Source organism: Ostrea edulis, chromosome 9, assembly GCF_947568905.1.
Source record: "Ostrea edulis chromosome 9, xbOstEdul1.1, whole genome shotgun sequence".
Lineage (NCBI taxonomy): Eukaryota > Metazoa > Mollusca > Bivalvia > Ostreida > Ostreidae > Ostrea > Ostrea edulis.
In genome coordinates, this window is record NC_079172.1 from 22,252,383 (window position 1) to 22,324,471 (window position 72,089).

Sequence of the window (72,089 nt, forward strand, 5' to 3'; positions counted from 1 at the left end):
TCCTATTTAGTCTTTCGTACTATTTTCTATCAATTTTTATGAGGTGAAATTAATAAAATGATGCAAAATTTAAGGGTTTTTGGAAAAAATTAAGTTCTCCCAATAATGTAATTCAAGAAATCAATACATTTTGTCATTTATTTCTCTGGGAGTGGAAGAAATTATTGCTTCTTACATTGTTTAGTACATATTTCTAAAGAAGATACCACGATTTACCTTAAGTTTGAAAATTTAAGGGGGGGGGGGGGGGGGGGGGGGGGCTGCGCCCTTTAAATCCGCCACTGCAACCTTCAAGCACGAACTACATTGACAGGGTTGCATAGTACTTTACAATGGTTTCCCTTTGATATATCATCATCTGAATTGTACATGTTCAAAGGGTAATATTTCTTTCTTATATCTTTATACATGAAGCAGTCATATAAAAAATGTAACTCATCCTCAACAGTAGTTTTACAAAACTGACAAAAACGACATTCATTTGGAATAGGCCACATGGTTTTGAATATCTACCAGTTTCAATTTCTAAAGGGTGGGCAGAACAATTTCCAAGAGGTCCGAGGAGGCATAAACTACTAGTATGTGTAAAATTCCCACAATAACAACATTCAGCTGGGAGTCATGAAATAGATATGATCTCTTAAAAAAAAACCGGGGGGGGGGGGGGGGGGGGGGGGGGGGGATAATTTCTGTTCGGAAATCTACCTCACGGTATTGGTTTGGTTTTTTACAGTGCTTAACCCATTATAAAAAAAAAAGAATTTTTAAAATCTCTTTAAAGTTATTTATATTAAACTGGACTAAAAGAAGTGAAATAGAAAAAAATGATAGTGCTTTACACGCAAAATATAAATAAATATGCTTAGGATCACAAACCAGAAAATATTTTGTTGATATATGAGACCAAGATGGCCGGCGATGAGGCTGGTTTGAGAAAACGAAAAAGATCTAATGTTGAAATCTCATCTCCAGAGAAAGACCCAAAAGAGACAGAGAAGGAGAATGACAAAGAGAAGGGGAGACCCCTAAAAACAAATACCTATTGGCTGACACGTGTTGTTTTATTGCGCTATATCGGTTTTATATACTGTAAGTACTTCGACCCACTGATGTAGTTCATAACATTAACACAAAGATCTAATAACAACATTTCAGAGTTAACGTTCTGGTGAGCCTAGCCGGAGGTTATGACTACTACCAACCGATCAATTCAGCGTCTTGAATGATAGAAACTGAAAGACATTCTGTTTTAAAGAAAGGTTTACTCGATTACTGTTACCAACTAAAACTTTAATTATTCAAAGATGAAAAGATCAGAGTTGTGAGAGTTGCTGATAAATTATGGAAGAGTTTTACTTGTGAAAAGTCTTACATAAATCTGCTATACACATTTGTCTAGTGAGAAAAACTTCATAACTAACACGAAACATAATGTTTTACGGCGTGACCATGTTTTATACGTGTTACCTATAGGGAGAGCGGAGCTCTCACGGCCCTTCAGGCCGTGAGAGGGCTTCGCCCTCTATTATACACATTTACACGATTCTTAAAGCAGTTATGAATTTCATCACAGAACTCAATTTTTGTTGTACCAACACTGTAACATAATACGCTATGCTGAAGAAGAATATTATTGAGTAAGAACTACTCAATTACTGTGAATGTGTGATCAGAATGAAGTGTGAATGTGTCATAGTGTCTGGTAACTTACATCAGTTTCCATCTACGTATGACCTCGGTCTCAGCAACTCGATCATATGAATTTTTTCAGCAATTGTTGTTCTAATGTCTGAGTAGACGACGATTGCTGCTGAGGCGATGGCTGTTTGTACGAAACTCTCATTGTAGGTGTGATCTTAAGCAATATTCACTAAGCTTGTTTATTTTGCAGAATTTTTCATCAGATCTTGGGGATCAAATTAGTCATACTGAGTTGAAAAATTCTGTCAGTTACTGCTTTAAGATAAGTAATGAAAATAACTAATTTCCACATTGAAAGGTGAATGTGCAAAACAATGAAGGGAAACAGAATTGAAACTCTCAAAAGTACAGACTGTGTGATCGGCTAAAACAGTGAGGATTATCTATTGACTAAGGTCACTAGAATATTTTGTCAATGACCTTAAATGCAGTGTTGTTAGATCTTTGTGTAGTGAAATACGTGAGGAGATCTATAAACTTCGATAAGATTGCAATATGCACTTGATATTAAAATGATAATGGTCTGAGTATTGTTGGAATCAGGAAGATGTATATAACCAAGGTCATTACAGAATTATTTGGGGTTGGGGTTGTATGATATTAAAATAACTCAATCTTTTAATTAATATTTAGAATACAGGATTCAATTATTTGATTTTTAAAAATATGAAGACAAAATAGTGTAACACTTAATGTTTGTGAAGCTTTCTGTTCAAGTTTTGTCTGCATTTCAAATTTTCTTCATAAGATGTTTTAAAACAAAATACAGGAGATAAGTCTGTAGATTAAACAAAATCAGATAAAAATAAGATTAGGCAGTAGATATTAATCTAACCTTATCATTATCTCAAGATTATCTAATTCTGTACCCAGCTGAAACATGCTACTACATCAACAGTGTCACCAAAGAAATTGATTTAAATTCCCATTTAAAAAATGTTTTGTTCAAATCTTCCAACATGATTTGGTTCTCATTGGGAATGATTCTGTTGACTGCTCAAATCAATCTGTTCTCATTGGGAATCGTTTTGCTGACTGCTCAAAATCTGTTCTCATCTAAAATTGTTTTGTTCTCAGTGAAGAATCGGTCTATGTAGGACAATGGTGCATGTGTATTGTTCCAGTTTTAGCTAATGGAAGTGCAAAGGCAATGTGGGGTGATAATAGTTGGAGCTTGTGTATTTTATTGGGTTTTTTATTACTGAAATGTTATGAAATGCACTTGTGCATGGAATCCAACATTTAAAACCTGAGATTACACATGCTTAATTGATTTTCAGTTTCATACTAGTTGTTCCTTCCCAGTCCTTTGGTTCATCTCTCTTCCAAGCAATAAACTAATTATCTGAAAAATAGGATCGTGCCCTGTTTTTGTTTACATATAAGCTAGATATACCAGTAAAAGTTCGTTTAAAGCAGATTTTTCAATTTACCAGTTAATTCTGAACATGATTTAATAGTTTCTAGAATATAGCATATCTCATTTTGTTTTAAACGTGCTATTTTCTATCAAGCAATCAATATGTAAAAAAAAAACAAAAAAAAAAACAAGGCACAAGCCTTTATATAACAAAGAATTGTAAGTGCTGTATCTCGCTTGTAACTCAAAAACTGATATCCAAATTTTGGTTGACCATTAGTCTAAGAAATACGTTAGTTAAGCACTGTAAACAATAAATATGGAAAAATAAAATTTTCAGCTCAACTGTGTCCATGTCCATTTAAGTACCATAAGTCTTTTAAATTTTCCACTTTAAAGATGACCCCTAAAAGATGTTTTTTAGAAAACTATGGATAATGGAAGGGGAGACATCAGTTTTAGTGTGCTAAAACAATTCTTCCTAGTTTTTATTTAGAGTCATTTATCTAACTACATCAATTAATTGAATGATAAGGAATGAAGTAATTTCTACTCATTTATATAGTGTAAAGTCATTTGGGACTGTTTATGCTCTTTTATAAACCACCTCACCTTTTATAATGCCTAAACTGCCCCAACTTACTTTTTATCACATAAAGCAGAACTTTTTTGTGGTTGGTGAGTATATATTGTCCTATTTTTGATTTATCCATAAGTGATTGGTTTTCTATGAGAATTATTTCATTCATGTCTAGAATTGTTTTATACAAATTGTCCACCAGTCTGTTTCCAATAAAAAGCATTTAAAAAGTTTCCAACCTATTCCATGTATGTGCACTGTTCCACAGCATAGATATATGTATGTTTTAAAGTTGGTACATCTATTAATGATAAGCCCTTACTTTTACAATTGTTGTATCTTTATTTTTCTACAAAGGTGTACTTCATATTTTTTAGATCATTAAAAAAACCAATTTCCTGTGGAAGCCTCTATAGATCACAGTGACAGCTTTAAAACTTTCATTTTTCAGTCGTAGCATTCCTCGTAGCATTTCATCAAAACAAAGAACTATGTGGCCGTCACGGTCTCATTCCAGCCCAGAAGTTTTTAAAAAGAATTCATCAAGAAACTAAAGGTGTCAACATGGAGACCTTCACCAGAGTTCCCAGTTTGATTTGGTTAATTGATTACAAGAAGAACCTGGACAAGTTTCTGGATTATACAGCCTATGTTGGACTGGCTCTGTCCGTGGTTGTCGTTGTGGTGGGCAGTGCCAACTGTTTCATCATGCTGAGTCTGTGGGCTCTTTATCATTCCATTGTAAATGTTGGCAGCACCTGGTAAGAGAATTTATTAGAATGATACACAAATCGTACAATTTTTTGTTTGATGATACTGCAATTCTGATTGGTTGAAATTATTTTTTTGATTCTGCTTTAACCAAAAATGTACTATGATGCCACGTGTTACTTTTGTTTATAAAAATCAATTTTTGAAGGAATTAAATGAAATGACTCAGAATTTATCACTGATGATTGGAATATCAGGTGAAAAATGGTTTGAAAACTTAGGCATTGATGCAGTTACCTTAATGAAAAATTATTGATAATTTGTTAAGTCAACACCCATTTCATAAATCCTGTTCACAAATGCATGTAATTTTCTTAGTCTCTACATACATAACTATACAATATGTATAAAATATGCTTGTATAAATGTTTTGGGGGGGATTTTAAGTTTTTATATCTGTTCATTTTTTTTTTTTAGGTATGGCTTTGGTAAGTTCTTGCTTGTGTATTATATTGAAATTTTCAAAATATTTTGTAAGTTTTGAATTACAAGGAAGCTTAAAAGATCATGAATTGAATTTTGAGCTATTGATATTGCACATACAGACCACATCATTTTTGTTTTGTATTTGTGCTACAAGAGCTCTGTGCATACAGTCATAGAGAAATTAATATCCTTTGATTTCAGGCTGGGAATCACAAATATTGGAGACAGGATTTCTTGCGACTTTTCTATGTCCGGTCTGGAACATTCATCCGATACCAAGGAACACGCCCACATCTAAAGTCGTCATCTGGGGATATAGATGGCTCATTTTCCGAATTATGATTGGCGCCGTGAGTATACCCTGTTATCGTTTAAGTCTCGCTAATGAAGTTCAGTTCAATGAGGCCTACACAGGTATCAGCAAATGCTCTCCAGATTGATAATTAGCCTCCACTGAAAAATCTGCAAATAATGTACGAAACCACTTATCTCAGAGTTTGAATCAGACAGATTTCTTTGTTAGACGAGTTATGTCCCCTTTACAATGCAGTTTACATGTACAGCATCTGGATGATGATTAATGGTAGTATGTCTTAGATTTAGGTCCCATCCAACCACCGGCCATCACATACCCCCCCCCCCCCCCCCAACCTGCTGTTGTTTGATTCACTGGTTGCATGTTTCTCATTATGTATGCAATTTCTCTTAACCACTCAAGGGAATGACAACCAATCAAATGACTCCATTCAAATGTTCAGTGGCAATGGTACTTCTACATGATGGCAACAAATGATACTAATGTTTTTAGAGTCTTGAATTGATGCTTGACTAACCAACATGTTGAAGACAGTTTTCAGACAGTTGTTGAATAAACATAATATCACACTGACTTTACTGTCTGAGAGTATAATGAATAGGTTATGGAGTTCATGCATTACAAGAAGCAAGAAATTAATGGATATGTAGTAATTAGGGCTATACGGACCGTGGATATCAGCCTGGATAGCTCAGTGGTTAGAGCACCTGACTAGTAATGCAGGGGTCCCGGGTTCGATTCCCGGTCCAGCCAAAAGATTTTCTCTCACCTATACTACATTTTATATATTGGAAGACAATTATAAAAAATTATAATTGATCTTAAGGAGGGAGGAATGTAGTAATTAGGGCTATACGAACCGTGGATATCGGCCTGGATAGCTCAGTGGTTAGAGCACCTGACTAGTAATGCAGGGGTCCCTGGTTCGATTTCCGATCCAGCCGAAGATTTTCTCCTCTCTTCTTATACTACATTTGGTGCCGTTGACCGCCCCTAGTCTACAGGTTGTCCTGCCAGGGGCGAAATGAACCTGGGTTGATATTGGAAGACAATTATAAAAAATAAAAATTATAATTGATCTTAAGGAGGGAGGAATGTAGTAATTAGGGCTATACAGACCATGGTTATCAGCCTGGATAGCTCAGTGGTTAGAGTACCTGACTAGTAATGCAGGGGTCCCGGGTTCGATTCCCGGTCCAGCCAAAGATTTTCTCCTCTCTTCTTATACTACAGATGTAACACTCACTCCTGATAATTAGACTTCACTTAACATGTGATTCCAGAGTTATGCCCCTTGGCAGTGCAGAAAAGATTTTTTATATTCGGGATGCAAGTCCTGAGAATATGTTTCATTTTATCAATAAGGACTAACTTTTGTGCTTCCTTTTCACAGTTTTGGGTGACTTGATTATCAATTCAGAGTTTTAGAAAAAGGGTTGAACCGGACATTTTGTATGTCAAGTCCTCAATGACAGAATGAAAAGTCCAAACTTTTCCATGATTGAATAACAATTTACATGTACCAGTTGCAGTATCCCTAGTGGACCTGCATGTTTTGAGAATTCTGAATTTACAGAATTTTAGTCTACATTCACATCTAATAGTTGTATTCAGAATGTAAGTGTACATTCAAGTCTTAGTTGTGTACAGAATGTAAGTGTACATTCAAGTCTTAGTTGTGTACAGAATGTAAGTGTACATTCAAGTCTTAGTTGTGTACAGAATTTAAGTGAACATTCAAGTCTTAGTTGTGTACAGAATTTAAGTGAACATTCAAGTCTTAGTTGTGTACAGAATTAGATTCTGCACTCAGCTTTTAGTTGTTTAGGCTCACTGAAGAAACCAGAAAGAAATGCCATGTCATATTTCACTGGTACAGCCATGTTGATTTAAGAATATGTTCATTGGACTGTTAGACACTTCTGCATCGATTACAGTTAATTCTTATATTTACAGGGGCTCATAAAGATTCGTGGGGATCAGTGTTGGAGGGATTTAACATGCATGAATTATCACTATGAGGTAAAAGAAATCTACATGTGCATATAAGTTAAAATCTTTCAATTACAGATTTGCTGAGATAGCTCAAATCTCCATATTTGCAAAGACATACAATCATCTGATAAAGAAAAGTTTTTTTGCTTGCAAAATGAAATTATTTGTGGGTAACTGGAAATCACTGCTAAATTGTTAAAATCAACAATCATCTCCCTGCATGAAGACATTCCTTTTGACGGTAAGAGTAAAATGGAGTAATTAGTGTTATAAATGATTCAACCCATTTATTAGAGGTGAGGATTATGGCTTTGAAGACCAAACATTCAACATAAAATGGAACTTTTCAGAGATGGAGGAGCATCTCTTCCAACTATTCAAAGCAAAAAGTCAGAATTTGTCTGATTCATTTTTTGCTAATGACTTCTATTTTTAGCCAATTTTTACATAAACTGTTTTTTTAAAAGTGTTGTTTGGTCACTTTATTTACTTTTATGACAAGTAAAATTTAAAGGATATATAAAGATAATAATTTTTCATGTGTAGTTAGATTTTCGTTTTAATTCAAAAGTATTTAGAGAAGTTTTTGCAAACTAGATAGTGAATCTGAAGGTATTTTCATGCAGATACAAAATTGCCAGATTTTGATGGTTATAATGGCAACAGTTTGTATTTGTCATTCATTATTTAGAAGATCTACAGTAACATAATTTTTTCCTACAAATAGAGCTATAATATCACCATATACTAAAGCAGTCATGCCCACGCATATGTGTCCGAATTCATTTCCGTGCAAAGTCGCTGTATCTATAAATAGCACAGAATTACAGTACCCTCAGTAACAAATTTTAACCTGGTGGCACCACCTTTTGATGAATTTGCATGAAAACCAAATCGTTTAGGGGAGCTTTAGTATGTAATCCCTATTAAGTTTTATCTAGATCCTTCAAGTGTTTCTGAAGAATTTTAAAAAAAATATAATGGGGAAAAATGACCCCATCCCCTTTTTTTGCAGTCTAAAAAAAATCATGACTCCCCCCCCCCCCCCCCCCCCAAAAAAAAGAATTATTTCAGAAAAATTCTTTTGTCAATGCAATTCTTTACAAATGATTAGATTAAGCCCAATTAGTGCATCATGATCAACTAAAAGAGAACGAGTGAATGAAATTGCAATATTTTGCATTGAGTTATCTTCCTGTACTCGCATCGCAAACCTAACCTTAATTTTCTTTTAAAAAAAACTGAAAACAGGTAACATACAAGAGTATGGTATAGTATTCAAAATGTGGGCATTTTAGGAGCTTGTTGTATATACAGTAAAACATAGTGAAATTTTGATCCATTATGAATGCAAATCCTTATATCTAACAAGTTATTTTAATAGTACAGGGAATGAAAATCACTTCGTTGTAAGAGTGAATTCATTATAAGCATACATGCTGTAACCCATGCTTTACTGTGCACACATTTACTGATACCTGAAAACTGAAGAAAAACATTACAGCGAGAGAGAATGAATGAAGTTAATAAATGGATGTTTTCTTCACAGACACAGCCAGTTCCTAACCCAATCAGTTACTACATGCATCAGTCTCCCGAGATCTTTCACAAGTTTGAGACTCTGACAAACCACTTTGTGGAGTTGGTGGCTCCGTGGTTCCTTATCGGACCCCGTAGATTGTGTATGATAGGTGGGGGTATTCAGATCTTTTTTCAGGTAAATTTTGTCAAGATCAGTACATTCTGCACTATGTCTACAGTACAATGAATAATTAAGAAATGAATTTCATTTCTGAAAATACATGAGGGTGTGAACTGCGATGCTTTATGCTGGCGTCATTCATGAAGCATGTTAGTGATTGATGAAAAGTATGTTAGCATGAAGCATTGCAGTTCATACTCTTATGTATTTTCAAAAATGATATTTAATTCTTATATTGACATTGTACATTCATTTCTGTTGAAATTCCAGCTTTAGAATAGTTGTATTAAATTTATCAAGGTTCATACACACATTGTTCACAACTGCAATGCATCCATGAGGAAATGGCTAGCATTACATTTAGTAGAGATATCAAAGGCAAAAACTTTGGAAATGTAAATATTTATATTATAGAGTAATATGTTTTTGCAGTTAATAGAATCATTTTCTAATTTCAAGCAACACGGCTTCAATATGACAATCTGTTTATGTGCATGCATCTGGAAAATTATGTATTGATTTTATCTATTGCGATTTTCAGCTTCTTGCATATTTTGTTCCTTTCTGGCTTTACAAGAAAATGCAAAAAGAAAGACAACCCATGACACCATTGAAATTCAATACAGATTATGGAATGATGTTTATATTAAGTAGGTTGTGTTGATAATCAGTGGGAACTTGAGTTTCCTGAACTGGCTGACCATCGTACCAAGTTTGGCTTGTTTTGATGATGCCAGCTTGTCCTGGATGTTTTCCAATAAACCCAACTCTATCAGGGATCAAGTGTATGATCTACAACACAAAGAACCCCCGACATTAAAAGTGGGTCAGTCTATTTGATAAAGATTATGAGAGAGAGAGAGAGAGAGAGAGAGAGAGAGAGAGAGAGAGAGAGAGATTGTTCTTTAGATCTTTTTAAGAGGAAGGGTTCACTGCTGATTGCTTAATTAATTGGATCTTGGAGTAACTTAACATTATTTACATGTAGATATTACCTTTTAATGATAGAACACAAATAGCAGTAAAGTCTGTAATTTCTTTTTGAACATTTGACAGGTAACTATTCTTTAATAAATCTTTAATTTCCTTTTTGAATTGTTGGTAGGTAACTATTTAGATTTTAAATTTCTTTTTGAATTGTTGATAGGTAACTATTTAAATGTTTGATTCTGACAGGTACCTAACTAAATAAGTTTTGATTTAGTTTTGAATTGTTGGGTATAAAAATCTTTAATTTCTTTTTGAATTTTTGACAGGTAGCTATATAAGGCGAGTGTTCAACATCAGTCTAGGTTGTCTGATAGCTTATCTCAGTATCCCGGTGATTCAGAACCTCCTCTCACCTCGACAGGCCATGAACACTTCATTTGATCCCCTCAGACTCGTCAACACATATGGTGCTTTTGGAAGGTCAGTCAATGAAAATTGTAAATACACAGCACTATGATTTGATGGATCGTGATATTCCATGTATTGTGATACTTCTGTATTGTGTACACTGGATCATGTCCGCAATGGTCATGCCTGGATCTGGATCTGAAACATTGACAACACTGATTTGACAATAATGGTCGTTATAGGTTTGTGTGCTAAAGTGTGTCTACTATTTGCAGGGAATTGCTGACTGGACAACATCTGTTTTAGACAAATACTTGATGTGCTTTTGTTTATGCTTTCACAATGACATTGGAAATATCTTGTAACTGGCTATCTATGTATATTATTACAATGAGGTTTTTCTATTGATTGCTAAAAGCCCGTCATTTGCAATATAAAGTGTGTCTTGGTCTTAGTGACCCATCTGATTTATAACAAGCAGTCAAATGATCCATCAGCTGCTGTGATGTAGCATATAATGGTGATCGGCATCAAACAACTGACTGTCAACTGTAACTTTGAGACAGAGTTATTAAGTCATGCTGGTATTATCTAAGTATTTTTGACTGATTAGTAAAATTGAACCCTTCAGTTTTGGAAAATTGAAAAGACTATTGTTTTGTCGCTTAGTCCTTGTATCAATACATGTATGTACTCCTGAGTCTGGTGATAAACACACATGCCTAAAATCTTCTCTCGTTTCAGTGTCACCAAAGAGAGAACTGAAGTCATTTTCCAGGGAACTTATGACAAACCCCATGAACCAAGTGCACGCTGGGAAGAATATCATTTCAAGTGCAAGCCTGGAAACATTACAAGTCGACCGTGTCTCATTTCTCCCTATCACTACCGGCTAGACTGGTTGTTGTGGTTCGCTGCTTTTCAGGTGAGCGATTTGTCAAATGAAAAGGTGAAGATAATGAACAATGATCAATTTCATAACTCCTATAAGAAATACAGAATTAAGAGTTGGGCATACTTTGACCCCTGGATATACCAGAGGTGGGATCAGGTGCCTGGGAGGAGTAAGCATCCCCTGTCGACCGGTCACACAAGCCGTGAGCCCTATATCTTGGTCAGGTAAACGGGGTAATCTATATTGAAAATCAGTGTGCCACAAACGGCCTAACAATCGGTATGAATAACGTCAGATAGCATTTGACCCAATGACAGGTCGTATTGGCATACTAGATCATTATAACGACCATAGAATTTGCAAAATGCTGACTTTTAACAAGACTGTTGAAACCCCTAATTTTGATAGTACCAGTTAAAAGGAAGGAGAAATGATTGATTGATTGTATGTTGTTTAACGTTCCACTCAGGAATGTTTCACTCATATGGAGACATCACCATTGCCGGTGAAGGGCTGCAAAATTTAGGCCTATGCTTGGTTCTTACGGCCATTGAGCAGGGAGGGATCTTTATCGTGCCACACCAGCTGTGACACAGGTCTTCAGTTTTTGTGGTCTTATCTGAAGGACGGCTCCATATAGTCACCTCTTACAACATGCAAGGGGGTACTGAGGGCCTATTCTAACCCAGATCCCCACAGAACATTAACAAAATTGGAAGTGTTTACAGTAGCATTTATGATGAAAAGAAATACAGAAAATGGTTACACTGTTTGTTGGAAGTTAAGGTCCTATTCCAAGACAATGAAAGAAGATTTCCAAAAGAAGTTTATTGAAAAACTTCAGAATAAATACATGTATATGTCAATTTAATACTTAAATTCTTTTGACAGAATCATAATTATATAAAATTTCTTAGAAAATTAGGCACTATTTCTCTTCATGTGACATTATCTGTTGTTCTATTTCATTTGTTTACTGTCAAAACACTGTACAGGTAACTCTCGAATTATCGCCACTCAATTCATCGCCATTTTCGTTATAAGGCCGCATTTTTCTAGGAACATTTTCCCTGTTACTTAAAACTCTCGTTAAAACGCCAAATTCGCTATCGCCATTTGCCACAGTGTTTTCATTACAAAAGTCTATTTCAACTTGTTAATTGTCTCGATAAGCCGTCATATGTGCACGTGGTCAGTGAAGCAGTAAATTGGTCATTATCGATCTCCGGCGTACAACTGGGCAGAAGGTACCCAGTATCAATAAACAAGATAATTACTTAATATCAGCTGTAGTCAAGTTGATTATACATCATAGAAACACATTTCAATTTAGCTATGGCTTCGCCACGAAAGGGGTCCTGTTAAATTTCGATGAGAAAAAGCAAATCATTACGTACCAAGGACATCATCCAAAATGTACCCATCAGGATATTGCAAATCATTTTTCTGTTTTATGGGAAAAATCTATAAAAAGAAGGACAGGGGGCGACATCTTAGCAACAAAGGATGCAATTCTTGCCGACCTTGACCCAATCTCTGAAGGCTCACCTGCCAGGAAACGGCACCGCATTGCACTTAATACTGACTTAGAAAAGGCGTTGTTTATGTGGTTTACGCAAGTCAGGACAAAAGATAACTCTTACATATAAAAGAACGGTAACTCCATTTCTTCAAGATGACAGTAATTCAATTCATTGCCAAATTCCTTATAATGCCATAATTTCATAAGACAAAGGGTGGCGGTTTATCGAGAGTTGACTGTATGTTCTCTGCATAGTTTTTGCTGTAAAGACACCATGTGCAAGCAAGTTTTACCCGGCATTGGATTTACATCTGCAATTGAATTTTTAACTTTGAACGTGTATTTGTGGGATGAAAAGAATATGAAGATAATATTTCAGATTAAACTAGAGATTGTTTTTATGAAAAACAAAAGCCTTCCCAGCTTCCCAAGTGGAAAATGCTCCAAATGTAACCTCCTCCCCTTAATGTACTGCATGATATGGAGGAGAAAGCATGAGCAGGAACATAGATATTATGAACTCTGATAAGCCATATACACTGTAGGAGAAATGTTTACAAACTATTTTACCACCTTCACCCCTCAGATCCAATGTAACTTTAAGGAAAACAATTGGATCCTCCTGTCCCTACAATATGCACATCTACAAATGGCCTTGAAGTACATGTATTGTAAAAAGTTTCAAGTCTATCGGATAAGACATATAGGAAAAGTGTTCACAAGCTATTTTACATCATCCACCCCTCTTAGATCCACTATAGCATTGAGGAAAATAATTGGAACCCCCTATCCTGACAATATACACATCTGCAAATGATATTGAAGCACTGTACAAAGTTTCAGATCTATCCGATAAGCCATGTAGGAGGAGAAGCATTCACAAGGTTTTGTGACAGATGGACGGATGGATGGACAGAAAGTACAAAAACAATATGTTTCCCTTTGGAAGAAAGGAGATGTAATTACTGAAATTTTTACCAACATTAATTTAAAGCTGCTAAAGTAGACTTGGTCAAGAGAATAAGAATAGTTTTTGTAATTGAATATCCAGATTTGGGAAATGCTACATCTTTCAGTGTATGGTCCTTTTCACATGAAATTTTGATAAGCAGAATTATACATATGTATACTAGAAATCATTTATTAACTGTTGAATCTAAAAGTTATTTACAGTAGCAAATTGCTGAATAAAAGTTATTTACTAAAGTTATTTACTATTGCTAACTGCTGAATAAAAAGTTATTTACAGCAAACTGCTGAATAAAAAGTTATTTACACTAACTACTGAATAAAAAGTTATTTACAGTAGCAAAAGTTATTTATTATTGCTAACTGCTGAATAAAAAGTTATTCACTATTGCTAACTGCTGAATAAAAAGTTATTTGCTATTGCTAACTGCTGAATAAAGTTATTTGCTATTGCTAACTGCTGAATAAAAAGTTATTTACTATTGCTAACTGCTGAGTAAAAAGTTATTTGGTATTGCTAACCGCTGAATAAAAAGTTATTTACTATTGCTAACTGCTGAATAAGTCGTTTTTATGCCCCTGAGATCGAAGATCGGGGGGCATATTGTTTTTGTCCTGTCTGTCATTCTGTAATTCTGTCTGAAACTTTAACCTTGCTAATAACTTTGAACAGTAAGTGATAGAGCTTTGATATTTCACATGAGTATTCCTTGTGACCAGACCTTTCCGTGGGTACCAACATTTTTGATCCCGTGACCTTGACCTTGGAGTTTGACCTACTTTTTGAAAACTTTAACCTTGCTAATAACTTTTGAACAATAAGTGATAGAGCTTAGGTATTTCACATGAGTATTCCTTGTGACCAGACCTTTTCGTGGGTACCAACATTTTTGATCCCGTGACGTTGACCTATTTTTTTTTTTTTTTGAAAACTTTAATTTAACCTTGCTAATAACTTTTGAACAGTAAGTGATAGAGCTTTGATATTTAACATGAGTATTCCTTGTTACAAGACCTTTCCGTTGGTATTGAACCTTTTGACCTTGACATTTGACCTACTTTTAATATTTTTTTACATTGGTCATAACTTCTAAATGGTAAATATTAGAGCTTTCATATTGTACATGAGCACTTTTGACAAGATCTTTCTACTGGTACCAAGATATTTGCCCTTGTGACCTTGGCCATCTTCGGAATTGGCCATTATCGGGGGCATTTGTGTTTCACAAACACATCTTGTTTCTTTAGATAATGCTGTTTGTTTACCTATGGATGACCTCATCTAATATGGTAATGTCATCAGCAAAAAATAAAAAAATAATAAATACAATATATACACATATGATGTTAGGTTTTTTATTTCTGCCAGCATTGGTTACTGTGACAGATGCTTGCAGAGATTTGAATGTGATTTATTACATGTATACCTGTAGTGGAGTAAGAGAAGGTACAATTTTCTCCCGGCAGAATTACCAGTATAACCCCTGGCTAGTCCATCTGGCGGTCAAGCTGATGTCCAACGACCCTGGTGCAGAATCTCTCATTGCTCACAATCCATTCCATAACAGAGACCCACCAAAGTGAGTGTAAACAATGCTAATATGATATATGTATGTATGTTCATTGTAAGATGGAGGGAAATAAATGACTGGTAACTTAACAAATTCCAAATGCATTATTTTGATATGGGCAATGTCTACTAAAAATTAGCTTGTTGGGAGTTAAAAACATTTATCATTGATTTTGTAAATCTTAATTACAATAAGACACAGATATAGCAAATTTCTGGGGACTTAGGAAAATAATTCACTATCAGAATTATTATAATTCTCTATACGGTAATAGCAAATGTGTAAGATAATATGTAAGCAATTCGACATATAGAACATAGATGCAAGTTATCGATTACAATAAAAGTTTGCTTGGAACTCGGAATTTATTTGTAGTGAGGAATTCTCTATATCTGGTGTCGGTGGCCTAGTGGTTAGGCCATCAGACTCTCGACCGAAAAGTCGTGGGTTAAGAGTCCTGGCTGCAGCAGGGCCGATGTTGTGTCCTTGGGAAAGGCACTGTACGTGAATTTCCTCACTCCACCCAAGTGTAAAAGGGGTACCTGGCTGTAGACAGTGAAAGATATTGCTAGAATGTTAGTGTTCTAGCGCTTGTAATGGCAGCTTGCATTGTATGCTTCCAAGGAGGCTGAGAAAGTTCTAGATTGATATAAGGTCTGCCGGGGTAATAATGTACATTGAGCAGCATACGCTGGAAAAGGCACTATATAAAACCAATCATTATTATTATTATTATTATCTGTCTTTGCTGTATCTGGGTTTTACTGTAGTAATCAAGAATACCAAATATTGTAAAAGACTTAAACACTTCCAGTTATGAATAATTTTAAATCATTTACTCATCTCCAGTTTTAAACTGGTTTTACCTTATAACATACATGTAAATGAAAACTGGTGCTTTCATTTTCAGATACATAAGAGTAGAGCATTATAGGTATGTCTTTACAAAAATGGGCAGCAAGGATGCCAAACTTGGCCGCTGGTGGAAGAGGAGACACATTGGAAATTATCTCCCGCCAATATCTCTGGACTCCGTCAAAGATTTCATGAAAAATATGGATTATGAATATCCCAGGATACGAAGAAGGAGGAAACTATGATCTCAATTTGCTTCTGTGGCATCAACTTTTGTTCCCTACTGTCCAATAAATCATGTTAGTCTTGGACATTTTTTCTCATTAATTCACCTCTACTTTGTCTTTATTGTACAGTCTGCTCCACTTACATGTATATTGAAGTTGTTTATATTGAACTATTTATTATATTGTTCAAAGTAAAAAACAGATCCCCAGTAACATTATTTATATTGTTCAACATTGGTTATATTGAACTTTGGATATAATGAACAATTCAGGTCAGTCCCCTGAATTGCAAAATACTCCGGAGTAAATTGTATGTTGTTTTGTGTGTGTGTGGATGCAGGTTGTTTGATGTCCCACTGGACAAGAAGTATAACTCCTCTCAATCACATGTACAAGAACTGTAACTCCTTTCTATCACATATACAAGAACTATATAACTCCTCTCTATCACATGTACAAGAACTGTAACTCCTTTCTATCACATATACAAGAACCATATAACTCATCTCTATAACATGTACAAGAACTGTAACTCCTCTCTATCACATGTAGAAGAACTATAACTCCTCTTTATCACATTTTTGAAGACTTAGGTAGGGCTTTCGCCCACATGCAGAAAGTCAGGATTCGAATCCTGGCCACGACAGACCTAATTCGTTAAAGGGAAAGGCAACCCTAACCACATTGTTGCTTTTATGAATATAGTATTACTGACTGATATCATAAATGACAGTCTCTAACAACAAATATCCTTGCTTAACGATTAAATCTATATAAATCTATCATATATTTGAAATTACCCGCCGCTAAGAGAGCAGCCATTGAAGTTTAATTTATGGTTCCGGTTTATTTCATCAGCAGCATTGTAAACATGACAAGTCACGAACAGTTAAGTTTGGAGCCGTATTGATTTGAGCCCGTTCTTTTACAAGAAGAAATTGAGAAAAGAAGACGTTCAGTTGAGTCGCAGACCAGGCAGACGGTACACATTTTTTCATACAAATGTTTCGAACCTCAACTTGTCATTACAGCGTTTACTCAAATAATGGATCCACCGTTTACATGCTAGTCTTTTCTTTTCAGATGACTTGGTTGGGTCAGGAATTTCGAAAAAACAGCAACCTTTTTTCACATCTCCCCTTCGCATTAGTGCAGTTAACATCTTGACAGGAAGGCATCAACCTATTTATTCGTAAAATCTACCACATGCACATCTTTGATGATCTTAGAATCCAATCAAAAGCGGAACAGACGGTGTGACGTCAAAACCATTGATTTTGTGGTCTTGAATACAAAAGAGTTCCACATCATGGCAGCCTCTATAGATGGCGGGAATTTCAATTTTTAACGTTTTCAAATTAGTAATGAAGCTTATCTAGGCCGTATATCAACAGAATAGTATGGCAAAATTTTATCATATAATTAATCCTATCATTTATCATGTAAATTTTATTGTGTTGCCTTCCCCTTTAAAACAGGTAGTGACAGTTTCATCGCCAAATGCTTGGCATCTGGTGTGAATTTCACGGACCCTCGGAGATTATCTGAAAAACGAATGACTCGTGTCACAGTACATAATGTAGGTGTGGCACGCTAAAGAGCCTCACTGTTCAATGACCATAAGCGTCGAGCATAGGCCTAAATTTAACGCCCTTCACCGGTATTGATGACATATGCATACGAGTGAAAAATTCTCGTGAGGGACGTTAAACAAGATACAATCAATCAATCTAGGGAAAATATCAATTTCGTAGTAATAAATAAGTATGTTGCATGTCTGTATGTGTTTTCATTCAAAAATAGACACCATATATAGCAGTACTTTATTTTAACTTACGATTTGAAATAATATTTCATCGAAAATTCTTCATGACAATTGCAACCGTTACGATAATTGAACTCTAGGAAAAGAACCCATACAGTGTTAGTTGTTTCTTATTCTTTTGATTGTATTCATATACACAATAAGACATGTTCTAGTCAATACAGCTGCGATCAATTCGCTTTTCAATACAAGGACTGTATCTATTTTCTCTGGTCCTGACGCCTCTCTTCCAAATTATTGCTTATTTTGTCTTCAACAGTTTTAATTCGTTTTGATAATTCTGTTATCTCAGTTTTGATATTTTCAGTGTTTTCCTGCAGAAAATCCTTTAACGTATCTGTTTGTATTTTAAGGAGGTTAACCAATGCCTCATTTGTAACATATTCAGGGTTTGTATTCACTGATGAGTTTTCAAAGACAGACAGAGAATTTTCTGGAAGCTTCAACGCCTCCAGAACACGGCTTATTGGCGTCATTATGCACGAGCCGTGAGATGTAGAGGCCACGGCTATACCCACACATGTCAATTCTACTGGGTTGGTATTCTTCAACATGAAGATGAAAGATCCAGAATCTCCACTCTTTAGGAATGGGGTTTCTTTTGATAAGGGTACAATTTCAATTTGATGATACAAATAAATGCTAGGGGAATATTCATCATTTAGATTGTCTAATTTAGGGTGAATGGGTCCACAAAATTGTCCTGCAGTAAGTCCACTCTCCGCTCCCACTTTCAAGAAGACGTTTTTCTTGTTATTGCTGTTGATGGTTTCTATTTTGCCAGATGAAAACGATATCGTGCGTTGACCATAGATTCCTGAAAAAGAAAGATCGGATGTTTTCGCAAATCATTACACATTCTTTTATTACCACTCTCTTGACAAAACGAAATTGCTGTGAATGTTTACTGTTTTAAAATGATCAACACATAATAATGTGTATCAATTACCAAACCTAATTAAACTCTACATGTACACAGTACCAACCAAATTAACTTTGCAACTAAGCGGGCCTTCGAGACGAGTTTTGCTAAAACGCGGAACTGAAGACGGAACGAAACGGAAAATATTTTATGTAATAATGTTATGAGGAGGTCAGCATTTTGTAAAATCAAAAAGCCTATTATGAGCAGAAATTACAGAGAGAACAGGAAATCATCCTCAACATCCACCATTTCATATTAATACCTCATACTAATGCATTATTATGTATTCTAAAACGATGGATTTTACATATAGTGCAGGCAAACATATAAGGACCCCCCCCCCCCCCCCCCCCCCTCCCCATCGTCTATCAATCTGTAATGGCTTTTTATAACAACTTCTGCGATATAAACTATTTGATTTATCCCAGATGAAAGAAATAGGTCGAAGTTTAAGTGATTCTTGCATAATTTAACTTATAAACATCTTCGATCATCCTTATCCATAATATAATATATACATTGCGCGCGCCTACATATGTATATTGACTAGAGTTTTTCGTTTCATTTTTATAGAATACCTCAGTATTAATATCTTTGTAAAATCTAGCATAAAAAAGCACCCACATCCGCACTTTTAATTAAAAACATTATATTTGTATTCCCACCTGTTTGGATAATAAAATAAGGTTGAAGTTTATGACCATTACCCCCCCCCCCCCCCTCCCCTACAAAAAGCTGTGACATGATCCAGATCCCTCCCATCTGAGTGATAAGCTACTTCTCCTGGTATAATTTTCGGTCTCCAATAGATTCGCTCTCTGGGTCAACTTGAAGTTTCGTTAAGGCTGAAGCAGAGCGAAAATGGACACGAGTTTGTTTTAGATCAGGTTTCTATAAAGTTAGTTTGCGTCCGAGTAAAAGACGATGTTTTCTAAAACATTGCTATGGTTGAGATTTTGTACCATAATTCTTGAACCAATAGCTTGATACAGATTGTATACATACCTGTTCCCTGCAATTGCTTTCTGCTGTATGTTTCGGAAAACTGACCATCGTTTCCAAAAGAACAATCCGTCAAATCTACAAGCGCTGCATCAACACTCACTTCTTCCTCTTTGGTATTATTAAAAACAGCACGCCTAACTCTTCCTGTGGTGTGCCACTTATCGTTGATAGATACAGAGACATTTTGCTCGGTTTTCCTAGACAACTTTTCCAGATTCTCTCCCAGATCCTTCCTTTGATACAGAACGTGTGCACATGTTATGAATGCGTTGTTTTTGGAACCTGCACAATTCACAAAACCCCCTAATGTACCAGTCCACGTCCGGTTTTCTGATTTTATCTTGTCTCCAGCTCGTATTGTATTCGCTGCAAAACTGCAGGAACCTTCTCGTACATCAACAGGGTGGTTTTCAATTTCTTGAGGGAACATATCCTCACCTCTAGGAATGATGCCTTTAACCCGACAGTATAGTACAACACAAGGTCTCTGCATTATGACAGCATTTTCTTTTCCATACCTTTGAGACCTAATGCTAGAAGTGCTAATAAGAGTGATGTTGGTATGTTTCTTGAAAAGGTTGCAAACTGTATGCCCACTTAACTCAATTACATCATTACTGAAATTGCTTCGGGTGTGGGACAACGCGTCTGTAGCTTCTTAACTAAATTCGTTTTCCTCTCGAACTATAACCTGTAATCCCCAAAACTCATTTTCAAAATGCTTTTGTTTATTTTGCACAATTGCAACGATTGTGTCAATAGGTTTGCCCTTATTTTCCTCATATTGTGTACCAGTCCAAATGCTCAAAAAGGTGCAATCTTTATGAAGTTTCTTGAATTTTGTTGTCACTATTTCATCAAGTCTCGACGTCAAAAAACAATTGGATGATTTTCTTATGTTAGAATATGTACTTTTCATAAATTCTGCATCTGCATGAGATACAGCTATCTGTATATACCAACCCATCTTTAGTTCCTCGCCGGTTTCAATGAGTAAATGTTTGTAATTTATGAAACTAGCTCCAACAAATCCATTCAAAAGTTTGAGTAAAACTGATGATATACGAGGTTGTTCTTTTTGACGTGCGGTAAAAGGAAGAATTCGACATTCACAATCTTTATGGCCTACTTTGTATATTTCAATCTTCTCTCGTTCGTTTGCTATGTACCTTTCAAACTCCCTTGCGGGGTAAGAACATTCAACGAAAACGCTGCGTCCTCCAGGCCAAGACAGAATATTTCTTTTGAAAAAATCATTGATGAAATGAATAGGTATGCTATTAGAGACTTGTTTTGTCTCAAACAATGATGGGGGAATTTCCTCACGACATAAACAAATGTGTTTTGCATTTCCGCTTGTCCTCCTATTAAGAACAAGTGTTTTTTCTAATCTGTTGTACTTCAGATTTGGTAGTGAAATGAATAAAAATGAAAGAAGAGGGATGTTTCCACTTCTATGAACAGAATTCAGGAATTGTCTTGCAGCACTATCTTCTAAAGTAAGCATTGAATTTACTAGTTTTGGTCCAACACCAAAGAGTACATCTTTATGCCAAACATTTAACTTCATGAAGTCATCGAATCTAGGAATATCTCGTTCCATTTCAGAAATAATTCGCTTCTCAAAAGAATCAAGTAATGACTGCTCATTCAACATACTGACAAATGGCATCTGAAGCTTGGAGAGAGGACAAAGTTCTATATACTTCCAGGGATTCATCTTCGAAAGGGACAAATAAACCGCGTCGGATACAGTCTGATCTTTGAAAAAGAATTTGCCTGACTTTTTGATGATGTAAATGTCCAAAAAGGCTGTTGCTATTTGACGTAGGAACTTCGACATAGAATTGTTAAACGCAATTCCTGCAAACTCGGAAGCATGTCTTACTCTGCTATCTTCACTATTCAAACAATACAGTGTGCAAGAACTCAATGATCCGTCACTCAGGGCTATCAATCCTAATAGAAAAATACAATGTCCATCCATGTTTTGAATGTGATTGGTAAGGCTTTCCATGTTTGGATCACTTCCAGTCATGTCAATGATCCGTTCGTTTCGCAGCCACTCCATGTTTTTGAAATAAGTTTTTACAAAGTTTAACGTATCTTTTTGCATGACAATCACACATTTTACTCCAACTGCACCATATTCGATTCTGTCCTCTACTTCTCTTAAAATGTCTTCTGTAATCTCTGTTCTAGTGTCAATTTGGTCGAAAGGTCCGTCCACCAAAATGATTGAAGAATTGTCTCCTTTTAACATCACATCTCTCATTTTAACAACATCGGAGCTTCTCCTAATTCTAACTGGACTGATGTTTGAATGTGAATAGATTAAATCATCTATGCATTTCTTTGCCAGTTTAGATTGACCGTCTCCAGGATTTCCTGTGATTATCACCAAAGATTCTTTTTCCAGCATTTCAAGAACTGCAATGCAAGCATAATCTTTTTCGTGATTGGAAGATGCATCTAAATTATATATATATATATATATATATATATATATATATATATATATGAAAGCTGAAGATAGCGAACAGTGATTAATCTCATAACTCCCATAAGCAATACTAAATAGATAGTTGGGCAAACACGGACCCCTGGACACACCAGAGGTGGGGTCAGGTGCCTAGGAATAGTAAGTATCCCCTGTCGACCGGTCACACCCACCGTGAGCCCTATATCCCGATCAGGCAAACGGAGTTATTCGTAGTTAAAATCAGTATGCCAAGAACGGTCTAACAATCGGTATGAAACGCGTCAGATAGCATTTGACCCAATGTTATATATATATAGGCAAATCTTACCTAGATGGTCGAGCGCGCTGGTTACATGCTGTTAGGAGATTTGGTTCCGTAGGTCGTGAGTTCAACCCCGGGTAGGGGCGGAAGTGGGTATCCAAATAAAAGTGAAATTTTCTGTGCTCTATATTAAATATTTCTTCACTTAGGGGAGTTATCTTCATTTAAGAGTTCTTTGCTATTTCTGTGCGCTATATATATATATATATATATATATATATATATAAAGCACTGAAGAACCAACAACATTCAGTATCCAAAACTGTCGGATCTATATTAAATAGATACAATGGTCAGGGAAAATAATTATATAAAGCACTAGAATGACCAACGACATGAACAATTGGAATTGTCAAATTTTCGGGACAACCTGTCCCTTCGTCAGGACGTGAAAGGATTACATTATGGAGAAAACACAAATATAATTAACAATAAGCACTAAAGCTACACTACAAAACTTCCAGCGGATTACATGTTGCAGGCTTTGTTATTAACTAAAAAAAGAATAACAATCAGGGTGTCTGGTCACCGTGGTATCAGTCGGTAAAGTGTGAAATTAATTAATGGAAGAACTAAGGTGGCAGGGGACAGTTTCTTTGGTTTTGAAACATGTGGATAGGGGGTATACACCAAAGTCAGATTATGACAGACTAATGAAAAATCATATTTCCATTTTATGTCAATACTTGTATTTCATATTAGTGTAGTTAATACATTATGACCCTAAATTACATGTAATCTATAAATACTGGTGCTGGTGCACAAAACATGCTCTGAGCAGGTTCCCTTTTTTTGCTTTGATTTTCCCTCATTTGGGCTAATCCGCACCATCCCCACACCATCACAGTACCAAACATGGGGATTTAGACACTGTGCACAATCAAGAACCCTATCTGCCCTTCTCAAAAATCTACCTCTCATATGGGGCCATCCACCTTCCCTCACAGCTACAGACCTTTTGCTAGACCCTGCATGTTTTCACCGGAATTTCTTCAGCAACTGACCACGTGTCTTAGTTTCGTATTTGCACCCATCTATATGCTAGGAATCATGGTGACACCTACATGTTGTATATCAACATTTTTACTAAGCACTCAGCTACATTTGACATGCATCCTAAAATTATTGTATACATTTTTACACATGTAATATCACTTCAAATACGGGGTAATTCCATTTTTTGAAAAAGTTGACCGGGCCTATACTGCGAAACTGTCCCCTGCTACCTAACTTGGCCGATCAAAAGGTGAAACAGTTAATTCGTACATCGTGGTATTCTCCCCTAGATCAAACTATTGAAAATTTAAATTTTAGATAATAGTAAATGAAATTGGCGTAATGTATAAGCTATTGGTTACTTGTAAAAAACTAAAAATGGAACTTGTTGATGATGAGTGCCAACGACGTTGGCAGTGCTGGTACTGCTATGCATCCAGTTGGTGAAGCAAGGCGATGTATCGTTGGTAATATGACGCGGTACGCAGATATCTTAAGAGAAATAAAGTTATGAGAAATAAACCGTTGTCGTTTATCAGAGGGAGAATAACATTGTTATATCAGGAATAGGTTTAGGTTTAGAATTGGCTAAACCTATTAGTTCTTCCATTAATTAATTTCACACTTTACCGACTGATACCACGGTGACCAGACACCCTGATTGTTATTCTTTTTTTAGTTAATAACAAAGCCTGCAACATGTAATCCGCTGGAAGTTTTGTAGTGTAGCTTTAGTGCTTATTGTTAATTATATTTGTGTTTTCTCCATAATGTAATCCTTTCACGTCCTGACGAAGGGACAGGTTGTCCCGAAAATTTGACAATTCCAATTGTTCATGTCGTTGGTCATTCTAGTGCTTTATATATATATATATATATATATATATATATATATATATATATAAAGAACTTTAAAATCAATTTTTATTAACCTGATGATGGATGTTAAAATCCAGAAAGCGCTAGTGATTTGAATACAGATGTATATTTTGTAACTGCATATTTTCCTTCTTTAATTTAAGATAGATATATAATGACTGCCGTAAATTGCTGAAATATCATTGCCAAAACACCATAAACAATACTAAGCACAAATTAAGCATTGTGACTGTGGATAAGCCCGCTGGACGAACACATTCGCTCACAAGAAAACATTTAGTAAATGAAAATACTAAACATATAATTTGCAATGTAAATACGTAAATTTGTAAATTTTGAGTAGGTTTAGTGTGAGTGATATATGGTATATCTGTAACACTCCAAAGTGCGATGGTCACGCCAAACCCCGATGGTCTGCGCCAAACCCCGATGGCGTGACACGCCAAAGTGCGATGGTCCACATTTCATGCGCCAAAGTGCGATGGTGTGACACGCCGAAATCCATTGGTTTGTAAACGACGACACAGTGTTTTGGTACAGACTGTACCAACCGTGTGTTGTTTCACTAAAATATAAGTGCAAAATCTATGCATAAAAAATAAGAAGTTCAACTTATTTCATTCATTCATCTAGTTGTTGCGTTATTTTAAAAACACAAAATTTTCCAACGCGAAATCGTATAGAATCTTTGCGTTACAGCATATCCCGAGGATTTTATTACGTGTACGTAACAAGTAATAAATGTTCATGAATTAAAGAATGTTTGGGCGAAGTAGATAGTTGGACAACAAATGTACTTTGCCCTTCTCACTATCCTCAACCTTATATACCTTGCCGTTGCTGTCGTCCGTGTTGCAGTTTTTCGGTTTATATTTTGAAAGACGTTAAGAATGACGTCATAATGACGTGACGTCACAAACGTAACTGAACTCCGCACCATCGGACTTTGGCGTGGCCATCGCACTTTGGCGTGACCATCACACTTTAGAGTTTACATATCTTCATCCATCTTGTGTAAACCCTCTTGTTTGTCCTGAGGAAGGATCAGGTTGTCCCAAGAATATACAATCTAGTTCGTGTCGTTGGTCATTTTAGTGTTTTGCATAATTCTTGTATTGGGCCTTGTATCAACGTTGTGGATCCGACACTTATAGTTATTGGGTGGTAATGGTCCTCAGTGCTTATATAGTTAAGTTAGTTATTTGTTTCACGTCCCGTCGTGGATTTTTCACTCATATTGAGACGTCACTAGTTGTAAGTGAAGTACCACAAATTTAGACTATGTTTCTCGCTAATGGCCGTAACATGAGGAGTGAGGAGGTAAAGATTTTTATCGTACCTCACCATCTCTGTCACCGTGCCTCGATGTTTGCGGTCTCATCCAAAGGACTGTTCCATTTAGTCGCCTCTTACGACAAGTGAGGGATAATGAGGTCCTATTCTAACCCGGATCCCCACATGACCCGATCGGTCGGTACTTATATGTACAAAGGATACATATTTCCTATTACTATTTCATTGACCTCGTGAGAAAGTTTGCAATTAAAAATCTTATGCAGATTAAACACGTGTCAGACTTGATCTTAAAATATTCGCAAGAAAATTTTGATTGATCTGTAGCTTATGCAATGATGGAATTCTGACATGCAATACGTTGTATAACACTGTGCACATAAAATTACCTATTTACTGTAGATCTGTGAGAGGGCAAATAAAACGTTTGATTGATGGGCTCGCATGGCAATGCTCTTTTTTGGGTGCATGAAACTGTAAACTAACATAATTGAAATAATTTGAGAATTACTGTTACGCCTTTCATAACAAGTAATGGTATGAAAGGCGAAAACAACGAACAGTCATCAATCTCGGAACTCCTACAAGCAATACAAAATGGAGAGTTGGGCAAACACGGACCCATGGATATACCAGGCCTAGAAGTTATAAAACTTTTACCGTATTCATATCAAACTCAGTGATGTTTGTTTTGGGTACAACTCTGAGCAAGCTTCGAAACATACTCGAAAAATCATGAGCATGTACTCTATTTGAGTGCGAGAATTTATAAAAGTTTTATAACCTTCACTTTTGAGCATGAGTGCGATCTAGAGTTCGAGTATGAAAACGTGCTCAAAAAAGTTTTATAACCTTCAGGCCAGAGAGGTGGGATCAGGTGCCTAGGAGGAGTAAGCATCCCCTGTCGACCGACCACACCCGCCGTGAGCCCTACAACTTGATCAGGTATATGCAGTCAAAATCAGTGTGCCATGAACAGCCTAACAATCGGTATGAAACACACCAGACAGCATTTGATCCAGTGATAGGTTGTATTGGCAAACTAGATCGTTATAACGACCATAGAATTTGCGAAATGCTGACTTCAAGCGAGACAGTTGAAACCCCTGCACCATATTCCTTATTTTTTGCATAATGATAGGTATAAGTAGCCTGTTTCGATTTAAAAACTGATCAAACATTGAACAAGCTCTTGTGTATCGAATAAGTTGAGAGATATAAACACCATATGCAGGTGATAATGGAATATTGCTACATAATTGCTACATAATATAGGAAGTTGACGGTGGATAAGCTAAGTTGCTAGTTTGCCTTTAATAAAATTTGTACCTCTTTCTGCTGACAGATCCTCCTTCATATCTTTCGAACACATGTTTTTAAGTTGCCTCGGAAGTAAATTCATCATTATGTTTTCTTGACTTGACCCTTCTGGACGATTTCTACAGAGTTTTGGATTGTCCGTAATATCAGTATTCTGAATGTCCAGCAGATGTTCCTTGATATCAAAAATGTGTTCGATTATCAAAACAAGACAGTATTAAACTGACTGCAAATAATAAGGTAGTAAATTCAAACAGTGTTACATTTTCTCAATTTTTATATTGAAGTAATTGATATCCACTTTACTGAGAAGCTTTTCACCCGAAATCGAATTGTATGTGCATGTAGATTTTGGATATAAATCGAAAAAGTGAATCTAATGACGTTGTTTGTAATCAAGATCGTATTGAACAACTATTGTGGACATTGCATTTAATTATATATCTTCAATCACAATACAATGTACCAAAAAGTGAAAATTATCAACTTTGAATATCTTGAAAATGTAGTTATCTACATTGTCCTTTGTCGACAAACATTCGTGTGCAGCCAATTTTAATATTTACCGCTTATATTTATATTCTATATACATTTCCTAGTACTATCCGTCCCAGTCAGTTACGGAATTGTAACAGCAATGCAATAACCATTCAATAGAAAAGTCATCAATCTCAACTCGTACATGTAGGGAAAACACGGACCCTTTATTCAGTCTCTTCTATGGTCTAATCTTGTTGAATATGCAGCGATGGGGTCTTTGTCATTTATTTCCAAAAAAAAAAAAAACACAAAAAAAAAACCAACCAAAAAAACAACAACATTGAACATGATTGTCAAGTTTGCAGAGATATGTTGTTTTTAGGAAGCCATCACAACTGACGAGATAAATGCAGTTCTTTGTTTTGCAGGTAACGTTTCCTAAAATATTGTAACTGCGACCCATGGCATAGCTGATAAGCTCTCAGTGTCAGAGCTATATTTGCATCATGTAATTGACATCCGAGATCTGAACATGCTATGAACCCTCAATTATCTGATGTTTTCATTATAATCATCACCACATCTATCAGTGTTTTTAAGGAATTCCTTTACGGAGTTCTTTGAAAACAGCAATTCGTTTACTGCAATGCAGAATTGGCAACTCTTAGAATACCAATACGGTTTTTGAGAGTGGGTTTGTAAGTAAGGACCAGTAGAACCCTCTCATTTTAATGTTTTTCTTGTACTGGATGACGAAATGTTCAAATATGTGGGGTTTGTGTGAAGGTTGAATTTAATATTTCCGTTTTGAAATATGACTGTGGAAAGTACGAGGTGTGAATTTTTACAATGAAGTAGTGGGAGGAGTTTGCAACATGATAGAATCAAGAAGACTTTCACGATCGTCAAATCATTCTATCTCATTGTCATCGATGAAACATAGCCATCATGGTAGTCTAACTGTTGGTTGATTTTGAAGGCTTCAATCCAGTTTCCCCATATAGATGTGCCATTTCAACTCCCATAGCTATGCCTTTGATTTGCAGGTATTATTCACCATTGAAGTTGAAGTTACTAAACGTGTACGTTTAAGAAACCGAATGAATCATTCAGTTGAAGGACATTGAATGACCCTAGTATTTCAAACCTTTCTACACGCCTCGATATCCTCATCGGGTGAAACTTTAGTGTAAAGGAAAGTAACTTTCATGGTCTTGAGGGAGTTGTCTAGCAGGCCCATTGAGGAGATTTATTTTATTTATCAGTCGTGTCCTCTGGCATTGCCCTAAATCTTCTACACGCTGACCAAGATATAGATCGGATATCCGATGATCCTGACAATAGGACGACCTAGTATGCCTTCTTAGTGAATTTTAGGCATTAAATATAATTGTCCTGATATACGGTCATTGAGACAAAATGCTTAAAAAATGCCACCCCTCTCACTTTTTTAGGGATCGTTTTGGTGATCTTGGTAGAGAACGCCTTGCTGGAACAGGATCGCAACTTTTATAAAAGTGTTCATTCGAAATCTGTTCATGAGCCTCTCTTTGTCTATAAAAACATTAGATCCATTGTCTGTCTTTCTGATCACATATCCTGGTTTTCAATGTTGACCTTTCTACTGTTGTACTAGTAATCTCATGTCAAATCTGAAAGGATTTTGTTGACACCCTCCTCAATTGCACCGGTTGTGGTATCTAAATGATAGAGTGTTCGCGTCGTGAAATCGAGCCCCGCTCGTGCCATGGCCGCGTCAAACCTAAGACGTTAAAGCTGACATGAATTAATAAATATAGTGTAATTCTATATGTCCGCCATATTTCTTTGCTAATCCGCCATATTAGTTGGATATTCTATTGTTATATGTATCAGGGTTCCCATGGTATATAAGGGGACGAGTTTTGCTACGCTTCACTTCACATCAGTGTCTTCGATTTACCTGTGCGGGTAGCTTCGACAGGTAACACGTACGTCTCTGATACTAATTTATAGGACATCAAGAAGAAATGAAACCACGTTTTGGAACACGACGCAGTGCTAAAAATTACAATAAAAATATCGTACAGTAGTCAATCATTATAAAAGCTTTGGATAAATAAATATAGAATGCCTTTTCTTTACGTGAATGTGCTTACATTTGCAGTAAATATGTCAAAACTATACAAAAAAAAAAAACAAAAAAAAAAAAACAAAAAAAAAAAAACAACAACAAAAACGCGCAGAGATATTTAATCTATTATCTATTGATAAAATGGAATAAGCAAAGGGTATAAAATCTATACCATTCACACTTACTTCAAGCAAAATGCAAATACATAATTGCTACTGTACTTATAAACATGACATGGTCATGTATGCTCGCCACAAAAAAGCATCGAATGCGGACGACTATTTACCTGGGTCTACTCGTAATATCTGTAAAGGACCGCAGATGTACGTGTACACTTGTCGAAAATACTCTAAGTAGTAGTAGAACTCCCTTTATTTGAATAATCCATGAAACAAAACGATAAACTCCACTTGTATTCCAACAGTAAATACCATTGTCCATTGTACAGACTGCGACACACCTCTCCCGTGCCGATCAGCTATCTTCAATCAGGGGAAGTATCAAAGTATTTACCCTGTATTTTGCACGAATCCTTGTACCGTATGATTTACTGGTTAAAGTATTGCAGATTTATAAATCAGGAAATCATTTAGGTATACGTAAATTGTTTATGCATATATAATTTGCATATACAACACTGTACGAGTGTATGGGATGAGAGAGAGAGAGAGAGAAAGAGAGAGAGAGAGAGAGAGAGAGAGAGAGAGAGAGAGATTCAATCGATGATCTTGTAATAATCGTGCTCTTATCAAGACAAATTATATCGTTAATTCAATAAAAGAGAACAGTAACTCAATATTGCTCTCATTAATTGATAATACAGATTTATTTGATTCATTTAAAGCACGCAATAATTAAAACTTATCTTTAAATAATGTTATTTTCAATTACTTCATTTTATGCTACTTTGGCGCTCAATAGATCTTATATATCTATGCCATTTTGCGTTATTACATTCTGCGTTGAATTCGACTCAAATTGTACTAATGCAAAATGTAATTGAGTTTATCATAGTATGCATCGTTATCAAGCACATATAATCAAGGGGAGGGGACAAAAGTGTCTGTCCCCCACCTTTAATAACACTATCCATTTCTTTTTTTGTAATGCAAATAAAAGATATCTTGGGCGACAACCCCCCCCCCCCCCCCCCCCCCCCCCCAGCTTGAAAGTTCTGATATAATAGTAGAAGACACAAACCACCACCAATTAAGAAAATGAAGATATTATGAGGCGCTCATTTTTTTTCTTCTGTTTTTTTTTTTTTTATTAGCATTGTCCATTGTACAAATAGAAATTAAGTGCATCATATTATATACTTTTATAGGTAAGATGTACAATGGAATATAATCACTCATACCAACCATTCATACTCCACTCATACATTTCAAAATTAACTGAAATTATACCAAAGAAATAATTATTGAGGTTGCTATAATAGTATCAAAAAATATGTAAATTTATACAAAACATGCAGTAAAAAATATACTATTCAGTGGGTTCAAATATATTGTTCCACAAATTCCATTGTTTTTCAAAAAATAATTGATTGGAATTGTAAATAGATAAACACCTTTCAATACTGTATTTTATTTTCAAATGGTTCAAAAGACCTAACATGCTTAGTGTTTTACCTTGTAATGAGGTATTGAAAATATACTGTTTAGTATACAAAATAATAAAGTTAATTTTCATGTTGTCTTTAGTAAGTGGTAATTCTCCTAAAATTATATTTTAAAAATTAAAACCAATCCTTTTTGAAGTAGTCCTGTAAATATGCAAACTTAAAGCTCTCCAAAGATCCAGTACCTCATTACAACTCTCAAACATATGTTGAATAGTTTCTGTTTCTTTTTTACACAAGTTACAAACATCTGATGTTTTGATTTGAATTTTTTTGAGATAGTAGCCGACAGGAAGAATTCTGTGAAGAAGTCGATACTGTAGCCACTGTACAGAGGAATCTGATGTAGTTTTGAAACAAACTTTGAAAGCATCCTTTATGCATATATCATTGACACCATGGGGAGATAACTCTACATTCCACTTTGGTATTGAAGTAGGAGTTACCTCAGTTGTGTTTATACAATTGTAAATAATATTTGTACATCTGACATTTGGCAGAATATTTTCAAAATAAAATGGTAAATAAGGAAGACAAATTTTTAACATACAGGTCCTCTCAATTTTCAAAATCTTGAAGCATTTCGAAAGAGCACAAATAACACTATTATATTGCATCACATCTATATCAGAAATATGAAACTTCTGTTTAAACATGGATTTTGATGAGGAAGTATATTCATCAGACAAAAAATCCCCAACAATTTTAACACCTTGTTGGTACCAATTCTTTATAAAAATACCTTTACCACCAATGTTTATGTTTGAATTATACCATACTGGAATAGTGAACATTTTATTTTTCATACTCTTATCTTGATCTATTTTCTTCATAACATACTGCCATGAGCTAAAAACATCATTCCAAAAAATATTATTTTTGTTCATTAGAACATTTGAAATATATGAATCTCCAAAATCCAAAAGGTTTTTCACAACATTATTCCCATTAAAGGCATAAAATATATCTAACCAAGGTTTATCACTAGTAGTTACCAGTCTTTTCATCCAAGAACATTTAAGTGATTTGATGAAGTTATCAATGTTCACCATCTTTAAACCCCCAGAGAGATGGTCCTGGGTAACTACAGATCTTTTTACCTTGTCACACTTTGATTTCCATATAAATTCAAAAACGTCTTTACACAGCAAAGAAATTTTTTCTGTATTGGGAGTAGGAAGAGAAATGAATATATGGTTAAATTTAGGTAAAATAAGAGTTTTTACAACAGTGACTCGACCAATGGGGGTTAAAATTCTTCGTTTCCATTGTTGAATCATAGACTTGATTTTTGGTAGAATTATGTCATAATTTATTTCAGTGATAGATTCTAAATCTACTGAGTATTGAATACCAAGTAAAGAAAAACTTGTTGATCCCCAATCTAGCTTCCATCTTGGATGGTGAAAGACTTGGTTTGAAAATTTCTTAGATCTTATGAGGCGCTCATAGTAGAGGACTCTAACCACCCCATCCCACCCCCAACTGAAGAAAATGAAGTGTAGGGGGGAAATTACTGAGGCAGTCGAAGTAAAAGACTCTTTAACCCTTCACACCCACATTAGGACTTTGAACATCGGACAAAACATCTTGGTTTGTTTGGGTTTTTTGTTTTATTTTATTGCTGTTTTCGTTCATCTTTTTTAATTAGTATTTTGAATGGCAAGAAATTTTGAAGAATCCAATTTTCCATTTTTTTCTTCCTGTTGTACCCCCCCCCCCCCCCTGAAAAATGACGATATATTTCTGGTTATTATGTGTACATTTTGCTTTGCAACACATGCATGTATACTAATTGTATGGTGTAGAATTGCACCCTTTACCAAGTGTTCCTTCATTTACATAGTGTAAGGAATGGTAAACCAAAATCACAAAACAAAATGCATAAAGACCAAGATATTTTCAAGCGTAGGAACTTCATTCACGAATACATAAATACATGTATTCAGAAAAATCGCATGCATGCATTGCAGGACTATAGCATATGTGTGTTTTAACATTTCTGTAACATGCCATAATGATTACTTTCAGGCTTCAGTGTAATTTATTCATAAATATTTTCATTTCGAAGATCTGGCGCAATGGATATATATTGAAAATAGACATACCGCTGTACGTCGAAATTTCAAATTCAAATGTATGCGATAAGATGTTACTATTCATAAATCAGTAAAATTCGTGTTGAGGTTTTATTTGATACGATACAATGTCAATATATTATAATGCATAAGTAGGATTTGCAAAAGGTAAGAGTATAAACCTTTTCTTTTTTCATTATTAGTATCAATATCTATATGATCACGAAAAAACATTATATAATTTATATCCGGATTCATATGCCGATTTAGATATCAATAAAAACAAAGCTGCATAGTGGGGGTGGGGGTGGGGTGGGGTGGGGGGGGGTGTTCTAATGAGTCTGATGAAATTAAAAGAAGGAACCCCACATTTGCATTCAAACTAGACGTACTTCAAATGAATTCATTTCTGCTCTGACTGAAAGCATGATTCTAAATTCGGGAACGAATCTTGCATACAAAATAATTAATAGGGGAACACATAAATTCGAGCTCCTTTGGAATTTAATGAAATGCATATATGCACCTTTCTTTCAACACGAATTGATATGTTGTTTCAGACACGTATACAGGGGGTTGAGGTGGACAGGGAGGCTGGTCTGCTCTCTCCACTTTTTTGACAATTTACTTTTTCCCGTTATTCTAACATACAAAATCACTATTTTCTATATGCACAGTTCAAACTAATAGTTTTTTGAAAAAATGTAATGAATTCAATTATAAGCATCAACTCCTTGGAAGTTTCCGATATATTGTCAATCACAAATTTTTAAATAGCTGGAAAATTTTAAAGCCTGTAAGCTTACATTTATATCATTGATCAATTTTCTTTCCTTCTGTGAAATGATATATTGTACATCGAAGTAGGACGCTCTCTCTCTCTTTCTCTCTCTCTCTCGTTCAATCAATAAATATGGACATACAGGGACCGTAAATAAATAAGTATGTGGTTCCCAACGAGACAATAAAACTATATTTTCGTTTATACATTTCCTTTTATATGTGTCTTTGTGTAATCAACTGTTTATTATGGATTGCAAATGTAATACCCGCATTTTCACACAGATGTATATTTTCGATCATTATTCCCTTATTTGTATATCCAAGTTTGTATATGATCATCGATAAATTTTGAATTGTGTACGCAATATATCCAACCAGATACTCAGTGTATATGATTAGATTCCCGATTTCTATAAACTGCAAAACCTCGACCAGACAAGCATGCAATATAGAATTTTTTTTCGATTCTGACATCTCCCCTGATTGAAGACACCCAGTTTAGCACGGGTGAAGTGTGTCGCAGTCTGCATAATGGAATGACAACGTGTTGTAAAGTTCTAACGAGATACAAATGGAGTTTGTCATTTTGTTTCGTGGATTTATAAGAATAAAGAGAATCTAATATTTTCGGTAAATGCACATCTCCGATACCTGTTGAATAGACGTCCGTATTTGATACGTTTTTTTTTAGGGCGAATATGCCATGTGCATTACATATTATGCATATGGCATGCACCTGTAAGAGTGTATTTTGCAAGAATTGATATAAATAATATATTTTATGCTCTTTGCTTATTCCATTCTATCAGTATGTAATTGGCAAATGATTTCTCCGCATTTATTTCATAAGAAACTGTAAATACTTGCATGCATTTGCAAGTATGCAAGAAAAGCTTTTTTTTTTTTTTTTTTTTTTTTGCATTTTTTTGGGGTCTAAATTATCTAAACTTTCAGATTGTTGCATTGATATACAATAAATATTTTGTAATTTTGAGCAAAGCATAATGTTTTAAAATGTGGTTTTATTTGTTTCTCATTCACTATATACTAATATCGCCTTAGTTCCAAGAAACAAATCGAATTCCCCTATCCAAAAGTCGTTAAACATCTCCTGAAACAAGTCCAACTCTTTCATATTTGATTTAATGAGTTTTATAGACGAAAATAATCCATGCTGTCTGCATTGTCGTCAATCGCGCACAGGAAAAGATAACTCTCGCAATGAAACCTTACTTCCGACTTTCGGAAACTCTCGGGAGTGTTTACAAACAGAATGAAAAACTCCGAATTGTTTTTTTTTTTTGGCGCAAATGACGGTAAACGGGAAATTTTTTCTTTGGAAGGTAATATTCTATTTCAGCCTGATTTTAAGTGCAAGAAATACAAAATAATTTCTATTAATTGAAAGGAGTTTTAACCACTACGCATTTTAGAATTGGACAATTTATAAAGGGAAGAGGAGTTGGGGGGTTGGAACATATTACAGAATGATGGATACATTAGAATTCATTTAATTCTAATTATTAAAAAAAATAATAATAAAATAAGCATGATAAGTGCAAACTTCCAGTAGATTGGCAACATCATCAATATTAGCCATATGATACAATTTAAAGTTTTGCTTTTATAAGTGATTACTTTTGGATTTAAATTTCAATTGATTTAAATCAATAATAATAATAATAATAATAAAAGAAACCTTCAGTTGCTATTTGAGCTGTAGTTTGTAATTATACTTACGTCCTTTCTATGTATTTCATTATTCCTAAGGGTTGTTTTATATGTTATTAGGGCAGTTATATCATTATATTAGACACTAATATTAATAAGATAATTGCATAACATAGTATCATAAAAGTGAACTTTTAATTTATGAATGCTTTTAGTTTATAATATTGGGCCAAATAAAAACAATCTTGTTTTTAGTTGTACTATAAAAAAATTTGGCACTACAAAATCGGGTCAGTAGCCAGTAAGGTTTTTGTTTTTTGTTTTTTTTATTTTGAAATTATTTTGTTTAAAAGAGTCGACACCGTGAACAAAATGTTTTCTCTGTGTGTGAAGATGACATACCATTTCGGTGAAAAATAAGTAGACAAACATATTTTCCCTTCAAGTTCTGCAAAACCAAATCTCTGGGAGGCTATCCAAGTCATCAATATCAATATTCACACATGCAGCATGAAACCATTTTTCACAGTTATCACACCCAACAGAGTTTTCAGTAGCTTCTCCACCACAAGCACCGCAGGGCCACTTTATCTGTTTTGGTTTCTTTGTCGCTGTCCTTTTCTTTCTAGTTTCCTTCTTCTTGGTCCCCTGAGGCTACAATTTCTCTTCTTACATCCTGGCATTTTCTCTTTGGTCTACTACATGTGTCTGGATTGTCTTCTGATCCTTGTGTTGATACATGTACATTGGACTGCTTTGCAAAATTAATCCCCTCTGCACTTAAAATGTAGTCACCCAAGTCAATCGCCAATTTTTTCTTTGATTGAACAGGATTAAACTTATAATATTCACAAAGTCTGTTCAGTTCTTCTTTTTTGAATTTTTGTAAGAATGTTTTATCAGACAGAAGCTCAGACTGTAGTCTTTTGTGTGATGCCTCTTTATTAGGAGAGTTGTCATTCTGAATTGTTGTAAAATCAAACATCCCTTTCGTTTGTCGTTGTGTACGCATCTTTATTTGTTTTCTTGTAGCTTCAGCTTTTTCGACCTTTTGTTGCTGTAGGAAATCTTTCCTAAGTTAGGCTACACCCATCTTGAGGTATTTTAGAATAACATCCTCCAACAGAATGTTAGGTGCTTTGTTATTTCTGTTTTTATACCAGTGGACTTATATGTCTGGAAAATATTTCTCCATTGAGCAATCAAAATTTCTGAAAGCATCAATTTTTGTGAAAGGAATGTTCCAATATTTTTACCTTGAATAGTAATATTTCCCTCAGTTTGTGGTTTCTGCAATTCCTGTTCTAAACACAAGATGAAGTTGACTGCATCAGCTGTGATATGCCTTAATCCTTTACGAGCATTGTGTTTCCTAACAGTTTCATGAAGTGTTTCTACAAAAACGGAACTCTCTAGGATACTTGTCTCTGAGATGGCAATAACATGGTCTAGTAAATCTTTCTCCAAAGTTAATGCATTCACCAGTGCGCCTTTCTTGACATTATATGCATTTGCCATTATTCTCTTCACTCTACGGCGTCTGAAAGAAGACAGACACCAGCCACCTAGATACCCAATCTTACCTTTTCCTGCCACAGATTCCGAAAATTGTTTTTGAGATGTATTAGGAAGTTTTAGGTTTCCATCATCTTTTATTGACTCTGCATGCTCTTGGATTATTTGAAAGTGGCAAGCTTAAATGCAACATTGTAGTGAACATCTGAAAGGTTCATTACACTTAGAAACAACTTTTTGTGGACAAGGTCTCTGTATACTTCAGATGTGGCAATTTCCTGAAACTTTTTATAAACGCTATTCACTGTTTTATTGTTCACAAGCTCCACTGATTGAATAGTGTCACAAAATGCCCTTTTAAGCCCATCCCACAAATAACTCATGAATTGTTCTACACAGTTCTGATCAGTCATCAGCCAGTCTAATGCTTCATTTTCCTGCAGTTGGATGTCTGTCTGTTGAACATCATGTTTGAGAGCGTGCAAGATGTTATAAACATTTATATGGGATGGTAGATGATGTTCAAATTCAGTTTCCAAAGGGTTTTGTATATGCTTATTTTCAATAGATTCTAACAATTGTATCATTAACTCATCATTGTCATCGTCATCATCATTATCATCATCACTGTTGTCGTCACTTTTTCTCGACATCAACTTCTGGTCATGTTCAGTTATATTAGAAAAATCGGATTGATTGCAGCATGACAAGTCACTTGCCTGAATATTGTTCAGTCCTTCACTGTATAAGTTTGTTATACAGGCTGGTGGTTTCAAAATAAGTCTTCGTGAAAAATTCAACACTCTCAATCCTTTTTTATTTACTGACCTGCTTACAGCAACAACAAGTTGCCTATATTCGAACATGCCCTTGCAGTCAATTTCCAGGTGGTTTAATGTCATTCCCTCACACTTGTGTATGGTGATGGCAAATTGAAGTTGAAGGGGAATTTGCTTCCGGCAGCCAACATCATATTTCAAATTTGGATCAAATTTAGAGAATGAGAATGGTCTGATGGTCACTTCGCCAATATCATTGAACTTAACTTTCACATAATCATTCTTCATTTCTGAAACAAATCCTCGAAGACCATTGACTAGAGTGTCACTTATATTGGCTATTAACATAACTGGGACAACGATCTTTAAATGGACAGCTGTCTCTGTTTTGATTCCAACTACATCCCCCTCATCCTCACTTTTGTATATTTTCTCTTCTCCTGTAAATGAAAAATATTCATAATTAGTTTACATGTTATATCTATTGCTAGCTAACAAATGCATAATTTCATTGAAATGAAAAAATAATGAACATATTCTCATATACAAGAGGTCCATGGGCCACATCACTCACACGAATCACCTTAGGTCTGCTGTTGTTCAGGTACTGAGATTTTAAAAATATTTTTTGCAATTTTTATTCTCATGAAAAAAAAAATAGCCCCATAGTGTCACGACAAAAACATGATACAAAGTCACAAGGTAAAAGAAAATCAGATGTGAAATGTAAGTTTTTTTTCATAAGGAATCTATATACAACACATGAAATCCAAACCTCAAACAGTTCAAAGGATATTGCTCAAGTTCACCATTCTTAAAAGTCAGTCAAAATCAAAGATGAACTGACAAACAAGTTGATGGTACAGGGATTTCAACAGTCTCGATTGAAGTCAGCATTTCGCAAATTCTATGGTCGTTATAACGATCTACTTCGTCAGTACAACCTCGCATTGGGTCAAATGCTGTCTGACGTGTTTCATACCGATTGTTAAGCCGTTCTTGGCACACTGATTTTGACTGCGGATAACTCCGTTTACCTGATCAGGATATAGGGCTCACGGCGGGTGTGACCGGTCAACAGGGGATGCTTACTCCTCCTAGGCATCTGATCCCACCTCTAGTGTGTCCAGGGGTCCGTGTTTGCCCAACTATCTATTTTGTATTGCTTATAGGAGTTATGAGATTGATCACTGTTCGTTGTCTTCACCTTACATACAACACAATATCAAAATCTTTGGTACCAAAATCCAAAGGCCTTTTCACAAAGAAAGCATATGAATGTATCATTCAATATTAAAAAGTTATGAAAAGGTAAAACTTTACATGAAAGTTTTAAAATTTAGGTCAAACTTCAAGATCAAACATCACGGAACAAACTTGAATCCTCTTTACCCAAGCATGCTTGGTGGAAAGTTTGGCTGAAATTAGCCCTGTAGTTCTGGAGAAAAAGTAAAAAACATTATTAAAAGTTTATGGACAGACAGATGGAGAGACGCCAGAGAAAAAGTGATCATACAATTTTAAACAATTATTTTAAATATTATCCTATGTTATTAATATATGAAGGTTTGCATGAAATTTAGAAGTAGAGGAAGATGGAAAAGTGTTTGCCAAAGACATTATGGACAGGTATGAAGAATTTGTCATGGAATTTACTGGCAGTGTACAGGACTGTATAAATGTCCACAGTGTTGGAAAGTTACTTCCAAGCTTGTTTCCAAATCTAAAGGTCTCTCGAAGTCGCAGAGTGCATAATGATGGCATGAGCAGACCATGTACAATATATACTGGAGTCAAATTGAGAGACGCCAACAATGCACAATCACAGATACATGTAATTAATGCACTCAACATTGAAAATTTCCTTCCCCCTTCAATTCATGTAATGAACAAACATGACGACAATGTGAATTTAGTGATTTTCACAGATACATTAATAAATGGAAATAAGGTTACAAAGGATGTAGCGATAGACTTCAAGAATAACACCTTCAAACTCACCATTTTTCGGAAAGATGTGGATTTAGATGCTCTAGAAATGAAAAATGACGATCATGTTTCATCTGTGAATCATTTTAAAGCTATTTTGACAATGATAGAAAGGTTAAAATTATGTACTGGCATCAGTTTAACGACTGGTAACAAGAAGAAAGCAATACCTCAACACATACGCTTGAAAGATGTATCGGAGTATAAGAATGATACATCAGAACCTAGGATAAGATCTAGATCCTGTATTGGTGTCCTTGGGTGGTTATGTACTCTAACCACTTGTGAAACTTGTCAGAGAAATTTAAGGGATTTTTCTAATGAGGAAAACACGAAGGTTGAAGTGAGTGACAAAGAAGATTTTAAATCAATATTAGAAAACATTTTTCCAACTTCACTACCTGCAATGAAAACACTACTTATGGCACAATTTGAAGCATTAAATGTTTCTGATAAGAGACAACGAAGGTGGGACCAGGACATAATTAAAGTGTGTCTGAACTTGTGGTCAAGGAGTCCACAGTCTTATGAGGATTTAAAACACAGTGGAATATTGATATTGCCCTCTGGAAGACAACTACAGAGGTACAAAAATGTTGCTAGCCAGGAAACTGGGATAAATGCTGATGTACTCAGATGGATGGCAAATACTGCTAAGAAACTGAACATTCCTCAGTCAGGATATCATGGAGAATTAATCCACGATGAGTCACGAATACAGCAAGACTTAGTCAAGAATTGTAAAGGAAAACAAACACAACTTATTGGTTGGATAGACACAGGGGAGGAAGGCAACAACATAAGATTAACAAAGTCAAAGTCCATTGAAAATGAATTAGCCACAGAGGTCTTCCAAGTCTCCTTCCTAGGTTTCACTGGTTTTCGATTTCCAGTCGCTCATTATCCCACAAATGGAATCACAGCAGCCGAGATATATTCTATTATATGATTTAATATCTGAATTAAGTAGTTGGGTATTCAAGGTAACATACATACTTCAAGATGGGGGAGCACAGAACAGGGAGTTTATCAAACTGCATTTCAGAGATGATAACGATGCAAGAGACAACAATTTCTGCAGTTTGAATGTTGTAAATCCAACACAAAAATTAGCACATACTCAAGATTTCTCACACTGTATGAAAAAGTTAAGGAATGCAATTCTAAGTAGTGGTTTTGAGTCCTTCCACACTAAACAACTTCAGAAAGGGTCAGACATTATTACATGGAGCCAGTGGATTGCTGCAGTCAATTGGGATGAACACACAAATTCCAGAAGAGTTCATTACAAGTTGAGCATGTCTCATATACACCCTGATTCAGCTGAGAAAATGCGGAATCACTTGGCCGAAGAAGTCCTGAACGAAGATATGCTGCATTTAATGAAAGAATATCAGAAATCATTAAGAAAGGGACAGGAGTTAAATGGGGCAGTAGAATTACTTCAGCAAACCAGTTTACTCATATCAGTTTTTAGGAACAAAGATCCAATCATAAGCATTTATGATAAACGCATGTTCACAATAATTTCTGTCAAAGACTGGTTTAGATCTTGGAAGGAAGAAGGTGATATGTCAAAGGAAAGCAAGATGAAGCCGAGTTACAAATGTTTATATGACATAGACAGTTTAATTTCAACCTTTACAGAGATTACAAAACAACATCTTAGGAATTTTCCAGGATCCGGAATGTACCCCTCCCGTTTTAACTCTGATACAATTGAAAACAATTTCTGCCAAGTAAGAGGGTTACACAATGGGAACACCACAAATCCCACATATGCAGCATACCAGGCTACAATGAACAGTGTTATTTTGGGACAGTCTTCTGTGTCCAGGGGAAGGAAATCCAATACAGGCATACCATCAGCCGATCCTTTCAATTTTGATGTCCCAACGAAAATACAAAGGAGAGAGAAGAGAAAACCCCATACAGAAATTGTTGATAATTCACAGAATACTAGTAAACAAAAATTTGTCCCTCCTTCTAAGAATACTATAATGTGGTAAAAACAAATTAAACATATTGTTTACCATTCATATCTGGAAGACACTTCGCATTCCACAAATAGACATCCTCTCTTCTGGCCATTATCTTCACTGGATTTTCATCGGGAGGGAGTGGTCTCTTCAATCGCATAAGATTCTGATTCATGGGAAAGTTGATAAATAAGTAATTTACAGGTATAAATTCCATGTTTGTTATATACAAAAGACTTGAAACTTTAAATTTTCATCTTCCTTCAGCTACGTTGTGTTGGTAAATTTGAAAAAAAAATTATGTCTCTTATGGTATGCAAATAAATCCATGCTTTCTTATGAAAATGTAATTCGTTTTTGTTTAAAACAAATGTCTCCCCACCTCTCCAAATTGAAAGTGTTCACAATTACAACCCCTCCCCTTAATGTACTGCATGGTATGAAGGAGAAAGCATGCGTAAGAACATAGGCATTATGAAATGAACTTTATGCATCGAGGAATTCAACATATATGTGAACAATGTCATTATTGTATATGGTACAAAAATAATGACTGTTATGCTGCAGTATCAGTAGGGAAGGGAATATACCCTTATACATGAAAAGAGTTATAAAACATTCCTCCTAAGACCTTGAATCACTGGAAATGGTAGAAGAATATTAGACCCGTGGGTCAGAACAATGTGAACATCATTGAAATTAATGATAATGAAGTATTGTAAAACAAGGCTATCCGATAAGCCATATATAGGAGGAGTGATCACAAGCTATTTTACACCCACCTGCAAATGGCAATGAATTTCGAATCTACTGGATAAGCCATAAAAATGTTCACACAATCTATTTAACATTCACCACCCCTCATAGATCCACAATAAATTGACTATTATGAAAATAATTGGATCCTCGTGTCCCGACAATATGCACATCTACAAATGGTAATGACGCATGGTACAAAATTTCAAGCTTATTGCATAGGAGAAGTGTTCGGACGACCTTGTGACAGACAGAAAGTACAAGAACAATATGTCTCCCTCTGGAAGAAGGGAGACATTATAGAAAACAATTAATAGTAAAACCTGGCAATTTCATGGATAGCCTGTACCAAGTCAACTTCTTTCTGTCTTTAAACATGGTCCAAATTGACATGGAGAAAAAACTTCAGAAGTTGACTTTCCATGATACTACTGCCAGGGTCGTCATACTTTGAGTTCGGTACTGGTGGAAGCTGAAAAAAGTCCCCATTCAAAATAACCAGAAAGGAAAACATCAAAATATATATAAATGATAATTTTCAAATAATACTACAAAACACTATTTAAAAAATGATATACTTACTAATGCAAATTTCTGAATAATAATTGTAAAAACAACAAATCTGCTGGTAATGACTACATTGATGCTATCAACATAATTTTCTATAAGGATATTGTGAAAACTTAAACTGTTTACTAAATTTTTCTTTGACAGACCTGACAACCTCCAAATGGCTTTGTGACATCTTTCAGGTGCCGAAAGACATATTCCACCTGCTCAAACAGTCTTTCACTTAACATTGAAACTTCATCTAAAACAATAAAAAAAAAATCATTATTGATCAATGGAAACATTGAACACAGGGCTTCTAATCCATTTTGTTCTCAATGCATATATTAATATATATAGATTGAGAACAAAATGGATCAATGCCCTGTGCATTGAACATGTTTTACAGAATTGATTCATTAGGCCTACTATGTCTTGTTGGTTTACTTACCTATCACCAGAACATCATACCTAAGGATATTAATTTTGGATGTTTCAAAACTCTCAGAGGTTTGAAGCAATTCCAAAAGTTCTGCATTTTGGTAACGGCCGTCTTTCAATCCACAGAATTTATGTATCGTTGTCGAATATCTATTTGAAAGCAAAAGTTTAATCAAAACAAAATATCTTCTACAAAATTTTCAAAACTGTGTAGAAATAGTTTCTATGTCTTTCTTAATTTGTATCCCATTTCATACTCCCACAATTAACACGTTTCATTATATAAACTTTATGATAAAGCATTACTGACCTTGTTGATGTTTGCTTGGCCTCTGAATCTGACCGCAGCAAAGATGCAGAAAGACCTGTAGTACTTGTTAATGTCACCCTTTTGGTCTTCGAAATGTTGTCGACAATAATACCGATTGTATGACTCTTTCCTGTCCCGGGAAAGCCTGTTGGAAGTACATTGTGCCCCTCTTCTGCGAGCAAAACTGCATTTGCTTGGTTTTTTCATTGCTTTGAAGTTTAGCGGGAATACTTTGCATTTATCGCTTAAATGTACAACACTCCCGAGAGTTTCCGAAAGTCGGAAGTAAGATTTCATTGCGAGAGTTATCTTTTCCTGTGCGCGATTGACGACAATGCAGACAGCATGGATTATTTTCGTCTATAAAACTCATTAAATCAAATATGAAAGAGTTGGACTCCGTTGGACTTGTTTTAGGAGATGTTTAACGCCTTTTTGGATAGGGGGATTCGATTTGTTTCTTGGAACTAAGGTGAGTTTTAGCTTTGTTTACAACCGGTGTCCTATTTTCGTGTCATCCCTTGTTAGATATTTATATATAGATTGAGAACGTAATGGATAAGAAGCCCCTGTGAGTCCATCTAGAAAAATCACTCAGGTGTGACAATCACATTTGGGGTATATACGGGTAGAGTAAATTAGGCTACCTGAGAGAAACACGGCGGATAAGATGAGAAAGGTGTACGTATTTATTAATTCATGTCCGCTTTAACATGAGTAGTGATTGTTTCTTAGCCAAACGCTCGGCATTTAAAAGTGAGAATCACGAGTCTTTCGGAAATGAACTTTAAAATAGAGATCCCGTGTCGCGGCAGGCGTTACAATGTTAAATAATCCGCACTGTTACGGCCCTGAGCGCCAAACATAGGTCTAAATTTGTGGAACTTCACCTACAGTTGGTAAAGTCTCAATATTAGTGTGGAATTCTCGTCGAGACTTGCAAGCACACAAACAATCAATCAATCTTCAACTGCATCAATGGAATACTCCAAAGACCTGTTTTTACGAGGAAGGGGTTCCTAGGTGTGTTTGGTCTATAGAAAGGATGCTTCTCTAGATAGTCGATGATGTTTTGGGTTTAAGAGGGACTGTCATCTTTCAATTTCTTACGTAGAAATATTCCATATGCCGCAGTAGGCGGGAAAATGCTCTAGCGTCCCCTCTAATTTGTATGTAATTGACTTCTTGTGGAGCAGCGCAGAAATTAATTCCCTATGAAAGGAGTGAAGTCTCAAATAGTGGGAATATTAAAAACTTGACATGTTTCCTTGCGTTTTTGTCCATGGCCGTGTCGGATATTGGTGGTAGTATTTTCTATGGATCTTTTGACATTCATTGTTACTACCAATGACATATACATCCCGGTGGAATTTTTTAAAAACCTTTTCCAGATCAGTACCACGTTGTATGTTTTGATAATCATTGAAGCTTCTGGAAAATCTGTTGGTGTGATTTCGATGCGAAGAAATGATTTATTTATTCTGTAGTAGGACAGCGTGCTGCCATTGTGATTTTGATATTTTTGCATCAGTTGTTGCCCAACTGGTTCAAATTGTCCATATTTGTTCAAATAAAATCAAGCATGTTCAAGACTCTACAAGTGCGTATAAGGCACGATTAGACGTTAGAAAAGACTGATTACAGCCGCATGGGGGACAACTGTATTTCATTTAACTTTTCAAACTCAATATATCACATATCCATTTACAACATCAAGTCTAGTCACTCGGTACTTGCCATGCTTTTCGATCGATCGTCGACGTCGGGATTCTGGTTTGAAGGTTTCTTCATATTCAATGTCCAACGTCGTTGAACCCTCTGTGACTTCTAAAAGACATAGACACAAATAAATAAATATTCACCTTTCCAGTTTTTTTGTCTTTGACATTTTTACAACTTGTATTGAATGACAATGATTACATTTACTGGTGGTGTTTATACGTTTTTAGATGTCAAGCGATACTATTAGAGAATATCGTCAAACATGAAAACATGGGAACTGTTATTTATCTTATATCATAAAGTGACATTAATCATCATACTTATACTAAGAGAATAAAATGACGAACAATTAGATGTAATAGAATAATTGAATGTGACGTGTTATATAATATATATAATCCAAATAGAAAGAGTTGATATCACACAGTCAAAATAATTCAATATAAAAAGCAGGAAAATATACAGTTCCAAAATATATTTTGGAACTGTATATTTTCCTGCTTTTTTATTGAATTATATATATATATATATATATATATATATATATATATATATATATATATATAAATATGAAAAGAAAACACAGAAATCCTCCGTAAAGCTTTAGCACTTTCAGCTTTACAAAAATGTATACATAGCAATAATTCCAATGTTATTTATTACAAGTGTTTTAATTGGACAAAAATAAAGCTGAACGGGATTTTGTACATCAATAAATCCGAAAACGCGATGTATTCATACACGCCTGAAAACAAATAACATAGTGCAGGGAAACTATTCAAATTTTTGCAGTTGTTAATGAAGTAAATGAATTGGAATTATAAGAATCAAACATTCTTTTTGAAGAAGAATGTTTAATCCTATAGTATCATAGTAACAGTGATTATGACGTCAAAGTAAGCGGAACGTTAAATGTCTATATTGTGACGTCATGGATAATGTACAACAATGATCTGCAAAAAGTACTGGAAAATCATAGGCAATGAAATGTTTTTCTTTTTCCCGTCTCTGAATAGCACTGATACATCTGAGTTTATAAAATGGGAATATGTTAAATCGTTTTTTACCACACGTTTCCAGGTGTGCCACTTAACTGGATTTGTCTGTATTCAGGTGTACTGATGTGCTGCTTATGTACACGTACACGGGCACGGAGAGTGTTGCCAGTTTCACCAATTCACCAATGTAATATTCCTTGCATCCAGGACATGTGATGTCGTATATGACATCCTTTGTATCACATGACATGTTAGCATTAACTTTAAATTCTCGTCCGTTAAAATTATAACTGGTCCCTTCTGTAATGTAGTCACATGTACCGCATCGAGGGTCCGTACACTTTGACACTGTATAAGTACGGTCATCTAATTGGGAGGAACAAAGTATTCAAAGAGATTTTATGCGGTTGTGGAGAAAATTACATCGGCCAGACAGGCGACACCCTACAACACAGGATGACTGTACACCGTCAACAAATAAGGGAACCAAAATACCAATGTACTCAAGTCAGTAAACACACTCGAAACTGTGCCAAAAATTTCAGTCCGAACTTTACCATTTTCCCCCTTTACAAATTCCTGAGAGATACTACGGAAACGGAGCGTGAAACTAAAGAAACGTTGTTTATTCGAGGATACAAACCTGCATTAAACGCTCCATCAAATGCAAAACTTTATATGATTTATAAACATTTTTACGCATTATAAATCTCTTTTATTTGATTGTTAACATATAGGTCAGAAGTCAACTGCTATGTAAACAAACTTGTCATTATTATTGTACATATTGTATATTTTTTATCTTGCACATACCATCAGTCGGCTGTGTTTTTATTTCTATTTTTTTTTCTTTTCTCACGTATTATTTCATAATGTTGTATCATGACATCATAATGATCTTCGTTAAAGCGTTAAAGCGTCAATACAATCCGTCAAGTTTGACGTCATAGTTAAATCTATAATGTGTAACTAAGCAATAATGTCATAACTCTTGAAAATGAAACCGGTTGAGTTATTTTCGGCGTTCTAATTATTCTTTATTATACTATTACTTGTGTAGATATTTACTTATATTTTGGATTATACACACACACACACACACACACACACACACACACACACACACACACACACACACACACATATATATATATATATATATATAACGATGACTAAGTACACACACACACACACACACACACACACACACACACACACACACATATATATATATATATATAAAACGATGGCTAAGTACACATGATCCACATTTAATTAATTACACTTAGCGCTTTCGCCGTTTAGTTCGGCTCTTCAGAGTGTAACAAGTTTTACAAAAAGAGTACAATGTACTTGTTTACACTTAGCGCTTTCGCCGTTTAGTTCGGCTCTTCAGAGTGTAACAAGTTTTACAAAAAGAGTACATTGTTCTCTTTTTGTAAAACCTGTTACACTCTGAAGAGCCGAACTAAACGGCGAAAGCGCTAAGTGTAAACAAGTACATTGTACTCTTTTTGTAAAACTTGTTACACTCTGAAGAGCCGAACTAAACGGCGAAAGCGCTAAGTGTAATTAATTAAATGTGGATCATGTGTACTTAGTCATCGTTGGATATATTTTTTTCTACTTATTACCTATACCATGGACATTTTGTATATATATATATATATATATATATATATATATATATATATATATATATGTGTGTGTGTGTGTGTGTGTGTGGAAAGAGAGAGAGGGAGTTCTAAACAGGTTTGTTTGAATACTTGCCTTGTGTAGCGGTTGAGTATCATATTCTCTTTTGTAGGCAGCTCGTCTTAATGTTACACTGGCGTTGTTTGACTCAAAACGCTAAGAAAGTAACAGAACAGTTTGACATCATCAAATTGTGGAAAAGGAATTTGGTAAATTGACTGAAAGATAAAACGGACATAACTTGATAAGGAACAACGGAAAATTGCAGTATATTACCTGTTTTAGTTCTTTAACTTTTCCGGATCCCGAGGAGTACATTGTTTAAGTTATGGGTCTTCAAACAATATGCAGAGTGCCACAGGAACACATCTAGAAAATTAAACATCATTTACCAAAATGGCATCCTCACATACTAGTATATTGGTGACCATTGAGTAGAAACGCGCGGTATCCCGTATCCCGTATCATTTTACAACATTTGAATTCATTACACGCGAAAAATGTTACGTGTTTGATGTCAACAGTGCAATGTGAGGTCAATAGTACAGCATCATTGTTGTTTTTCTTTCAAACAAAGCGATATTATCAGTAAAACTGAATCTATTTGCTTCATACGAGGAACGACTCGCAAAGTGATCAACAACTGTTGAAATATTATCGAAATGAAATTGTTTATATATTGTAACGTGCTATTGTCCAAGAATAAGGCAGATGTTATATTTACAGTTTATTTACAAATATACACATATTTACACACAACATTTATGTTGAACAACTTCAAATAGTTGAAGTTCAATATACACATCAGTCCATCTGCTTACGGAGCAGAACTGACATCCATCTGTATTAACTCCAATACAGAACTGACTCAAACTTGGGCATGCCCCTCAAACTTCAAGGTTCCCAGCCAAAATCATAAAGCACCGATAATGGCTAACCTTAATCAGGAATATAAACAATGAACCCTTATATTCCCATGAGAACATCGGCGACCACTAGTGTAGGACGATGACAGACATATCCCGTTACCCATTGTGATAACAGTATAGAGCAACAAATGCTGAGCATGCATACAAGATAAACTAGTGAAACTCCAAAATTATGACATTGCTCCCTCCTTTAAAGACATGTGCCCACACATATTATTTACAAATTAAAATTGACAGTTTTCTCAATGTACATTCTCAGTTAATTACACTGTCACTTTATAAATCCAATCGTTCCACAGGACGGCGGATTCGTTTACCGCGACCGTATTCTGCATCAATCCCTGCTTCGCAATCGTCATTATAACTCGCATTGTCAATAGAACGTACCTCGTCATCATCACCAGACTGCTGATCACTTGACGGCTGCCACGCGTCACTTTCGCCATAAAATGGTTTTAATCGGGTGTAATGCACAACACGCGGTCTGGAATTTGGTGTCTTTTGGATTCGGTACACAAGATCACTAATTGACGTAACTACGCGATAAGGTCCGTCCCAATTAGATTGTAATTTTGGGCTCACGCCGATTTTGCGTTTAGGATCAAAAAGCCACACGAGGTCACTACTTTTATATGGGTTAAATTTCACAGAATAATCGTATCCGGACTTCTGTTTATCACTTGCACTTTTAATATGTTGTCTAGCCGATTCATGTACTTTGCACATTTTGTCCTTCAAGTCTGACACATATTCAGGCACACTGTTTGTTTCTTCTTTAGGAATACTTCCGTACATTAAATCCACAGGTAAACGTACTTCCCGACCTAACATCATCAAATTCGGGGAATATGACGTTGATTCCTGGTCAGCACTTCTATATGCCATCATTGTCATCGGGAGAATTTCGTCCCAGTCTCTTTGATCTTTAGACACTAATGTTGCAAGCATATTTCCAACCGTTTTATTGAAACGCTCAATCATTCCATCAGATTGGGGGTGTAAAGCTGTAGTTCGAGTCTTCTCCATTCCTAGTAGTTTTGACATCGAGATGAATAGTCCAGATTCAAAATTTCTTCCCTGGTCGGAATGAATAAGTAAAGGGACCCAAAAACGACAAATGAACTCATCAACGAGCTTCCTGGCTACAGTCTCAGCCTCTTGATCTGGGATCGCGTATGCCTCAGTCCATTTAGTAAAATAATCTCCCACAACAAGAATGTATTTGTTTCCGCGTTCTGTTACAGGTAAGGGACCCATGATATCCAGGGCTACCCTCTCCATTGGAGCTCCCACATTGTAGATCTTCATAGGGGCCTTGTAGGATTTAGACGGACTTTTCCTTGCCGAACACTGTTCACATTTACGACACCAGTCCTTTACACTAGATCCAACATCTGGCCAATAAAATCGTTCTCGTATCCGAGACAAAGTTTTGTTGACTCCAAGATGACCAGCTGTAACGGCATCATGAAGCGATTTTAATATATCTGCGCGATATATTTCTGGCACAATCACTTGCCACGAAATTCGCTTCCCTGTATCATCTTCCCATCTCCGATGCAGGACACCATTCTTGAATTCCAGTCTTTGCCACTGAGACCACAAAGTTTTCACTGGCACACTTTCCAAACAGATTTCCTCCCATTTAGGCTTGGTATGGCTTTGCTGCAATTTTGAGAAAATAACACCTATTGTCGTATCGTCTCTTTGGGCTTTGGCCATTTGAGATTGTGATATTCCATTTATCCAGGAAGGTTGAGTCTGTTTACGGACAACATTGCATTTTCCTTCTGGACGAAAAGTTTGTTCAGTTCGCTCACAATATGAGCAGTCTTGACAGGGTCGGCGCGACATCGAGTCAGCATTAATATGTTTTGCTCCAGCTCGATGTTCTATTTCAAAGTCATAAGTGCCAAGAACTTCCAGCCATCGAGCTAACTGTCCTTCAATATTTTTGAAATTCATAAGCCACCGAAGTGACCCATGGTCTGTGCGTAGGCGAAACTTCCTGCCATACAAGGAGCAGTGGAAGTGTTTTATGGACTCTACAATCGCGAGTAATTCCTTGCGGGTTACACAGTAGTTTGTCTCGGATTTCCCTAATGCATGACTAAAATAGCCTATTACTTTCTCCTTACCATCTTGAATTTGAGAAAGCACAGATCCAATGGCTTTGTTGCTAGCGTCTGTATCTAGGATGAATTCTGAGCCTTGAGGATCCGGGTATGCCAGTACCGGACTGTGCATTAGTTTAGATTTTAGCTGCTGGAAAGCCGTGTTGCACTCATCCGTCCACAAAAATGGTTTATTTTCTGTCATGGAATTTAATGGACGAGCAACTTTTGCAAAGTTCAAAATAAACTTGCGATAATAAGAGCATAATCCAAGAAAACTACGAAGCTGCTTAATGTTGACGGGCACAGGCCAAATCTTTTATGGCATCGATTTTTGATTGATCCACTTGAATTCCGTCCGGGGTTACAATATGCCCCAAGTATGTCACTCGCTTTTGAAATAAGAAACATTTCTTTGGACTTAATTTCAGTCCCGCAGTGCGTAGTCGCAAAAGCACTTCCTCTAAACGATTTAACGTTGTCTCAAAGTCTTGACCGAAAACAATCACGTCATCAAGATAAACCAAACAGGTTTTCCAAGATAATCCCGATAAGACTTTACTCATTAACCTTTCAAAGGTGGCGGGTGCATTACACAGTCCAAAGGGCATGACCTTGAACTAGTACAGTCCATTTTCGGTCACAAAGGCAGTTTTCTCACGATCCTGATCTTCCACTTCAACTTGCCAATAGCCGCTTTGTAAATCAAGGGTGCAAAACCACTGAGAACCAACTAGAGCGTCCAGTTTGTCGTCAACTCTGGGAACCGGAAATGAATCCTTCTTAGTAACATAATTCACCTTTCTATAGTCTACACAAAACCGAAGGGAACCATCCTTCTTCCTCACCAATACAATTGGTGAAGCCCAAGGACTGTTTGATTTTTCAATCACGTCCTGAGATAACATCATTTCGATCTGTGATGACACCTCAGATCTCTTAGCAAATGGCATTCGACGGGGTTGTTGTTTGATGGGTGTAGCGCCCTGAGTGTCAATCTTGTGTTTGATTACTCCTGTGCGACCAAGTGCTAATTTGTCGGATGCAAACACATCTCTATTGTTGATCAAAAACTGTTTTAGGATTTCCGATTGTTTTCCATCCAAATTGACACATGATTCAGATAGTAAAGTCGAAAGGTAATCCGGAATTTTGCCATCTGGATAAGAACAAGTTTCCTCACTTCGGTCTATTGTTACAGCTTCGCAGTGACCAACTACTGTTCTCGGATAAAGTTTGATTGATTTGCCTGACACATTGAGCACACGTATAGGAATTTTTTCCTTCGACAAATCTACTACAGCTTTCCCTACAATCAGTTTGTACTTTTCAGTGAATTTCTCCGTAGGAATAACAAGGCCGGTTTTAGGTACTGAATCGGTATCCAAAACTTTTCCTTGAAGCAACATCTCACTTCCAGCTGGAACAACACTGGTATCTTCCAGAACAACCCTACAACAACGCATGTAGTTGCACGAGAATGTTGAACATTTTACAATATGCCCATTCAATTTAAACTGACTATTTCCTACATCAAGAACACATTTATGTGCCTTCAAGAAATCAAATCCGAGCAATCCCTCGATGTCCTCATCAATGTCAACAATCCAGAATTCGTGCTGTACAGAAATGCCTACGAGAGTCACGTTCATTGTCGCGATCCCTTTTGCATGAATACATTTGCCATCAGCCATCTTCATATTCATTTTAGAAGATTGTAATTCGGGGAGTGGATTCATTTTCCTGTAGACACTGGTATTAATGATAGAGACATTGGCACCTGTATCTACAAGAAATCGTACAGATTCGGCATCATGTATACATCCATCCACATACATACCAGACCCGTCCTTCGATATTCGAGAAGATCGCGGGGCAAAGTTTGAATTTCCCTTACCAGAACTTGATGATTTTTTGGCTTTCGGGCAGTTCCTTCTAAAATGATTCCCACCACAGTTCCAACAACGGATTTCTTTTGTTGATGGTTTTGAATTAGCAGCACATGTATCTTTCGATTTTTTCATTGTTGCTATTTCCTTGCGCATTTCAACAAGTTCCTTTGAAATTTCTCCCATACATGCTTTAATGTCATCAGCACTGAATGATTTTTCATTTGCATAGTCACTGACAGTTACATTCCGCATCACTGTAGTAGCTCGTTTTTCTCGCTGTTTTTCTGCCATATTAAATGCATCCAGTTCCACGGACAGTTTTGTAGCATCATCAATGGTTTTTGGATGCGCTTGCTGAATCCTCAGTCTCATGTCGGAGTCAGTAAGGGCGTCTATGAAATGATCCCGACACAATGTTTCCAGTAGATCTCGCGGAGCATTAGGGTAAGCTTTTCTGCTCAATCGTTTTATATATTGAGCTAACTCCGGAAGTGATTGGTCTCTTTTTCGGACAAGGTTTTTTAGCTGAACTCGGAACAGTTCAGTTCTGTTCTCGGATCCAAAACGGCGACTGAGTGCAGTTGACAATTCAACATAGGAACGTCGTTTTCCTGGTTCCAGATCAGCTAACACTCCTTGTGCAGCACCCCTTAACGAGGACGCTAAGAACATGGACTTCCTTATGTCGTCCCATCCATTTATCTCCGCCACGAGTTCAAACTGGACTTTATAATCATCCCACGGCTCAGACCCATCGTATGCAGCTGGACGTACTAAAGGTTTCATGAAATCCCTGTTACTTTGATGATCATCATTGTAACTATTGTTTCTGAGTGCCGCTGTAGTATTGCGTATTTCTCTATCAAGCGCTGCACATTCTCTTTCTATACGCTGGATCTCATGAGGGGTGGATGTCATCGTCCCTATTCCTGTATCTGACCTATTACGTCTTATTCCTAATAGCACAGTTGGGGTATCTAAATTTTCTGCCATATCACTTGTAATAATAATCCCACCGCTGCCACCAAAATTGTAACGTGCTATTGTCCAAGAATAAGGCAGATGTTATATTTACAGTTTATTTACAAATATACACATATTTACACACAACATTTATGTTGAACAACTTCAAATAGTTGAAGTTCAATATACACATCAGTCCATCTGTTTACGGAGCAGAACTGACATCCATCTGTATTAAACTCCAATACAGAACTGACTCAAACTTGGGCATGCCCCTCAAACTTCAAGGTTCCCAGCCAAAATCATAAAGCACCGATAATGGCTAACCTTAATCAGGAATATAAACAATGAACCCTTATATTCCCATGAGAACATCGGCGACCACTAGTGTAGGACGCTGACAGACATATCCCGTTACCCATTGTGATAACAGTATAGAGCAATAAATGCTGAGCATGCATACAAGATAAACTAGTGAAACTCCAAAATTATGACAATATGTATGTATAAAGTGTATGTTCTGAGTGACCTTGATCTTTTATAAAACGACCTTGAGTGATCTTTGTCTGAAAGCCATGTAATACATGATCATTGAAATAAGGAACTTTTATATGTTCTGGGTGATCCTGACCTTTTCAATATGACCTTGAGAGACCTTGGTTTGAAAGTCCTTGTCTAAAGGAACATTTGTAATCAATTATGATCAATTTCTGATAAAAAGGTTAGGAGATATGAACTAAAGGACGGACGGTGAGACACGACAGCGAATATATACTTCCTACTTTCCAACCAATTTATTTCATCTATGGGTGCTCTGGTGAAGTACCGCAGTGTAGGCGATATTTTCCCAGAACAATTTGGGTATAATCCTTTTAATTTTAAAGGTGATTTAGAGCATATTGGGGGGAGCTTCGTCGAGTCGCTTTTCTCGCAATCAAGTGCATACATTGCAATGAAATAAAAACAACCCAACTGTACTTAGTGACAAACTGTTGAATATAAATCACAGAGAAATTTACTCTGCATGGATACCAAATTCCGACTCAATCAAGGGTTGAATTCTCCGTAAACAAACCAGCACGATTGACAACTCGACCATCTAGACTAGTATATATTACCTATATATTTGAATTTGTATGTATTTTGTATCTATTGTTTACTCGTTTGTTGAAAATATTCCACATCACTATGCTGCTACATTTTCTGGAAACTGGATTTTCGTAGATACTGCATCATTTTAGGGGCGCGATCAAAAGATCGATGTTGTATAAAAATCTAAATTGAAATAGTTAGGGGGAGGGGGATAAAATCTTACATAAGTTTCTGCCATCCGACATCGATTACACTTTAGTGGAATAAAGGGAAAAGACAAGCCACTGTTAAAACCCACATTATAATATTACACTTCAGAGAACATTTAATAGCTTTAATGTACACTTTCATTCGTAAATAAACAATGGAAAAAATATACACAGTGTTCTTTATAATCTTATGTTTTTACGTGTTAATCGATTAGTTTCAACATTCATCATACATGTATCTAGATTCAAAGGGGGTGGGGGTCTTGATGAAAACTATGTGAATCTAGTTTTTTTTTTTGGTCAGACATTGAACTTTTGATCTCGCCCCTTAGTATGTCACTGCAAAGTTTGTTTGCTTTTTTTCCTTAGTTACAAAACAGTAAGGTGCAGCAGAGATATAAATATTGATGAAAAAGCGAAGATAACAAACAGTGATCGATCTAAGATATTCCATAAATAATACAAAATGAAGAATAGGAAAAAATAGACGTGAGTCTGTCGACCAGCGGGTGTGATATCTATATCTTGATTAGATAAAATGAGTAATCCGTAATCAAATTTAGTATGTAAAGAATGGTCCAACAATTGGTATGAAACATATCAGACAGCATTTGACCTTACGGCATGTTTTATTTGCAAAGAAGATAATCATAATGACTTTGGAATTTGCGTTATGTTGACTTCATGTTATCACATATCGAATCAGTCGAGAGACATAAACACCACATGTAGAAGACAATGTAAGAAATTGACAACGAAGAAGCTGTCATTAAGTTTTTAGTTTGCTGTTAACATTTGAGTTCAATAAAATATCAAAATATTAAGCAGATATGGCAGACTATGTAGTGTCTTTTATTTGATTTTCACTGAGATATATCGAATTGAAAGATGAATGAAAAAAATTGTGTTTTAAAATAGATATCACTGTGTGTCGATTTATCTAAATGCCGAGATAAAGGCCACAGTAAGACATTTGTTCTTCTCATGCTTTTAAATGACACCTGCCTCATAAAAATATAAAAACGGGTCAGCTAATAAAGGAGCACAAACCGTGCCCATGGAAATTCCAACATACTGTTAGGAGACCCGACCCAATAACCAAAGACCAATGAGAAACCCCAGCACTTTTAATGGTTATGTCCATACTCTTATACATGTGTATTTACTTATGTGCCTATGTGTGTTGATTGAGTGAAGTTATATATATATATATATATATATATATATATATATATATATATATATATATATAAACTAAAATGACCAACGACACGATCAACCATATTGTCAAATTTTCGGGACGACCCGTCCCTTCTTCAGGACAAACGAAAAGAATTACATAATGTGGCCAATATCAACAGAGAATAATAACAAAAACTACATGTAAATACATCTAGCACTACAACTACACTAATCTACAACTGTATTTACAACGCAGACTACATGTTTGTTTGGTTTTTAGGCTTGCCAATCAATGTTAAAAGCGGAGCGAATTAGTACATGCCTTATTCGTCCAAAGAACTGATCCAAAATGTACGAAGTGATAAAAATAGACTTAATAATTAATCTCAAGTGGAACGAGTTAACCATATTACGTTGGCAAATAGTAAAGCTAACCCAGAGAGATTCTATTTTAACTATGCATAAAGACGACACTTTTAGGTATCAGGTGTTGTTGGAAGCGCTTATATATATATATTGTAATGAGTAATGAACTATACAATGGACCTATACCTTCCAAACACTGAAGTGACTCAGACTAATGGAATAGTCCGAGATCTTATTTACCCCTATTTGAATGGGTATAACCCTTTGCTATGTAAGAGGCTGCAGAGGCAGCATTCATCATTTCGTAAGCAGCCCGCTGTTGGTGGAAGTAAGCCAGAATTAGAAGGTAAACTATTAAAGAATTAATAGTGAAAAGAATTTGAAAGGTTAGGGTAGAAATATAAGCCACTGGTGAAAGACAAACTAAGGAATTGTGGTGATATACAAGGTGTAGTAATCCTGAATAAGGGTGAGGCACCGAATACTCACAAGCAATAGGAACTTAGTTTCAGAACCAGGTGCAAAGTGCCCAGCCATCTCTACAGAACCGTGTGAATAGAACCTCGGCTTGTGTCCCAGTGTATTTTTAAGAAAAACAGAACCCGGAACAAGTATCCCAGTAAATCAGAATAATCATTGTAAATGATAGTGATTCTATGTATTTGATTTTTGGCCCAAGTAGAGCCCGAGGAAAATTCCATACATGTATATATATTTAGAGTTCACGAGATATCTTTATCCTTTGAAATGAACCCTTAGAAAACACGTTACATTTTGGTGGCAGCTGGTTCAAGGGATAGGGAATATTTGATTGTTAGATTTACAACATAAAGTTAATTTAACTGAGTAGATTGTATCTTTCACTGGGTTCTGGGGGACCAGGTTCAAATACAGGGTACCGAGTGCTGTGTGCACTGTGTTACATACGTTCACGACAGTAAGAGTTAGCATATTAGAGTCTTAGATATTTTTGTTTGGTCACTTGGTATATGTATAAAGTATATAAAGAAATAACGATGGGTGACCATGAATCAGAACTCTGGGCCGATCTTGATGAAATTGACGTTCGACGACGACAATTAAGGGAAAACTTAGAGAAGTTAAGGTCTACGACAAGCATGGTAAATGTTAAACCCTCGCTTGTATCTGATTCTGGTGTAGACTTGGGGCAAAAGACTTGTGAGGACAGCATAGAGGAGTTGATGGGTAAAGCTGATATAAACTTTACCACCACGAGCGCAAGTAAAATGAAAGAGTTTACATGTGGATGTGGGGAAACTCAGAACCAAGGTTATGATTTCCATGTTCCTGGAAACAACGGTATTTGGGGAAGAAGTAATGCGTATACTACACCAAATCCAACGTACTCTGGGGTGTCAAAGGGTGAATCAGAATATACCTATACACCTCGAATCTCAACTCCGCAAGTACAAGTGTAAGTGTAAGCTCAATGTCAACACCCACAAGTGTTACCTGGAGTCTTACAAGAGACAGGGATCGGAGGCCTGCTGTACCGAGTACGCCAGTCGGCGCAGCGTTACCAGTGAATGAAGGCAGTGGTATTTCTGTTCCCAGTGATACGTTAGGTAAAACTGTCATGAAGCCTGCAACATTTGATGGTACTGGGTCCTGGATTGATTACAAGGCTCATTTTGAGGCATGTAGTAGCATCAATATGTGGAATGATAGACAAAAGGGCTTGTACCTGGCTGCATCCTTAAGAGACCAAGCACAAACGGTGTTTGGGAACATGAAAACAGATCAGGTTTGTGCATATAGAGATCTGTGTGAAGCTTTAGAGGCAAGGTTTGCGTCGACAAATCAGACGGAACTTTACAGAGCCATGTTAAAGGAAAAGCACCAGAAGCCGAAGGAGACGTTGCCTGAACTAGGGGAAAATATACGACGACTTACACATTTATCGTATCCGACAGCACCACGTGAGGTCACAGAGATGATTGCTAAGGACGAGTTTGTTGACGCCTTAACCGACTTTGATATGCGCCTAAGAATCCAACAGTCCCGTCCTAAATCATTAAACGATGCAGTTCGACTTGCCGTGGAGATTGAAGCCTTTTGTAGAGCTGAACGGCAGAGAAAACATGATGTTGGTTTTGCAAGAACAACACATGGTGAATTGGATAGGCCATCATAAGCAGATGTAAAGGTACGGGAAGATTTAAAACAATTACGGGATGAGCTACGGTCGTCACTACGAGACCTTGAGAACAAAATAGCTACTTTGTCAGAACAAAGAGAGCCCAGTAGACAACTGAAAGCAGAGGAATCGAGTTCAGTACAAAGTTACAACCAAACAAAGTTCCCGTATAAGTGTCATAACTGTGGTAAGCGAGACCACAGAGCTAAAGACTGTTATGTTAAAAGGAAAATAGAGGGCGGTTCTACAAAGAGCAATGCACTTACACCATGTCCAAAGGAAGCAGTAGAACAAAAAGAGACGACAGAGTGTAAACCAAAGAATACGAAGTAGAGTATGGGTTCAGTTACTCAGACACGAGTTGATATTCAGTCAGGTTATTTTTAAAGGCCACTGTAAATAAAGTATCTTGGTTCTTTGTTGGTGGATACGGATGCTACTCTGACGGTTATGTCAGGTAAACTTTTTGAGAACATACTTAGGACTAAAAGTGTTGATCTGATACCCGTGACTCAGATAGTCGTACTAGCTGATGGAACGCCATTGCAAGTGCAGGGTAAGTGCACGTTCCACTTTATGTTGGGAAATCATGAGTTTACGTTTGAGGCAGTTGTAGCAGACATCAGTACAGACGGTATCTTGGGTTTAGATTTCCTGAAACATAAGAAATGTTTGGTGGATGTATCTTCAGGAAAAATGTATGTTGGAGGAACTGAACATGAGCTTCAACTTGAGGGTCACTTAGGTTGTTTCAGAGTTAGCCTGAAGGAGACAATATCAATTCCACCAAGGAGTGAAATGATATGTCCTGGACAGTTACTTGCTCCTGCCAATATTGATTGCCAAGGACCATTAGTAATTGAGGCATGTGAAAAGTTTCAGAAAACCGGTAAAGCTCTGGTTGCGAGATCGTTGATTGAACCTAGAGAAAACGTCATGGTAAGGTTAATGAATTTAACTAGCAATCCGCAAATTGTTTACAAAAACACAGTGGTAGGTACCACGTCGGCTATTACACGTGTTGTTGGCAGTAAAGATAAGTTAGACACCACTGACTGCGAAGTCGGGCATATTCCAGAACACCTCAAAGAGCTCTATGCGGAGGCCATCAAGGATTTGAATTCTGATGAGGCAAGGAAAACAAAGAAAATTCTCCTTCGTTTTCAGCATTTATTTTCTAAATCAAAGGATGACTTTGGGAGAACTTCTGTCATCAAACATAGAATAAACACAGAAAATGCATATCCTACTAAACAACCTCCACGTATGTTACCACATCATGCTGCCGATTTTGTGGACCAAGAGGTAGAGAATATGATTGAGAAAGGAATTGTGGAGCCCTCCTCTGGTCCATGGGCTGCTGGTGTGGTTCTTGTAGAAAAAAAGGATGGTACAAAAAGGTTTTGTGTGGACTACCGGTCCTTGAATAGTAAAACCGTTAAGGATGCGTACTCCTTACCCAGAATCGACGATTCATTGGACCGTTTGCAAGGGGCAACGTTGTTTTGTACCTTAGATTTGCATTCCGGCTACTGGCAGGTCGAGATGGAGGAAAGTGATAAGCAAAAGACTGCCTTTGTAACAAGAAACGGATTGTACCAGTTCACAGTGATGTCTTTTGGACTATAGTCCGGCGACATTTGAAAGACTTATGGAGACAGTGCTAGCTGGCTTAAACTACAAGATATGCTTAGTGTATATTGATGAAATTATTGTGTTTGGGAGAACTTTGGAGGATACACTCATAGGCGTAGCTTGGGTTCGAATATTACCGATGTGTGTTTTTTTTTTTTTACCGAGGCAGCTGCCTTGGTTGCCTCAATGGAAGCTACGCCACTGACACTACACAATTTAGAACAGGTATTTAAGAAACTTGAGGAGGCAGGTCTTAAATTGAAAGCAAAGAAGTGTTCTCTATTTAAGAAGGAGGTGTTGTTCCTGGGGTATAGAGTATCTGGAGAAGGCATTCAGACTGACCCTAAAAAGATCTCAGCCATTGCAAACTGGCCCATTCCCTTAAATATCACCGAGGTACGGTCATTTGTAGGGTTATGTAGCTATTACCGTAGATTTATTGGTGATTTTTCTACTATAGCCAAACCGTTGTTCAAACTCACCGAGAAAGGGAACGAATTTAGACTAAAGAACTTTTAGTAAAACTTGAAATCACAGAATTTTCCCCAAATCAATAGCATTAAAACGTATGACTTTTCAACACTATACACGACCATTCCTCACGATAAATTAAAGACTAGACTTTTTGACATCATAGACAGTTGCTTCTTCAACAAAAACGGAAAACGGAAATATTCATATCTAGTGATCAGTCATTCAAAAACTTACTTTGTTAAACACCACTCTGATTCCACGCACAAGTACTCTGAAGTTGAAATGAAAAATCTGCTAGAGTTCCTCATTGACAATATCTTCGTGGTCTTTGGTGATCAGGTCTTTCAACAGTCTGTTGGAATTGCCATGGGCACGAATTTTGCTCCTTTGTTAGCTGACCTGTTTTTATATTCATATGAAGCAGAATTTATTCAAAAACTTCTACGTGAGAAGAAAAAATTCCTCGCTGTGACCTTCAATTCGACTTTTAGATATATCGATGACGTTTTGTCTATTAACAATGATAGCTTTCATTCATATGTCGATTTGATATATCCCTGTGAGCTCGAAATAAAGGACACCACAGAGTCGTCCACTTCTGCTTCATACTTAGATATTTTATTGAAAGTAGACATTAACGACAAACTAACAACTCAACTGTATGACAAACGGGATGATTTCAGCTTCTCCATCGTCAACTTCCCACATTTATATAGCAATATTCCATTATCACCTGCATATGGTGTTTATATATCTCAACTGATTCGATATGCAAGAGGTTGTTCTGGGTATAGTCAGTTTTTAAATCGAGGTAAGCTACTGACAAACAAGTTGATGGTACAGGGATTTCAACAGTCTCGATTGAAGTCAGCATTTCGCAAATTCTATGGTCGTTATAACGATCTAGTTCGTCAATACAACCTCGCATTTGGGTCAAATGCTGTCTGACGTGTTTCATACCGATTGTTAAGCCGTTCTTGGCACACTGATTTTGACTGCGGATAACTCCGTTTACCTGATCAGGATATGGGGCTCACGGCGGGTGTGACCGGTCAACAGGGGATGCTTACTCCTCCTAGGCACCTGATCCCACCTCTGGTGTGTCCAGGGGTCCGTGTTTGCCCAACTATCTATTTTGTATTGCTTGTAGGAGTTATGAGATTGATCACTGTTCGTTATCTTCACCTTGCATGGACTGATGAGTGCCAAATTGCATTCGAAAAACTCAGATTTCATTTGGTCAATGCACCAATACTCTCTCACCCTGACTTCGATTTACCGTTTATCGTAGATACCGATGCCAGTCAGAGTGGGCTTGGCGCAGTCTTGTCGCAAGAAGTAGAAGGACGAGAAAAAGTTATAGCATACGCTAGCAGGACGTTGTCTAAGTCAGAAAGACGTTATTGTATTACTAGAAAAGAACTCTTGGCAGTGGTGTTTGCTTGCAAACATTACCGGCATTACCTCTATGGGCATAAAGTTGTTGTTAGAACAGACCATAGTGCTCTGAAATGGTTGTTCAATTTTAAAGACCCACAGGGCCAGGTAGCAAGATGGATAGAGTTTCTCGGTACGTATGACTTAGATATAAGACACAGACCTGGTACAAAGCATAATAATGCTGATAGTCTAAGTAGACATCCATGTCACCAATGTGGATTTTCCGAATACTCGGAGGAAAACTCGTCATCGACCAATATTGAACCCCAGATTTTAGGGATAGACCACAAAGTGGATGTTGTATCAACAACGCCGGTTCTCTTACAAGGTCTTCAAGACGAGGATGAGGATTTATCAAAGATAAAAAGCTGGGTAGAGAATGAAGAGCGTCCAGAATCTTCCAAGATCAAGCATGAAAGCAAGGTAGTCAAAACCCTTTGCTCCCAGTGGAACCATTTAGAAATTAAAGGTGGTCTTTTGTGCAGAAAGTGGATAGGTGATAAAAAGACATATCACCAGGTTATTGTCCCCTTTTCAGAACGGAGAAATATTTTACAACAGTGTCATGATGCCTGCACATCTGGACATCTTGGAGTGAGCAAGACTCTGGAAAGAGTCAGAGAACGCTTCTACTGGACTGGACTACAGCATGATGTAAGAAGCTATGTATTAGGTTGCTCACAGTGCAGAAAAAGAAAGAACCGTGCTGCAGGAAAATCATTTATGCAGCTTGATCAAACAGGGCGTCCTATGGAAAGAGTGGCGACGGACATAATGGGACCCTTACCGGAAACCCATGATGGCCATAAATACATTCTTGTAGTTTCAGACTACTTTACGAAGTGGACAGAGGCCTATCCGCTTAAAAATATGGAAGCTCTAACCGTGGCGAAAATGATTGTTGAACAATGCATTACCAGGTTTGGTGTGCCAGAAGTAGTACATAGTGATCAAGGTAGACAATATGAAAGCCGTTTATGTAAAGAACTGTGCAACCTTCTTGGTATTCACAAAACTAGAACTACGGCCTTCCACCCGAAATCGGATGGAATGGTCGAACGCTTTAACAAGACTTTGGCCACTATGTTAACTGCATATGTTTCAGATCATCAACACGACTGGGACGAACATTTACCATATGTGTTGATGGCCTATCGGTGTGCGGTACATGAGAGCACAGGATACACCCCTAACATGCTTATGGTGGGAAGGGAAGTGTCAACCCCTTTAGATCTTATGTATGAGCTTCCTGTAGATCGTGAAAGGACTAATGTACATGAATATGCATGGAAGTTACGAGATACCATGGAAGAGGCTCATCGAAATACACGACTATTCACCAATCAGTCAATGTTACGACAGAAAAGATACCATGATAGAAATGCGACTGAAAAGCAATTTGAAATCGGTGATAAGGTGTTGGTATTTATTCCACAGAGAAGTATTGGAAAATCTCCGAAACTAAGGAACTTTTGGTATGGCCCTTAGGTTATTGGTGAAAAACATACAAATCTAACGTATAAGGTACAGAAAGTTGATGAAAAGAAAACATGGACAGGTTAAGACACTATGGGTCTCAGAAACTTAGTTTAGAAACAGATACACAGGACAGTGAACCCGGTCAATTAGAAGAAGCAGTAATTGAAGATCCAGAAGTTTTAAACAGTGAGGCAAATGGAATCGGTGCTGGTTCAAAAGAATTAGATATTGAACCGGCTGATGGTTTAGATTTATCAACTAACACAAATCTTAGTGAGATGGAGCTTTTATACACAAGTCGCAGGCAATCTAAAAGGCCTAAATGGCACTCTGATTATCAGTTTGATTATACTGTATAATGAGTATATTGTGCTTAGTAAGCAATGTTCTTTGTTTCCATTTCAGATTATGCCTTTGACGAAAATAACCCCTAGAAAGTCTGGCCTTCTATGTTCCATTTGCCTTCGTCGTCTCCCTTCACAAGAGGAATGGCGAGAACATCTCTTAGCATGTGCCACTGATGACATGAATAAACGACGCTTTGAATGTAACCAGTGCAACAAAGCATTTGCCAAACATTCGCTTCTTATCAGGCACCAGAAGAGATTACACTACAATACTTCTAGTCTGTCAGATGGAGAAAGAAATGCCCCACAGAGCTCGTCAACTGTAGTTAATATCTAATTTGAATAAGATATCTAATTATGAAGCAGAAGTGGACGACTCTGTGGTGTCTTTTATTTCGAGTTCACTGGGATATCTTGAATCGACATATGAATGAAAATTATTATTGTTAATAGATAATATGTCATGTCGTCGATATATCTAAATGTCGAATTGAAGGCCACAGCAAGAGATGTTTTCTTCTAACTTTATGATTTACGGATTTAAACGTCTTAGGTAAATAGCAATTGATCTCATTTGTAGTCCTTAAACTGAACAAACCTCCCCGAAGATTTAATTTACATGAAGATAGAAATATGGGTATACAAAGAACATTGAAATTTGAAAAGTGCCCGAAATCAAATGGAGATAATAATCGAAATGAAATCATTACGTACTATTGCACATTTACATTATTGATAAACCGATAGACGAATATTATTTAATATTCGCATTTGTTGACAGTGAGCCGGTTTGTAATTTAGAGTTTATTTTTCCCTTCATTAATCTTTTAACACTGCGACGGGAGAAAATAATATGCAATGCATGTATCTAAAATAGGTCCTTCCAAATCAATAGAATCCCTTTATCTATTAACAAATTATGTGGTCGTTATAATGATCTAATTTGTAGGTACATGCTATCATAGGGTAAAATACTGCATAACGTGTTTCATACCAATAGAGGCCATTCGCTACAGACTGATATTAACTATGGATTGCTCCGTTTACCCGATCAAGATACATGTATACCGGTCGATAGGCGGGTCATGCTCCTTCTGGACACCTGGTCCCTCCTCCGGTGTATCCAGGGGTCCGTGTTTGCCGAACTCATTATTTTGTCTTCGTTGGGGGAGTTATGAGATTGATAACTGTTCTTTATCTTTACCTTTCATATAGCTCATGATGGGTGTGACTTGTCGAAAGAGGATGCTTATTACTCTTAAGCACCTGATCCAACCTCTGGTGTGTCCAGGAGTTTATATTTGCTCTTCTCTTAATTTTGCATTCTTTATAGGATTTATGAAATTGATCACTGTTCGATGTCTTCTCAGTTCCCTTGGATCTAATGATAAGGTGCTAAATTGATTTTCATCCCTAGATTTGAGATTATCCTGCTATAGTGCATAAATAAATTTTACTATGATTTTATATACTGACAGAGTAACCCATACTAAAGTAACCTTACCTTCATTGCCAAACCATTTGTTACACACTGGTATGTAACGGTTTAAATGTCTTTAAAAAAGCGACTGATCTCATTTGTAGTCCTAAAATTGAACAGACAAACCTCCCCGAAGATTTAATTGACATGGGTACACAAAGAACATTGAAATTTGAAAAGTGTCCGAAATCAAATGGAGATAATAATCGAATTGAAATCATTGCGTAATATTGGACCTTTATAACGTTATTGATAAAGCGATAGACGAACAAAATTTAATATTATTTAATATTCGCATTTGTTGACAGTGAGACGGTTTGTAATTTAGAGTTTATTTTCCTCTTCATTAATCTTTTCACACTGCAACAAGAGAAAATGATATACAATGCATGCAACTAAAATAGATCCTTCCAAGTCAATACAATCCATTAAAACACTTGCTACAAACAATTCTTTTTCAAAAATGAAAACTATCTTGATGTTTTCACAAGTAAAATAAATTCAATTTACCATATGGAATGTAATTTATTTCCATCATGTCAATTAAAAAAAATAGTGGGGAAAATTCAAGTAGAGTTATATAGGAAGGGGCAATATATTTGCACACAAGTATTATGTGAACATATGTAAACCTTTTATTGAGAAGATGTTTGACATAAATATTTGGGGATATTTAAGACTTCTGGGGATAAAACATTATAGTTTTCTTTAAAAAATCACCGAAAAATGGGAAACGTCTTTCAATCCTATATGAATATCAAAGACCTTTGAAAACAACCATTTTTTAAAAGTATGCAATCCTTTCCTTGTGAATTAGATTGTTTGACATTAATGCATGGAGATCTTTTCAAGTATTGAGGCAAAAACGCGAAATTTGTCATTAAAGTATTGTTAAACACAGGAAAAACTTTAAAATTTTTACAAACACATTATGGACACGTGCAAACATGTATTTTGCTTTAAAGAACTTAACCCCTTGTTTATATATCTAGTTGTTTACCATTGAAGCAAGGTGTAGATGCAAGGTGAAGATAACGAACAGTGATCAATCTCATAACTCCTACAAGCAATACAAAATATATAGTTGGGCAAACACGGACCCCTGGACACACCAGAGGTGGGATCAGGTGCCTAGGAGGAGTAAGCATCCCCTGTTGACCGGTCACACCCGCCATGAGCCCCATATCCTGATCAGGTAAACGGAGTTATCCGCAGTCAAAATCAGTGTGCCAAGAACGGCTTAACAATCGGTATGAAACACGTCAGACAGCATTTGACCCAAATGCGAGGTTGTATTGACGAACTAGATCGTTATAACGACCATAGAATTTGCGAAATGCTGACTTCAATCGAGACTGTTGAAATCCCTGTACCATCAACTTGTTTGTCAGTAGCTTACCTCGATTTAAAAACTGACTATACCCAGAACAAGCTCTTGCATATCGAATCAGTTGAGATATATAAACACCATATGCAGGTGATAATGGAATATTGCTACATAAATGTGGGAAGTTGACGATGGAGAAGCTGAAATCATCCCGTTTGTCATACAGTGATATGAATACTTTCTATTACCAGCCCGTCAGAGTTATCGCGCTTTGATGACTCTTGCGCGTCAATGAACAAGTCTCGCGAGCAAGTGTGAGATTACCGGGACATAAGCAAAACCATTCTCTACCCAGAGTTCCGTGCGCTCCTCGCACTATACCTCTGTCAACGGCTTTTTACAGAAATCTTGTAAAAGTTTCTTTGATCCAACATTTATGTTTTAGACTAAATATTTAGTCATATTATGATATGTTTTTGGTGCAATCAAATTAATGCTTACTGTAAATTGTTGAAAATCGCCGTTTTCTGATCATAAATTTGGAACTACTTCGTAATATGCGTATGAATGTAGGATATACACATGGTGGAGATTTAAATATAAACATGGAATCAAAAGTAAGAAAGGCTGTAAAAATACGATAAAACTTGTAAAATAAGAGACAAACAGCTAAATGGTAAATATGCACTTATTAAAGTGTCAGTTGGCTATGAAAAGAGCCTGATGTATCACCTGTTGCCTGAACTTTTAAAGGGAAAGGAAACCGAGAATGATTGTTTATACCATGTGGTTATATTGTCACATGATTCCAAGCGTTGCCAGAGGTGTATGTGAAGCTTATGTGAAGCAAATTATGTGAAGCAAAACGTTGATAGTCCCCCCTTTTTAATATATATATATATATATATATATATATATATATATATATATATATATTAAAAAAACGTGGTGTCATATGGTAAAATAGCCATTAGTCAAATTACATTCTAAAAAACTAACAATAATATATAAAACTAACGTGTTTTTGAACGCTATCACATCTATTTCAAAAATCGGTTTTCTATCCGAATTCCATCGACAGTTGTAATTTTTGAAATAGCTTAGATGAAGTTCGGAAACATAACAGTTGTGTTCATTAGTGTTATAAACGTCACAAAAAAATGCAGTTTGATAGATGGATAATTTATTTTAAAATATTGGAAAAGGGGGGGGGGGGTACATGTATACTTACAAAGTCCATGCCATATGAACCTGCGCTAATTGTATGATAAAATATCTTCATAATCTGAGAGAATAACTTTGAAAGCATATGAATCCCATTATTTGCAAGAAGATTTCGTTATGTTGGATGTGCATTCATTTGGTTTTTTCCTTTACAGTTCTTCTTGCAGTTGATGCTTTATATCAGTCAAATTTAGCAAATTCAGTACCCTGTGCTCCCTCACATAGTTTGACAAGTTTATCTTTTCTTGTTAACATAATTTATTTATTTTAACTTTAGAATTCTGATCAGTGTTGTGGTTTGCAGTTCTTTATAATTCGTATTCAATGCCGTATTACGTGTGCCTAATGTTTACGTTGACCCAGTAGCACGACTTTATGCGCATTTAATTTGAAGAGTATTAATCCAGAATTGGTAATCGCATTGTAAATAGCAGTTTCAAGCGTCATTGAGTAATTTCTACAGTGAGAACAACATATTTAATTGTGCAATTAACTCCGCATCTCTTAGACATTTCAAACGTGAGGTACTTCGGTAAAACCCATTTGCCATTCATAGCTGAGGCACATATGTCCTGAGAGTACGATTTGGCAAACTGTTTTGTCCTTGAAATAAAAAGATGTGTTGTCTTATGCAACTTGAGAGAGAAATGCAATGAGATATTCTCTACACATGTATTCAGAGATAATGGAGAGGTGGTCATGGTAGGTTGTTGCATGGCAATGTTATGGCAGTCAGAAATCTGCCTTTTGATTATCATAGCAGATTCTTTGACTTGTGATCGGTCGACAGGGGATCCTTACTCCTCCTAGGAACCTGATCCCACCTCTGGTATATCCAGGGGTCCGAGTTTGCCCAACTCTCTATTTTGTATTGCTTATAGGAGTTGTGAGATTTATCATTGTTCGTTATCTTCCCCTTTCATTTACTTGAAAGAGCTAACACAAATGAAGACTCAATTGCTTGTTCAGTAACAGCACGTGCAGAATATAAAAGTTTGCCTTTTAGAGTTTTCCAAAGTTCAATTTTGTTACCAAATTTTCTTTCTGATTTTTATTTGAGGTTTCAAGTTTTGTAATCGCTGTTATATGAGTCGGGATAAATGACAAGTATTTCTCTCTGAGCATCAACCACGCAATTCTACACTATGTTTATCTCCATATATTCGGATAAAGTCAAATGTTTTTCCATAATACGCAAGCATTAGGATCAGGTTTAGTTTCTGACTTGTTTTGGTCATCAGTCCGATGTGTACGTTTTCCAACAGGTTGGATAAAACAGACATTTTTCGTTTCTCGTAGAGAATAAAGGGGTTTTATGACTGCTCTTCCAGCATTAATCTTTGAAGACAAGGCGGAAGGAACATCAAGGCAAGGTAAAGGACCCCTAGGACTATCATTTACGTGAACGAACATTGGTAGGTACTATGGAGAATTGATATAGATTTAGCTAACAACCGCCATTTAAATGAGCTGGCGACCGCCATTTAATTTAAGTGGTAACTGCCAATCATTATCTGGCGGCGCAACTTAATTTAAGTGGCGGAAGCCACTTCTTGTATGGCAACCGCCACTTATTATCTGGCGGTAGCCACTTAAGCTGAATGGCGTCCACCACATAATTCACCTGTTGTCTAACTGCCGGCGGTCACTTAATTCAGTTATTGGCCGCGAATTGAGGGACTATTGACAATGTGTACTTTTTTTTTTTAGTTTTCTAAAGTGTTTCCACTTAAATTTGGGAAAGGGTAATTGCATGGGGTTCCAAGTAACATGTAAAAAAAAAAAACCATGTTGTTAAGACAGGGGTAAACTCGGGTATCATTCTTTTGTAAACATGATAGAAAGAAATATCACTGGGACTTTAAGATTAGGACAATTTTATAAGTCACGATCGTAGTCAAATTGAACGTTAGAAACGAAAAAATCATAACATACCGAATGCAGTATCTATGGGATATTCCTTCTCTACAAAATATCTATGTAGTTTATTAACCACGTGAAAAGTAGAAGAAAATAGTGTAAGTTTCCTCCTCGTGACAATTGTAATTTCCCCGTCCTGTGACCAGTAAACAGTTTTCGGAATTTGAGATTGCAAGCGTGAATAATGGGTTGAGATAAAAAGCATGGTTGAAATATAAAGAGCTTGTTATTCATTGCAGAAATATTTTACTGCAACTTGATATCACAAATGAATTTTTAAGTGTGACAGTGCAGGTTTTCCCGATGTAATGATCAGGGTCCAGTTTCAAAAATGAAATATTTGATGACAAAATTCTTTAGACAAAAATAGTCATAAGATCCCTTCATACCTGTACCAGACTGAAGCTAGCAGCCAATAAGCACGTAGAAGCTAGCAGCCACTAAGGAAAATCATCAAAGGCCTGAGAGTTCTCAAGAAAAATATTTAATTTGAAACCTATTCTAAAAGAAATTTTTAATTTGATTAATGTTTTGAATTAGTAAATGTCAATCGCAACACTCATGGGCAAGTTAGCTTGGTGAAATTTTAACATATCTGTTAAACATGTCTATAAAAAGTGGTGTGGTTGCATCCGAATGGAAAAAAAGCTAGAGTTACCCCTCTTTTTAAATCTGGTGACAATTTTATGGTGAGCAATTATCGACCTGTGTCAGTTTTAGCAATCGTGAGCAAAATTATAGAAAGGCATGTTTTTAACTCATTTTACGAGTATTTGGATAAAAACAATCTTTTAACTGAACATCAATCCGGTTTTAGACCAAAGCATTCTTGCGAAACAGCACGTCATAACATTATTGATAAACGGTTAAGTAATATAGATAGTGGCAAATTAACAGGTGTTCTTTTTACTGATCTTAGTAAAGCCTTTGACACTGTAAACCACCAGTTATTGTTACACAAGCTTTTATTATTTGGTATTTGTCAAAATTCTTTTAAATGGTTTCAGTCTTATCTTTGCAGAAGATCACAATGTGTTAGATGGAAAGGTGTTTTGTCAGATGAAAAAGATGTTACAATAGGAGTGCCTCAGGGGTCCATAT

At 36.2% G+C, this 72,089-nt stretch overlaps 2 protein-coding genes across 3 annotated transcripts; one reads left to right on the forward strand and one right to left on the reverse strand.

Moving 5' to 3' along the window:
- The first annotated feature begins 898 nt into the window (after positions 1-898).
- LOC125658256 (lipase maturation factor 1-like) lies at positions 899-16,312 on the forward strand. Its single transcript, XM_048889453.2, has 11 exons — positions 899-1,089; positions 4,093-4,402; positions 4,830-4,840; positions 5,040-5,188; positions 7,111-7,176; positions 8,699-8,866; positions 9,506-9,677; positions 10,108-10,261; positions 10,934-11,114; positions 15,043-15,155; positions 16,057-16,312. The coding sequence occupies exons 1-11, from the start codon at positions 909-911 to the stop codon at positions 16,244-16,246; spliced, it is 1,695 nt and encodes a 564-aa protein (XP_048745410.2). The 5' UTR covers positions 899-908; the 3' UTR covers positions 16,247-16,312.
- Positions 16,313-18,039: 1,727 nt separating this feature from the next.
- On the reverse strand, positions 18,040-28,012 carry LOC130050093 (uncharacterized). 2 transcript variants are annotated; one of them, XR_008798490.1, is made up of 3 exons: positions 27,285-28,012; positions 19,984-22,413; positions 18,040-18,870 (listed from the first exon to the last, which is right to left on the reverse strand). XR_008798490.1 is itself a non-coding variant. In XM_056148841.1 (2 exons), exons 1-2 carry the CDS (start codon positions 20,474-20,476, stop codon positions 18,254-18,256), a joined length of 1,110 nt encoding a protein of 369 aa, XP_056004816.1. In that variant the 5' UTR covers positions 20,477-20,633; the 3' UTR covers positions 18,040-18,253. The 2 variants fall into 2 exon arrangements, 1 of the variants encoding a protein (XP_056004816.1); XM_056148841.1 differs by lacking the exon at positions 27,285-28,012 and having other exon boundaries at positions 19,984-20,633.
- Between the last annotated feature and the right edge of the window lie 44,077 nt (positions 28,013-72,089).

Excerpts from the sequence above, each read along its gene's own strand:
- LOC125658256 (XM_048889453.2), top strand. The coding sequence starts at position 909 with ATGGCCGGCGATGAGGCTGGTTTGAGAAAACGAAAAAGATCTAATGTT. Across the intron at positions 5,189-7,110 it reads TCCGAATTATGATTGGCGCC|GGGCTCATAAAGATTCGTGG; the intron begins GTGAGTATACCC and ends TTATATTTACAG. Across the intron at positions 15,156-16,056 it reads CATAACAGAGACCCACCAAA|ATACATAAGAGTAGAGCATT; the intron begins GTGAGTGTAAAC and ends TTTCATTTTCAG.
- LOC130050093 (XM_056148841.1), bottom strand. The coding sequence starts at position 20,476 with ATGCAGAGACCTTGTGTTGTACTATACTGTCGGGTTAAAGGCATCATT. Across the intron at positions 18,871-19,983 it reads AAAGCAATTGCAGGGAACAG|GAATCTATGGTCAACGCACG; the intron begins GTATGTATACAA and ends TTTCTTTTTCAG.